Below are 72089 nucleotides of genomic sequence, written 5' to 3'. Positions count from 1 at the left end.
GAGATTTCCCTCCTATCTTAGTGACGAAAACTGTGAGTTATGTCTCTGGAAATGTGGGAAATCACATAGGGTGCATGGAGCCAACTGTTTCAGCTGCATAACCCCACCACCTTTCTGTGAAGGATCATATCCACTCATCTTATGAGCTTTCCATTTGGCCTCTGTCAGATAAGATTCATTGCCATTTTAGGTTAAACCTTTCTGTCCAGTGAGTGCTCACCCAACATAGTCTCTCCTCCGGACCTCAGAAGCCCTATCACCCGGACGCTCCGGGGTAGGATTTTTAGCCACTTTGTCTAACTTTTCAGAAGTTAGGACCAGCATAAGGATCCTATACTAGTCGGCATAGTTTGGGCCCTTCAGCTTGTTGTCATCAAGCAGCTTTGCAAATTGTCCATTTGCCATTTTCTGATAAAAAAGCAAACATCAGTCCACAACCTAATTTGATTCATGTTCATTACATAAATATGGCTTTTAATCTACATTCCATTCCCATTTCTTCATCTCTAAGATTTCCCACCCATCTCAGTGACGGAAACTACGAGTTGTCTCTGGAAATGTGGAAAATCACATAGGGTGCATGGAGCTAACTGTTTCAGCTGCATAACCCCACCACCTTTCTGTGAAGGATCATATCCACTCATCATATGAGCTTTCCCTTTGGCCTCTATCAGACAAGGTTCAGAGCCGTTTTCAGGTAAACCTTTCTGTCCAGTGAGTGCTTACCCATCATATTCGTGAACGCTAAGGTACCGTGAGAGAGTTCCCATTTTCTGGTGAAGCCCCTCCCACATCGGTCTATGACGCCCCTATCATCTTAAGAAACACTCAGACAAGCCCAATAGCAAATGGATAGCCCATTTTCTGGTGCGTTTCCTCATTACTGATGGACCCATCCTCATGGTAATGATGGAAGGCCTTTAGAGAGTTCATCATATGAATCTCCCTATCACATGCACTCATATTAGCTAGAGGGAATAGTAATTATGCCCTAGTTTGATCTAGGTCAAACCAAAGTGGCTCCCACTGACTTTCATAAAGCCAGATTTTGGTGGGCCCAAATCGGCTAGGGTTCCGCACGTAACCTCTACATGAGGTGTGGGGCCCACCACTGAGAAAGGTCATCCAATGACCCAAAGGGACACCATGGCAATGATGTGCATTCAGCCATGGTGTGCGCAAGAGCCATTATCGATTCAGCATGGGCCAAGCACTTATGGCCCATGTACGTAGCACATCACACATCCATACATCACATGCAAGGATAAATTGATCCAATCAATTAAATATCTGTAAAGCCCATTTGAAGCCCATTTTTAATTCATAATATTAACCATTAATATTATCTAGGTATATGGGCTGAATTAGGGTTGATTGGTTCGGTCCATATAGCTTTATCCGTAGAGTGGGCTTTTAGCAGTTTTAACAACTTAAAACTGGGCCTTTATAGGTTGGGCTGAATTAAACATTTAATTAATTATCAATCCTCAGGCCCATTAGTGGGAGGAAATAGGGCTGACATTCTGCCTTGATCAAACCCTAGATTCGGTCCAACCAGTTTGGACCAATCTGGTTTGAATGGGTCTAGGGTTTGATCTTTAATTAAAGATTTAATTCAAGAATTAATCTAAAATTAATTACTGATAAAAGAACAAGCAAGAATCAGTCACATAGGGCAGTTCACAAAATCCATCCTGCAAAACAGAGGTTAGATCACAGGTTGCAGTTTCACAAACTACAAATCGTAGATAGTGATTCTCCCATCTGTGAAATCTCCTTTTCTGTGCCGCCATCTTCGATCCAAAATAAAAAAAAAACATAATTTCTATTAATAATTACATTAGATTGAATGCCTATACATTCAGTCTAAAAATAAAAAAATAAAAAAATTATTTTATAGACCAAATGTAATAGAATAATCATGAAACTGCAAAATCGCAGGTTCCCTGTGCCAATCAAGATTTTGATCTCCATGTGTACGAACAGCCCATAAATCAAGAAAATTATAAAGAACAGTTCTAAATAATAATCAGATTTATAAACAATTAATTTCAGTTTAATTGCCCATTAACTGGAAACAAATTTTCCAGAGAAACATCAAATCTGCGAAAATCGGGTAGAACACCTTCTGCCCATTTGCGCAGGTTCAGATTTGATCCAATTTGGTTCAAGATTTGAACCATCGCTCTGATACCACTGAAGGGTTGAGAGATCCATCGTATGGACGCCCAAAACTTGCAGAATAAGGTGGGCGAATTTCAAAAATTTTTCTCCCTTCAACTGGGAATCGCATTCCCTATTTTAGAAAATCAAATTTTCAAGGATCAATCTTAAACCATAAACTGAACCAGATCTGAATAAAAGTAGTAGGAGAGGATTATACCTGATAAGGAGAAATAATATCTCCCAATGAAGGTGTTCACGCCCAAGGAAGGATCCAAAGACTGGTCCCACTGAAGATGGCGCAGTGTAGGATGGAGCAGAATTAGCAGTGTTTTCTCCAAGAACCTAATCTTTCGTAAGAAATAGCAGGATGGCACTTGAGCACAACTTCCTATCAGTCCCTTCACAAGGAACTGCTGTCAAGATCGAATCTTGATTTCTTCCACTGAACTGGAGGTCGAACTGGCAGGTGAGGTGGCAGCAGGAAGGAGGTGGCAAGAAAGAAATTCGCAGGGATGCTTAATTCTTCCTTCTCTGATTTCAGCTCTAAAGAGGATGTGATTATGTGTCTTCTAAAGGCTGCCGCCCCCTCCTTCTTTTGTAACCTTAAAGGGATCAGCACCTAATCCCATTAGGAGTTTCTGATCCAAATTATATTTGGATCAGACATCCCTTTAGGTGATAAGGGTAAACACTTATCTTATCTACAGATTAGATCAGCCTTCTCCTAATCTCATTAGGAGGTTTCTAGATCTGAATCACATTCAGATCTGGACTCTCTGAGTGGATAGGGTTAAGACCCTATCCTATCTACTAATTCATTCCCAGAATTTACCCCTTCTTTCACTACTTAAATTAGCCTAGTTCGAAATGGGCTTTAGGCCCATTAAGGTTATGTGCTCACTTAGCCTTCCTAACTGCTGCCTAGTTGGGCTTCCTTATATGGCGTGGGACCCAAACATTGATCTACACATCAGCCACATGGGTTCGGCCCAACCTTTGTTACAAGGCCTGGCCGAATACACTGTTATGGACAGTGCACCCCCTGAAACCCATCATATGGGCTCTATGGGCCCAACACTTACCCTAAGTGGTCCTTGGGCCAAGCCACCTTGTAACACCCAGGGACTGTGGGCAGATGCAAGATTATCCCATCAGGTATTACCCTCAATGGTCTTATAGTTAACCTCTCAGCCCATAATGATCAAACACTGCCCGACAAGAGAGGACCTCTCCCTTGGCTACAAGGAACAGTGTTGCACTCTCTTCTTATATGGATCCCGGGAATTAAAACCTTTTGCAAACATTTTGGAAACCATAATATATATACTTTTATATCTCATATAAAATATATTTTGCAAAACAAATCTCAACGATTGAAATCGACTGTTGGTAGTCTTGGTTTCCATCAGTGACAGTGCATCCCCGATCATTACCTTTGTCTAACAAAGGGGATGATCCTGTCACTATGATCACCCACTCAGATGAATTCTCAGACTGTCCCAGCATACCCAGGTTTTGACCCCCACTAAGGATCTCACTGATTGATACATCAAAGGCAACTCAATCCGACACCTAGTGCAGTATCATAATCGAGTCTAAGGGTCGGGTGTAACTTTCCAGTTTTGCCCATTAATCTCCAAGGTCCAAGGCAATACTGGAAATCTGGTCCTGTTCAAAGATTCAATTAATCCTACACTCCATGTGCCTTGGGTCTCACCCTAGCGGCTGAGACAGGCCACCCCAACCGACTTGGTGGCACATCAGTGTCAGCCTTATCAAGATAGGTCTCCCCAGACCAACCCACTAGCTATGAACATTCTAAACTAACACGAGTCTCATTAAGTGTCCAGTTTAAGGGTATTACATAAAAACACACCATAGGAACATGAATCAAATATGTACTTTATTCATTTACAATAAACTCATAATGTACATCATTCTGATTGAAGCTAAGGGCATACAAAAACTGTCTAACATTGGCAGCGGAGACAAGCCACCCCAACCAACTTGGCGGCACATCAGTGTCAGTCTTGGCAGGATAAATCTCCCCAGATCTATCCAATGGCTGTCAAGATTCTAAACTATCACGAGTCTCATAAGTGTCCAGTTTAAGGGTATTACATAGAAATACACCACAATGACATGAATCAGTTATGTACTTGATTCATTTACAATAAATGTCAGAAGATAAATCGATCTAATTGGAGCCAAGGGCATAACTGTCTAACATCTGTAACCCAAGAATTTTCTTGATTGTACACCAAACACACACTTGAACAGGTTTAACCTTAGTCTAAATTCTTTGCACTTGGTAAATATTTTCCTCAAGACTTCAAGGTGCTTTTCTTTCCTCTTGGCTTTGACAACTATGTCATCAACATAGCATTCTATCTCCTTGTGAATCATATCATGAAAAACACTAATCATCGCCCTCTAGTATGTGGCTCCAACATTCTTTAGTCCGAAGGGCATCACTTTGTAAGCATCTAGGAAGGAGTTTGTCTCCTACCATCGAGTCTATCAGGATTTTCATATTAAGGAGAGGGAACTCATCTTTGGGACAAGCTTTGTTTAAGTCTCTAAAGTCAATACAACATCTCAGTTGCCCATTCTTCTTCTTTACTGGAACCACGTTGGCTAGCCACTGGGGGTGCGCTATGGGTTTGATAAATCCTACTTTCATAAGCCGCTTTATTTCCTCCTTGATTTTCAACGTCACTTCCGGTTTAAAGATTCTTTACGGTTGTTTTACTGCCAAAACTTTGGGTTTACACAAAGAGAGTGGCGAACTAGTTCTAAGTCGAGTCCTAGCATCTGGTCGTACGACCAGGCGAACACATCCTAGAACTCTTCCAAAAGTGCGATCAGTCTCTCCCTATCTTTTGTTGACAATCTAGAGGATATGTACAAGGGTCTCTTGCCAGGCCCATCAGCTAATAGATTGATTTCTTCTAATGGTTCTTCGATTATATCAATGGAATCCATTAAGTTTTTTGGAGGTGCCCTAACTTCATCGCAATATTCTAGTGTCTTCTTCCAGTTCCTGGGGCCACTTAATTGTTACTTATTCGATACCTAGGTGTGTATTTTTTATATTTTCATGTGCATGTGGTTCAGGTATTATACCTCTGTTCTTAGTTTAGTGGTCAATCCATCGTTTGGTGACATAGCGATATCGCTCTGAGGCATGATGAAATAGTATTGGATAAAAAATTACATCGAATTTAGGTCAAGAAATGCAATGATTTCTTTACAAACATATGAAGAAAGAAACGAAAATTAAAAAATAGAAAAGGACACATACTACGATTAGATCACACTAGGTAATTATATATAAAAGAAAATCATATTCATACCTCAGGAATTGCCTTCTTAATTGTAGGAGGTTCATCACTTTCGTAGTCTTCGACAATGGTGTAGTACTCTTTCCCATCGTTCCCTGTCATCCGCACACATCTACTCCTCTTCCATTGCTCTGATGTCCCCATGGTTTCACCTTTAGGCAATTGTGGTGGCTTTGTCCCTTCTACCTTGGCAATCCTGGTTTCCCCGTCTTTTGCTAATTCTGTATAGTAGATGGCATCCTGGAAGTGCATTTCAGATTTGTCGAACGGGGCCCTGGTAGTCGGGATCCTTATTGACCTCCCTCGATACCTGGCCTTGATGCATTGATGGTATGTTGAAGGATCAAGGGCGAGGTCGTGTATCAACGGTCATCCAAGAAGTGCATTATAAGAAGTTTTTCCCTAAACTACTTGAAATTCCTGCATTATGCTGAATGGCCTGATCGCAACTTGTAACTCTATGGATCCTTCGGTTCTTGAGGGGTTTCTGTTGAAATCTGATACCTCTAATGGTAGCCCCTTGACGTCTTCTTTCCAAATACCCATCAACTCTAATGTATGGCTTGGGATGAGGTTTACGGAAATTTCGGGATCGACCATCGATCTCTGCATGTCGTACCCCCTATCTTTTCCATTATGTATAGAGGCTGGTTATGCTGGGGGTCAACTGGTAACATGTCATCCATTGTGAACTTGACGCTGCTATGATCACGGTTGTAGGATTGTAGTGGATATTGAAAAACTTCTGCTAATGACCTAATGGCCAATTTCCGTGTTGCCGTGTTGGCCCCTTGCTTGGCAAAGAACTGTCGAAACTCTTCGCTCTGCTCTAGTCTTTCTATCAAGGAATCGGCTTGGTGCTATCCGATCGCGCCAACTACATTAATGCTACCCCCTCGGGTGTGTACTGGTAAGGGATCAGTTTCCATGTGGGCTGGTTCTTTCATGACGAACTGGTCCAACTTTACTTTTTGTGCAAAAACCATCCTGAGGCTGAAGCAATCCATTAATTCATGGAGTGGTGTTTCATGGTAATGGCACCACCTACCACTACACTTATCCATCTCTGGATCTACTCCCGGAGGCGGCGGTGGCACGTTAATAACTCTATCCTCTGTTAGACAGTCTTTGTATGCCCTTAGCTTCAATCAGAATGATGTACTTTTGACGTTTATTGTAAATGAATAAAGTGCATATTTGATTCATGTTCTTGTGGTCTATTTCTGTGTTATACCCTTAAATTGGACACTTAATGAGACTCGTGTTAGTTTAGAATGTTCACAGCCAGTGAGTCGGTCTAGGGAGACCTATCTTGATAAGGCTGACACTGATGTCCCACCAAGTCGGTTGGGGTGGCCTGTCTCAGCTGCCAGGGTGAGACCCAAGGCACATGCAGTGTAGGATTAATTGAATCTTTGAACCGAACTAGATTTCCAGTGTTGCCGTGGACCTTGGAGATTAATGGGCAAAACTAGAAAGTTACACCTGACCCCTAGACTCGATTATGATATTGCACTAGGTGTCGAATTGGGCTGTCTTTGATGTACCAATCAGTGAGATCCTTAGCGGGGATCAAAACCTGGGTATGTTGGGACAGTCTGAGAATTCATCTGAGTGGGTGATCATAGTGATAGGATCAGCCCCTTTGTCGGACAAAGGTAATGATCGGGGATGCACTCTCTCTGATGGAAACCAAGACTGCCGGCAACTGATTTCAATCGTTGAGATTTGTTTTGCAAAATATATTTGAGATATAAAAGTATATATATTACGGTTTCTAAAATGTTTGCAAAAGGTTTTAATTCTCGGGATCCATATAAGCAGAGAGTGCAACACTGTTCCTTGCAGCCGAGGGAGAGGTCATCTCTTATTGGGCAGTGTTTGATCATTATGGGCTGAGAGGTTAAGTGTAAGGCCACTGAGGGTAATACCTGATGGGCTAATCTTGCATCTATCCACAGTCCCTGGGCTTTTATAAGGTGGCTTGGCCTAGGGACCACTTAATGTAAGTGTTGGGCCCAATAGAAGCCCATGTGATGGGTTTCAAAGGATGCACTGTCCACAACAGTGTATTCGGCCAGGCCTTGTAACGAAGGCTGGGCCGAACCCATGTGGCTGATGTGTAGATCAATGCTTGGGTCCCACGCCATACATAGAAGCCCAAGTGGGCAGCAGTTTGGAAGCAGTTTTGAGCACATAGACTTATTGGGCCTAAAGCCCATTTCGAACTGGTCCTTTTAATTAGTAAAATAGAGGGGGCGGGTCTGGGATTAAATTAGCTAATAGGATAGAGTGCTACTCTATCCACTCAGAGAGAGACCAGATCTGAATTCAGATCTGGAAACCTCCTGATAAGATCAGGAGAAGGTTGATCTAATCTGCAGATACGATAAGGGTTTTATCCTTATCACTTTAAGAGAGTCCAAATTAAGATTATGATCTGAATTTGGAAACTCCTGATAGGATCAGGAGCTGATCTCTTTAAGCCTATAAAAGCAGGAGGGGGTGAACCATCCAAACCATCCTAGAAGTTCTAGAGATACTAGATCTCGAATTACAGAGAGAAGAATACATAGTGTGACTGCGCCTTCTCCCTGTGATCCCTTCCTGCCGCCGCCATACTGCCAATTCGTTCTCCAACATTCTAGGAGTAGTCAAGATTGGATCTTGATATCAGTCTTTGCTGAAAAGCTGGTAGGAAGTTGTGCTCACTGCCTCCATTGGATTCTTGCTGAAGAATTTGGTTCGTGGGACGGACCCTGCTGATTGTGCTCCTCCATGCACCGTGTCATCTTCAGTGGGAGCAGTTTTGGTGATCTTCTTTGGGCGTGAACACCTCCATTGAGAGATACTATTTCTCTGTATCAGGTATATCCCTCTCCCACTGTTTCGTTTCAAATCTGGTTCGGTTTATGGCTCAAGATTGATCTTTGAAAAATATGATTTTTCTAAAATAGGGAATACGATTCCCAGTTGAAGGGAGAGAAATTTTTGAAATTCGCCCACCCTAATCCACACCTTTTGGGCGTCCATGTGATGGATCTGACATCCCTTCAGTGGTATCAGAGCCATGGTTCAAGTCTTGAACCAAACAAACCAAATCTGAAACCTGCGCAAATACGCAGAAGGTGTTCTACCCGATTTGCGCAGTTTAAAGTTTTTCTGGCAAATTTGTTCCTAGTTAATGGGCGAATGATCTGGAATTAATTTTTATAAATCCAGAATTTATTTATAATTGTTCTTTATTATTTTCTTGATTTATGGGCTATTCGTACAACTGGAGATCGAAATCTTGATTGGAACAATGAACCTGCAATTTACAGTTTCTATTCATTCATTCTGGTCTGTAAATAATTTTTTTTTTTATTTTCTAGACTGAATGTATAGGATTTGGTATGATGTAATATTAATAGAAAATTAGGGTTTCTATTTATTTTATTTTGGATCAAAGCTGGCGACGCAGGAAGGACATTTCGCAGATGGAAAAATCACTATCTGCAATTTGCAGTTTGGGAAACTGCAAACTGGGATCTAACCTCTGTTTTGTAGGATGGAATGTGCAAATAGCCCTATCTGACTGATTCTTGTTTGATCTTTTATCAGTAATTAATTTTAGATTAATTCTTGAATTAAATCTTTAATTAAAGATCAAACCCTAGACCCATTCGAACCAGATTGGTCCAAACTGGTTGGACCAAATCTAGGGTTCGACCAAGGCTGAATGTTAGTCCTTTTTTTCCCACTAATGGGCATGAGGATTGATAATTAATTAAATGTTTAATTCGACACAACCTGTAAAGGCCCAGTTTTATGTTGTTAAAACTGCTAAAAGCCCACTTTGTAGATAAAGCTATATGGGCCGAATTGATCAACCCTAATTCAGCCCAGATACCTAGATAATATTAATGGTTAATATTATGGATTAAATTGTGCTTCAAATGGGCTTTACAGATTTCTAATTGATTGGATCAATTTATCCTTGCATGTGATGTATGGATGTGTGATGTGCTTTGAGCATGGACCATAAGAATTTGGTCCATGCAGTTTTGATAGTGGCTCTTGTGCACACCATGGATGAATGCACATCATTGCCATGGTGTCCCTTTAGGTCATTGGATGACCTCCCTCAGTGGTGGGCCCCACACCTCCTGTAGAGGATACGTGTGGAACCCTACCCGATTTGGGCCCACCAAAATCTGGCTTTATGAAAGTCAGTGGGAGCCACTTTGGTTTAACCTATATCAAACTAGGGCATAATTACTATTCCCTCCAGCTAATATGAGTGCATGTGATAGGGAGATTCATATGATGAACTCTATAAAGGCCTTCCATCATTAGCATGAGGATGGGTCCTTCAGTAATGAAGAAACACACCAGAAAATGGGCTACCCATTTCCTGTTGGGCTTGTCTGAGTGTTTCATAAGATGCTAGGGGCATCATAGACCGATGTGGGATGGGCTAGAAAATGGGAACTCTCTCACGGTACCTTGGCGTTCACGAATATGATGGGTAAGCACTCATTGGATAGAAAGGTTTTGACTGAAAACGGCTCTGATCCTTGTCTGACAGAGGCCAAAGGGAAAGCTCATATGATGAGTGGATATGATTCTTCACAGAAAGGTGGTGGGGTTATGCAACTGAAACAGTTGGCTCCATGCACCCTATGTGATTTCCCACATTTCCAGAGACAACTCGTAGTCTCTGTCGCTGAGATGGGAGGGAAATCTCAGGGATGAATAAATGGGAATGGAACGTAGATTAAAAGCCATATCTTTGTAATGAACATGAATCAAATTAGGTTGTGGACTGATGTTTGCTTTTTATCAGAAAATGGCAAACGGACAATTTGCAAAGCTTCTTGATGACAACAAGCTAAAGGGCCCAAACTATGCCGACTGGTATATGAACCTTATGCTAGTCCTAACTTCTGAAAAGCTAGACAAAGTGGCTAAAAATCCTGCCCCGGAGCATCCGAGTGATAGGACTTCTGAGGCCCAGAGGAGAGACTATCAGGACTGGGAGGAGAAAAACTCCCTTGCTCGGTGTTACATCATTACCTCAGTAGACAATCCGATACAGAGGCAGTTCGATCAGATCAAGCTCGCCAAGGACATATTGGATAGTTTAAGAACGATGTATGAAGAGCAGAATCGTTTTACTCGTCAAAAGGTCTTGAAACAGTTTATGACTGCTCAAATGTCCAAAGGGCAACAAGTTTACGACCATTGTCTTCGAATGATGGGCTACATCAATGAGCTTGAAAATCTTGGAACTGGGCTGGATCTTGCGACCCAGATAGATGCCATCCTCAATTCTTTGCCTCCTTCCTTTAATTCGTTCATCGTGAATTATAACATGAACAAGCTGAATGTCATCTTACAAGAGCTCAACAACATGTTGCAAAGAGCGGAAGAACTGATTAAAAAGGATGAGCCTGTAGCTATGCTTGTTGATGCTAGCAAGACAGACAAGAGAAAGAGGAAGGCAAAGAAGCCTCAGAAGAAAGCCACTAAGGGAAAGAAGCAGAAGAAAGACAAAGCATCGGATGCCTATCACTTCTGCAAGAAGACCGGCCACTGGAAAAGGAACTGTCCTGCCTACCTGGAATCCAAGAAAGGTAATTTTGAATCTTGTGTTATAGAAACCAATTTATGCGGTATGTGGGGCGCATACCTTGAAGACATTGCTCGACAAAGCCTTTCTTGATAGCGTGTTCGTTGAAAACGGAATGGGTAAGCTTTTGGAATAAAGAACGTAAGCGAAAAGGTCTTCACCTGGCCCTTGTTCCACATTCCACAGGTCAGCCATTCTTAGCTTCTTCTCTAGGATAATCCACTTTGATAAGAACTTCTTGGCCAACTCCCCCCATGAGTCGATACTCCTAGGGTGAGACTTACAAACCACATATATGCTGGGCCAGTCAGCAACTTCGAGAACTCTCACACTTAGATCCCCGTCGAAAGCATGAGGGCAAGGGGATCCTCGAACTTGCTATTGTGCTCCTCTGGGTTGCCCTTCTACCCATCATATTTAGGCCATTGCTGGGGAGGGACATACCCGACTGGATAGAACTTGTACAGGATATGATTAGAATAATAAGGTGATGAGAGTAGAACTTATCACATTTTTATCCTCAAATATTCTGTCTTGCATACTTAATTGGACTCATATTTCTCGTATTTCAGTTCAGGGCCTGAAAGAAGGCATCAGGAGCAAAGAAAGGCAAATCGGATGATTTTTCACAGTTTTGGCACCATTCAGTAATTTGGGCCTAACTCGCGTATCAGTCAAGACCCACTGGATAGATAAGAGAAAAATTCATAACTTTCATGTTTTGGGATTTCACAGATTCGGTCTGCATCGAAGTCATGTCCGGGCCCAAAGTCGGGGCAAATTCGCAGGATGGCCCAATCCACAGCTTAAGCCCAACTTGTAGAAAAGCCTGGCAGCAGCCCAATTCGCAGAGGAGGTCTAATACGAATCCAAGAACAAGAAACTGAGAAGAGTCTTATCAGATCTAAATTTATGATGTAATCCCATAAAGATAAAGAGATTGAGTTCATTAGATAAAGAGATAAGAGTAGGACTTTCTATTTTTGAGAGATTAACTTCAAGAAAGAGTAGGAGACCACCTCCTCCCCTTAAGCTATATAAAGGGGTAGGAGGCGGACTAGAGAGGCATCAAGAAGCAGAGGAGCAAACCAGCTATCAAGCAAGAAGTCTACAAGAAGGAGGTGGCAGCAAGGAGAAGAGGAGATCTCAACTCCAAGGGCAAAACCATGAGTTCTTTCTTTCCTCTTGTTTGTTTTATTTCTGCTAGTATGAACTAATTTATCTGTAGTTAGGGTTGTGGAAAGCCTAATCATATCAATGAATATATTTTTATTCTGATTTATTCAAGATCGTGATTTCCATATAGTCTATGAATTATCTTGCTTAATGCTATTAGGAGTGGCCATCTCTTTATTGATCAGGTGTATGTGAATGAATCGAGAGAGGAATTCACATAGCTGACCATATAATTCATGGTGTGAATTGAATGGTATATAGGGGTATATACACATGATTCATTTGAACATAATAGTTTTTCCTTGGACTTAATGCGCTTCTATCTTGAGAACTCTAGTCGAGAGATCGAGGGGTTACCTGATAGAAGTAGTTTTAGTATATCTCGAGAGAGAATATTAAATAAAATTGGAAAGACTTCAGCTTATGGGAATGACAAATTATCTTGGATAATATCATCCATTAATATTCATTGGAATGGTTACGTGGACTGAAAGCCCTAGTGAATTCAACCAATCGTTACATACTTCAGCATTGTTACTTCTGCTCTTGTTTTTCTGTTTCTGTTTTTTCATTAGTTCTTATTCTCAAATCCGAAATTCGATTGTCCAAATAATTAGGGAAGGCTGTAGTTCTAATACTTATTTTGTTAAATCCTCGTGGGAACGATTTTTTTATACTAATTGATAACTAGTGCACTTGCTAGGGTTATATTTATAGCTATCAAGTTTTTAGTGCCATTGCTGGGGATTTAATCCTAAAATAATATTAGAACTTGTTAACCTTGGTTAATTTGAATTTTTTTTTCTTTATTTAAAGACATGCTTGGGAAGTATCCTCACCATGGGATACTAGTTTGGCATCAAACTCAAACTTTTTATAATGGTATTACTCCATCCTATCACTCCATTATTGATGCAGCTACAAGAGGTACAATCATGAGGAAAACTCTAGAGGAAGCCTATGATCTAGTGGAAGAAATGGTATCGAACAACTACCAGTGGAGAAATGACCGAACTGATTGAAGGGGAGCACACCACATTGATTCCCTTTCAGCCATATCTGCTCAACTTGCTAGCCTGAATAAAGAATTAGATACTCTTAATATTGCAGCAATTAATACATCTTCTAGCATCCCATGTGATTTTTGTGGTCAAATAGGACATACTAATTCTGATTGTCCATTAAGTAGTCATTTTACTTCACATGAAAATGCTAATTTTATCTCTCATTGCTGGCAGGTCAAATTTCAATCCCTACTCAAACACATACAACCCAGGGTGGAGGAATCATCCAAACTTTTCATGGAGCAACAATCAGCTAAAGGCACCCATGGGATTCCAACAACAGCCGCCCCCACAAGAAAAAAAGAGTAATTTGGAAGAGATGATTTCATAGTTCATCAATGCTATTGAAGCAAGATTCCAAGAACGGGAAGCATCAATCAAGAACTTAGAAGTTCAAATGGGGCAGATTGTAAATCTGTTGTCAGAAAGAAAAGAGGGACGGCTACCCAACAACACGGAGAAGAATCCCAGAGAGCAAGTAAACGCCATAGCCTTAAGAAGTGGAAAGACAGTTGGCGAAATCCGGAAAGATGATAAGGAAGCTGATGTGGCCGATCTGTAAAAGGAGAACGAGGGGAGTACACCTAAACTGAGTTTAGATACTATTTAACTTCCTCTCCCTTACCTTGAAAGAGTTTTGAATGATAACTTGGATGAGGAAGTTAAGGAGGTTTTGAACAATTTGGAGGCCAGTCAAGAAGGGTCCAAGCCAAGACAAGGTAATGCTCATTATATGATGTTGCCGATTTCTAATAAGAGACCGTTACCCTCTATTTTGCAGGCCCCGATTCCATATTTGAACCCGCCCATGATGAATGGAAGGGAAGCACATCGAAAGTTTTGACCACGAGAGTTAGAGGATCCGGTTTATGATAGGGAAGTTTGTTTTTTCTTTTTCTTTTTGTTTTTACATTTCTAGTTTAGTTTTTCTGCCCTTTCTTTGCATTTAACCTCACATTGGGAACAATGTAAGTTTTAAGTGTGGGGGAGGGGATTTAAGATTTAGGTTAGAATTTATGTTGTGTTTTAAAATTTGATTTAGGTCATATTTTCATGATTTATTAAAAAAAAATCAAAACCTCAACTCTTTTGAATCAATTGAAACAATATTCTAGGAAAATTCTTGTGGACCTAGTAATGAGGTACAATTAAGAAGTACATGACCTATCTGAAGCCATTTCCAGTTAAGCTAGTCCTAAATTCAGGTTTAAGTAAATAGGGTGAATATTTTTGGTAGGATGGAGCATAAAATGCACCTACCAGTCAAGTAATTCAATAGTAGGATAGAGCATAAAATGCACCTACCAGCCAAGTAATTCAATAGTAGGATGGAGCATAAAATGCACCTAGTAGCCAGCAATTCAAACAGTAAGATGGAGCATAAAATGCACCTACTGACCAAGTAATCCTAAAAGTGAGATGGAGCATAAAATGCACTCACTTCCACCAAGGAGAAAAAAAAGAAAAAAAAAGAAAAAAAAAGAGAGAGAGAGAGGAGATAAAAATGTTTTCCCTAATTTACTACCTGGTTTGTAGTAGCAAGAATTGGATTGACTGATGAATGAGTCGTGTATGAATTGGTTGTGTTGATTTAATAGTTTACAATAGTTAACCTAGAATATTTGTGGAAAAAGATGAAGGAGAGTTGATTTAAAAATCAGTAGATAGTCAGCTTGTTCCTGTTTTGTTTATGCTTGAGTTTTGTCTTGACCGAGGACGGGCAAGGTTTAAGTGTGGGGGGATTTGATGAGAGTAGAATTTATCACATTTTTAACCCCAAATATTCTGTCTTGCATACTTAATTAGTACTTAATTGGACTCATATTTCTTGTATTTCAGTTCAGGGCATGAAAGAAGGCATCAGGAGCAAAGAAAGGCAAATCGGATGATTTTTCATAGTTTCGGCACTGTTCAGTAATCTGGGCCTAACTCGCATATCTGAACTCCGATTGGGGTGATTCAAGACCCATTGTATAGACGAGAGAAAAATCCACAACTTTCATGTTTTGGGATTTCACAGATTCTGCCTGAATCAAAATTAAATCTGGGCCTGAAGTCGGGGCAAATTCATAGGAAGGCCCAATCCGCAGCTTAAGCCCAACTTGCAGAAAAGTCTGGCAGCAGCCCAATTCGCAGAGGAGGTCTAATACGAATCCAAGAACAAGAAACTAAGAAGAGTCTTATCAGATCTAAATTTATGATGTAATCCCATAAAGATAAAGAGATTGAGTTCATTAAATAAAGAGATAAGAGTAGAATTAGACTAGGACTTTCTATTTTTGAGAGATTAACTTCAAGAAAGAGTAGGAGACCACCCCCTCCCCTTAAGCTATATAAAGGGGTAGGGGGCAGACTTGAGAGGCATCAAGAAGCAGAGGAGCAATCCAGCTATCAAGCAAGAAGTCTACAAGAAGGAGGTGGCAGCTAAGAGAAGAGGAGATCTCAACTCCAAGGGTGAAACCATGAGTTCTTTCTTTCCTCTTGTTTGTTTTATTTCTGCTAGTATGAACTAGTTTATCTGTAGTTAGGTTTGTGGAAAGCCTAATCATATCAATGAATATATTTTTATTCTGATTTATTCAAGATCGTGATTTCCATATAGTCTATGAATTATCTTGCTTAATGCTATTAGGAGTGACCATCTTTTTATTGATCAAGTGTATGTGAATGAATCGAGAGAGGAATTCACATAGCTGACCACATAATTCATGGTGTGAATTGAATGGTATATAGGGGTATATACACATGATTCATCTAAATATAATAGTTTTTCCTTGGACTTAATGCGCTTCTATCTTGAGAACTCTAGTCGAGAGATCGAGGGGTTACCTGATAGAAGTAGTTTTAGTATATCTCGAGAGAGAATATTAAATAAAATTGGAAAGATTTCAGCTTAGGGGAATGACAAAATATCTTGGATAATATCATCCATTAATATTCATTGGAATGGTTACGTGGATCGAAAGCCCTAGCGAATTCAACCAATCATTACACACTTCAGCATTGTTTTCCTGTTTCTGTTTTTTCATTAGTTCTTATTCTCAAATCCGAAATTCGATTGTCCAAATAATTTGGGAAGGCTGTAGTTCTAATACTTATTTTTTTATATCCTTGTGGGAACGATATTTTTATACTACTTGATAACTAGTGCACTTGCTAGGGTTATATTTATAGCTATCAGCAGGATCTTTGTTCCGTATTGGGGAAGGGAATATATTGTTCACTGGCAATTATTGGGTATGCTACAGGGCATCACCACATGTCTCATGAAGATATTCTCGAGGATCAACTTTTCTTATCCTCGAGATCCTTCATTATTCACGTGTGCTACTTCCCTCTTGCGCACCACAACTAATCTTACGTGGAAATGATGATGTCATCATCCGAAGGTTAGTATTTGTTGATGCCTCGTGGTGATCTATATGCTGCTTCGTTATAATGGGCTTGCATGTGTTTGGGCATATACGGGCCTCACCATGGGCTCGGCCCATTATTCTCCTTGGACCTGCTTCCTGGAGTTGGATTACGAGTCGAGGGTTTGTCATAATATCATCTAATGCGCTGTGGGTTCATCGCAGTTCAGGGTAACTGTCGGTGACTTATGAGTGATTTTGTGGTATCATTCTGATGTTAGAGTATTCTTAGGGAGTCTGCATGAGCTATGCAGGTCTACAGAGCGAGTGCGAAGCGGAGGAGAGGTAGACGCCCCCTCAACTAAAGCAGTCGTGGATTCTGTAGTGGAACTAGGGGCACTCATCGGGGATGATCTTGATGATGATGGAGTGGTAACTGAAGGATATGAACAACTGAGAATTGAATCTTGCATGGAGGTTATTTGTGGTGGTGATGCTGAAGTCTACTGTATGCGAGGAAGAGGGAACCTCGATGGAGGAATGGTAGAGGAGTGAGAAGCGGTGGCAGTAGTTCTGTGTTGGGATGGAAAACATTTTCATCAAATACCAAATCCTGACAGATGTACACACTTCCAATGCTTGGTAAGAGACACATGTAACCGCGCTGAGAGGAACTATAGCCCAAGAAAACACATTGAGTGGATCGGGGCTCCAATTTGTTAGCATTATAGGGGCGCAGATAAGGATAACAAGCACAACCAAACGCTTTCAATATAGGATAGTCAGGGCTGATTTAATTAGTACCTCAAATGAGGATTTAAACTGCAAGATCAGAGTCGGCATTCGATTTATGAGAAAAACAGCCATAGTAGTGGCCTCTTCCCAAAAGCTCTAAGGTAGAGACTCATGATGAAGTAACGTAAGGGCTGTTTCAACAATGTGTTTGTGTTTGTTCTCGGCAGAGCCATTTTGAGCAGGCACATGAGGACAAGAGAGTCTATGAGCGATGCCAAATTTTTCCAGATAAGCAGAAAAAGAACGAAATTCCCCACCCCAATTAGATTGAAAGGATTTGATAGTTGTGGAGAACATGTTCTCAACAAGGGCTTTAAATTGTAAAAATTGTCAATGGCCTCAGACTTGCGAACAAGTGGATGGATATATCCATGTGAAATGAGAAAAATTATCAACAAAGATAACATTATATCGATACTCATTAAAAGAAGTAACCAGGGCTGGACCCCAAACATCAGAATAAATTAACTGAAGGGGAAAACTCGACCTAGTATGCGAAGAATGAAAAGATAACCTATGACTCTTAGCAGTCTGACAAACATCACAAATTTTTGTTTCACTAGAAGAAGAAAAAACTGGAAGGTGATGAGAGGACAAAACTCTATGAACTACACGTAAGGAGGGATGGCCGAGACGAGCGTTCCACTGATCGACTGAAGTACGTTCACCAACAAGAGCTTGGATGCCTTGATCTTGCAGAGTATTCCACACATGGAGTATGTAAAGACGATCGATCCTTCACCATAAAACCATCAGAGTGAAATTCAAAGTAAGTATCATTGTCACGAGTGAACTGAGCAATAGAAAGCAAATTCTTGAGCAATTCAGGAACATGTAACATATTATCAAGAATGAAAGACCGATCTTTAGTATGAAGTATAGATGAACCAGTGTGTTGGATAGGCAAACCTGCACCATTCCCGATTTGAACATTTCCGAACCACCATATTCTGAGTGTAACTGAAGATTACCCAGTTGAGATGTCATGTGAGTGGTCGCTCCAGTGTCTGGATGCTAGTTGGAATCAACAGTGGTAGGAGAATTTGTATTCTGATAGGCTCCAGCATGATATGCAGTAGTTTGAGGTTGTGATGACAGTTCCCCATGATACGAAATATCAAACCGTTTGTAGCGGATGAGCATGGTATGATTTGCCTTATGCAGAGTTGGCACCGAACACTAGTATCTTTGTTGGGAGAATTGTTGGTATAATTATTATTATACTATCACCACAGAAATAATAGCCTGAAAATGGCTTAAAGTATGTAGTTTCATATCTTTCATATCTTCAAAAAATAAATAAATAAAGTACTTTTCAGTCTATGTACTATAAGAGACAACCTTTTTCAGTCTATGTACAATAAGAGACTTAAAACAACAATTGGAAGTGAAAAGTACACACAGTGGATCGGCTTACTATTGTATTTATAGAGAAATAAAGTACACATATAGTAGGATTCAGAGACTAAATTTATCTAGGAGACCGATACAGATCTTTTATTAGTTCTTATCTCTTGCTATGAGGCTGATACAAATCTATTATTAGTTCTTATCTCTTGCTGGGTTCTTATCACTTGCAGAGTTCGAGTGGGACTCTGCCTTGGAGTCTTCTACCGTATTATACTGTTGCACTTTTATTTTGATCTATAAAATCCATATTTCCATTTTGACGAAAGCATTTCTTGTTTTAATTACGTAAATACAATTTTGTTTTAATTACCTCAAACTTTTCTCCAAACATAAACTTGCTCACAAATTTGTACGCTACAGCAGTTTACAAAGTTTCATCTATTGCTGAGCAAAGTGGTGTACCTGTCATTGCTGATGGTGGTATTGCAAACTCCAGACACATAGTAAAGGCTTTGGTATTAGGAGCATCCACTGTAATGATGGGTAGTTTCTTAGCTAGCAGCAAATCCAGCAATGAGGCTCTTGGGTCCAGGGGTGTCAATTGGACTGGATTTGTTCCCATCCGGTCCAGTCTAATGTGAGTTCATTACAAATGGACCTGGTCCAATCCAGTCCAATGAATATTTTGGACCATTTTGGATTGGTCCAGAGACTGTCCAATCTATTCAAATTCATGTTAATTTAGATTGGTTTCAACTCAAACATGGTCCATTGACACCTATGTTCTTATCTTTTATCAATGGACCAAATATTGGCTCAATCTAATATAAATTCATTATAGACGGACCAGGTCCAATCCGATATGTCATATTGGTCCATCCAGTCCGTCCAATCCGTTCAAATGGATTTTGATTTGGATGGAATACAATCCAAAACCGATCCATTGACACCCCTACCTTGGTCTTACAAATATCAGGTAATATTTCAGGAAATATTTTTATCATACTAAGAACAACTTCCTGCCAATGATTTTGTGCTTTAACTTTTGATCATTAATAGTCAAGATTTTATTAATGTCTGATATGAAGAATGATGTACAAATAGAGATGTGCCAAGCCCCCATAAGTTTTGCAATTGGATATTTTACTTTCCATGTTAATAAATAATAATCTGGCTTGTCTTCCTATCAATTCTTTCTCATATGATGAGTCTTAGTGATGACTGATGACTTTTTGTTTCTTGCATTATTATGCTAGGTAATTGTGCAAGCATATGGTGGTTGGTTACTTTGTTTCTCTTGTTGCGAGTTTTTACTTTTAGGTTATTGTTGCTTTTGTATGCCTTTTTTGTATGCGCTGGCTACGTTATAACATTTAGAATTTGAAGAATTTCATGAGAGTTATTTCTGAAAGTTCCTTTGAAGCCCTACTGCAATCTAGTGCTAATTTAATTAAGCTTAGGATACTTCATTTTTTTTTTTAATTTTTTGGAACTTGTGGAATAAAAGTATGGCATATGCTTCTACATAAAGAAATTTGATATAAAGTTGCTCAAATGTCCCTGCTTATCCTAATCTGTTCCCGTTCTTAACGAGTTCTTAACAAAGTTGACACTAACAGGAGTTTAAGAATTCTGAACGAAATAGAGAATAGTCCTTGGCAAAATAAAATTACGTAGAATTATAGATAGGTTAGTGTTTAGGATACCATTTATGTATTTTTGTCAGATTGGCTGTTGTATGTAGTATGTACCAACTTTGGGCATTTTCTTGTTATGTTATATAATTATCATATATAAATTTTATATTTTAGCAAACCTTTCAAGTTAAAGTGTAAAACCCTTAGGCTGCGTTTGAAAATGATGCAAATGGAGTGTAAATCCTGGTTTTGGGTAAATTTGCATTCTGGTTCACTTTTGTTTGTGTTTGGTAACATTACATTTATGCATTGACAAACGACAGACCAATGCATATATACATTGATAATAAGATGTAAAAGTACATCAATAAAAAGAGAAGTAAATTTGCATTGAAGTAGGCTTTTGATTAAAAAAAAAAAAACATATGCTTTATTGAAATTCCTGTTTGCATCCATTACAGCTAAAAGTCTGTTTGGTAAGATGGTAAATTTGTCAGTGCAAAACCCAATTTTACAATTTATATGAAATGTTTTACATTCTACATATTTGCATTTACACTTATTTGCATTGTTTCTAAATGCAGCCTTAGTGTTTAGTTGACTGGAGTCCTGCATGTATCTTAGATCTTTACAAATGTATCGAAAAGTTCAAATTTCTTTTCCAAACAAAGAAGTTTAAATTGAAAAAACGTTGGTTCTTTTTAGGTGGGGAAGAATATATAAAGAAAAGTGTATTTTGGAATTAGAAGAAAGAGAGAGAAATAGAAAACCTTCATTATGACAACCTTGTCTGGGTGGAAGTGATGTTGTTGAGTTTCAGGGTGTAGAGAGTGTAAGTTATAGGAGGCATGTGGGTTGTTATAAGAGAAACATAGAGTTCTAGTTTATTTGACGAAAATTGGCATTTGAAAAGGTTGAGATTGGTTAGGTAGAAAGAGTGATAAGGAAAATAAAAAGTGTCTGTAGTGAGATATTGGTTGATGATTTTAATGATCAAGCCAGTGGGGGTTATCTTCTGGTTTATGGTGTTGGTTTGTGGGCTAAGTTTTTTTGTCTCAAAAGTGAAAGTAGTTGTTTTTGGGTGGAGGTTGTAAGGGGGAGGGGTTGATGAAACTTTATTATATCTCTGTTGTTAGTGATATATTATCATCTAATCTTGAACTTTTTTTTATTTTGATTTATTTTCTTTTACTATAAAAAGAAAGTCTTATAGATGTGAGAAACAAAAAAGAAAATGACAGAATTGCCACGATTACACTCTTAATTCAATGAAAACCCAGAAACTCCTATAAACTATTCGTGTGATGATTTTGAATCTTTAAACATGAACTGACTATAATTAGGGGTGTCAATTGGACTGGATTTGGTCCAATCCGATCCACTCCAATATAAGTGGACCAGGTTCAATCCAATTCAATGAATGGTTTAGACTAATTTGGACCTGTCGAATTCAATGTCTAGACCGTCCAATCTTTTCAAATTCATTTTGATTTAGATTGGTTTCAACATAAACCCGGTCCATTGATACATATATTCTTATCTTATATCAATGGACTAGATATATATTAGCTTAATCCAACCCAATTCAATATAAACTTGCTATGAACGGACTAGGTCCAATCCAATCTAATAAATATTTTGGACCGAATTGGTCAAATCCAATATGTCTTCTTGATCCGTCCAATCTGTCCAAATTGATTTTGGACTGGACAGGGTCCAATCCAAAACCAGTCCATTGACACCCTTAACCCCATATTTTGATGAAAAAAACATCCCTGGTGTCGGATTGAGCCCAAGTTCCAAATACCATCATTGTGCCATTCCAAGACCTGTTGCAAGGTCTTCCTTCTGATCGATCTCCATCTCCTCTTCAGCATCAAATTCTAATTTAATTCATCAAAACATAGCAATAATCCACTGGGTTCATTTGAAGTACACCCCAGAGAATGAACCTTGCCGGTGAACCTAGCCACCTAGGTGTGCCTGAGGAACACCTTTTAAAACACTATAATGAACATACACACTTTGATACCTTACATTGAATATTAGTAGATATATCTCTATTTTCTCAATATTATACTTCCTAATGGATCTGCAATAATTGATGGCTAAATGACTAAATGCTTGATCATGCCTTATACATTTTGGACATGTGTTACTAATTGGCTAAATGCATGGGCTAAGAATGTATTGATACAAAAGAGACGCATATACTTCAGATGTAGCCAACTAGCTTGATTATTTCAAGCCTGGCCTAGCCCAGGCCGGGTACTGCATCAGACCAGGTAATTTGTGAGCCAGGTCTGGGTTGGGCCCAATACTTCAGGTCCAACACATTTATGTCATTTATGTCATTTATGTCATTATGTATGACGTTATGTATGTTGTATCACAGCAACCACGTATGGGCTGTAGGGTTTGTATTTGCATCTTCTACATTCTTCCTTTTATTTTTGTTACCAGGGTGGTCGTCGGATTAAAAAGTATAGGGGCATGGGGTCACCTGAAGCCATGACAAAGGGTAGTGATGTCCGGTATCTTGGTGATACCTCTAAATTAAAGGTTGCTAATGCTCAGGGAGTTGTTGGAGCTGTTCCGGACAGTTTGAACTACAAAAACACTCGAAAATAACAGCAAGGAGAATATAAAAATAATCCACTTCAGTGTATGTTGTTTGGATCACTGAAGTTCCAGGTATTTATAGAGTTCTCTTTTGAGTTTGATTTACATAGGGTCTCATACAAGATAAGATAAACAGTAAGAGTCCTAGATAGAGTATAGTTAGGAGGATCATGTTGATCCTAATTTACAATTGATAAGATCATTGTTATCCTTATCTATCCTAGAGTTCAGACTAGATCTGGACTGACTAGAGTCCAGACTCGATTTGGATCGGATATGGTTATCTCCAATATGCCCCCTCAAGTTGAATGGCAGGATGTGAAGCTTGGCCCATAGAAGACCAAATTGTGATGTGGTTAGAGGCTTTGTGAAGATATCAGCAACTTGATCTTCAGAACAAATGTACTGGATAGATAATTTATTGGCCATGCAGAGATCTCGGAGGAAATGGAAGTCAACTTCAACATGATTGGTGCAGGCATGGAACACCAGATGTGCAGCAAGATATGTAGCACCGAGGTTGATGCACCATATTGCTGGCTTCGAGATAGGGAAGCCCAAATCGGCCAAAAGAGACTAAATCCATAAGACCTCAATTACAGTGTTAGCAAGAGACCTGAACTCAGACTTCGTACTGGAGCGAGCAACAATTTATTGCTTTTTGGAGCTCCAACTGATGAGATGGCTACCTAAATAAATTGTAAAACCTCTCGTAGACCGGCGGTCATCCGGACAACTGGCCCAATCAGTATCTGTGAAGGCATTCAGATGTAGAGAAGTAGAGGAGGGAGAAAAATGAAGACTGTGATCAAGAGTGCCTTTAAGATAACGCAGGATGCGCTTGATAGTAGACCAATGTTCATCGGTTGGTGCTTGAAGAAACTGGCAAGCCTTGTTAACTGAAAAGGAGATATCTGGTCTAGTGGGAGTGACATATTGTAGAGAACCAACAACACTCCGATATTCAGATGGATCAGAGAGAGGTGTACCAGATGTCCGACTTAAGCGTGCAAATGCCGCCATTGGAGAGCTACAGGGCTTAGCTCCTTCGAGTTTGGTATGATGCAATGGATCAAGGATGTACCATTTTTGAGATAGATGAAGACCATTAGAATTACACTAAGGCTCGATGCCAAGGAAATAATTTAATGGGCCAAGATCCTTGATAGGAAAAACTATAGAGAGCTACTAAGGCAGAGAGGTAATAGCAGAATGAGAGGTCCCAGTAATGATGATGTCATCAACATACACCAATATGTACAAGAGAGTGGAGGTACTCTTATAAATGAATAATAAGGGATTAGCCGGCCACAAAGTTTTGAAAACCCAAATTAAGAAGAAATGAAGTTAGTTGAAAATACCAAGCACGAGGGGCTTGTCGGAGTCCATACAAGGCTTTCTTCAATTTGCAGACATAATCTGGGTAATCAAGATATTCAAACCCTTTGGATTGACGAACATAGATGTCTTCAGTGACAAGACCATGTGTTAGACAGTTTTTGTATGCCCTTAGCTTCAATCAGAATGATGTACTTTATGAGTTTATTGTAAATGAATAAAAGTGCATATTTGATTCATGTTTCCTTGGTATGTTTCTGTGTAATACCCTTAAACTGAACACTTAATGAGACTCGTGTTAGTTTAGAATGTTCACAGCTAGTGGGTCGGTCTGGGGAGACCTATCCTGATAAGGCTGACACTGTGGTGCCACCAAGTCAGTTGGGGTGGCCTATCTCAGCTGCCAGGGAGAGACCCTAGGCACACACAGTGTAGGATTAATTGAATCTTTGAATTGGACCAGATTTCCAGTATTGCCCTAGACCTTGGAGATTAATGGGCAAAAGTGGAAAGTTACACCCGATGGTTATTCTCTCTTGTCGGACGGTGTTTGATCATTATGGGCTGAGAGGTTAAGTGTAAGATCATTGAGGGTAATACCTGATGGGCTAATCTTGCATCTGCCCACAGTCCCTGGGTGTTACAAGGTGGCTTGACCCAGGGACCACTTAGGGTAAGTGTTGGGCCCATAGAGCCCATTTGATGGTTTCAGGGGGTGCACTGACCATAGCAGTGTATTTGGCCAGGCCTTGTAACAAAGGCTGGGCCGAACCCATGTGGCTGATGTGTAGATCAATGCTTGGGTCTCACGCCATACAAGGAAGCCCAACTGGGTAGCAGTTAGGAAGACTAAGTGAGCACATAAGCTTAATGGGCCTAAATCCCATTTCGAACTGGACTTATTTAATAAGTTAAATATGGGCGAATTCTGAGATGGATCAACAGATAGGATAGGGCCTTAACCCTATCCACTCAGACAGTCCAGATCTAAATGTGATTTGGATCTGGAAACCTCCTAATAAGATTAGGAGAAGGTTGATCCAATCTGTAGATAAGATAAGGGTTTATCCTTATCGCCTAAAGAGATGTTTTGATCCAAATAAGATTTGGATCAGCAACTCCTAATTGGATTAAGAGCTGATCCTTTGGGGTTACAAATAAGGAGGGGGCGGCAACCTTTAGTAAAAGGAAGATATACTCACATCCTCTTCAGAGCTGAAATCACAGAACAAAGATTTCTGCAATCCCTGCAAAGATCTTTCTTGCCGCCTCCATCCTGCAGCCGCCAGACATCCAGTTCGATCTCCAGTTGTGGGAGAAGTCAAGATTCGATCTTGACATCAGTTCTTTGAGGAAGAATTGATAGGAAGCTGTGCTCATGTGCCATCCTACTGTTTCTTGCGAATGATAGTTCTTAGAGAAGAATACTGCTGATTCTACTCCATCCTGCACTGCACCATCTTCAGTGGGAGCAGTCTTTGGATCCTTCCTTGGGCGTGAACACCTTTATTGGGAGATATTATTTCTCCGTATCAGGTATAATCCTCTCCTACTCTTTTTTGTTCAGATCTGGTTCAGTTTATGGTTTAAGATTGATCCTTGAAAATATGATTTTCTAAATAGGGAATGCGATTCCCAGTTGAAGGGAGAGAAAAATTTTTGAAATTCACCCCTTTATTCCGCAAGATTCGGGCGTCCATACGATGGATCTCTCATCCCTTCACCATGGAGAAATTTATTATTGATATCCAGTTGCTGTACAGGTCACTGATGTGTTGTTGCAAGAGCTAAAATTGTACGGACTGTGATTGGATTCACCACCGGACTAAAGGTATCAGAAAAATCTACACCGAGAACCTAATGAAAACCTTGAACGAGAAGTCTAGCTTTGTATCGCTCTAGAGAACCATCTGACTTTCTTTTAATTTTGTACACCCACTTAGTACCTACAATGTTCATGGATGAATGGTAGGGCACGAGATGCCATGTGTTATTATTTAAGGGAGCATCAAATTCCAACTGCATGGCTGATCTCCACTGAGGAGATTTTGCTGCTTCAGTATAAGATCAGGGCTCTGTTTCCGAAGAGAAAGAGAGCTGAGTAAGGCAGATGGTATGGGATACTGTGTGGTGAGATGAGAGCGAGCAGGGAGAGTGCCATCCATTGAACATGTTGTCATGGAGTGCTGCCGAGTGGGTGGAGGTACTATAGGTGTGTTAGCTAACAAGTCCTCCATGGTACGAAAATGAGGTTGTCTGCTTACTGGAGTTATAACCGGGGAAGTAGAAGACTGTTCGGCCGAACTTATTGGAGAAGTGGCTTACGACGGTGGAACTGCAGGAGGAGGCTAAACTATAGGATGAGGATCATGAATATGCGTAGGAACATGTAAGTAAAACCCGGGGTTAACTGTAGATGGGAGGGGTGGAAACGTAGGAATGCCAGGATGCAAGTCTTCATAAAAAACCATATACCATGCAATAAACTCACGTCCTATTGATGTATGAAAACATCTATACCCTTTATGAGAGTGATTGTAGCCAAGAAAAATGCACTATAATGAGCGGTATTGGAACTTGTGTTCATTGTGGATAATAGGCGCAATCGAAACACCGCAACATAGAATAATCAGGGTCCCTGTGAAACGGCTTCTGAAACAGAGAAGAACCTTGCAAGGTAGGAGAGGGAAGCCTATTGATTAAGTAAATGGTCGCCTTGGCTGCATTGGCCTAGAAGGAAAAGGGAAGTTTGGAGGTAGCCAATAGAGCGAGGGTGGATTGAATAATGTGTCAATGCTTTCTCTCAACTGTACCATTCTGCTCATGCGTGTGTGGGAACGGCAATCGATGAAAGATGCCTTGAGAGTCAATATAAGAAGAAAGCTTGCGATACTCTCCTTCCCCAATCAGATTGAAAATTTAGAATAGTCATCAAGAAATAACACATAATAAGAGAACCCTTTATTAGACTTAATCGGGGAAGGCCCCCACACATCAGAAAAAATTAACTCCAACGGACGCTGAAACTTATGTGAAGAAGATGGTAAAGTCAACCTATGAACTTACCCATTTGACAAGATTCACAAACAAAAGAACTAGAACTTTGACTTGAATACAATAAACTATACTAAGAAATAACTTGTTGAACAATACGAAGTGTTGCATAACCAATGCGCTGAAGGAAAGGGAGATCCATCATATGAATGGCCGAAACATGCACGGTGGCAGGGCGAAAATTCAAAAATTTATTTTCTCCCTTTCGGGAATCGTATTCCCACTTTTAGAAAAACTGCATTTTTTAAGGATCGTTCTTGAAACAAACTGGACCAGATCTGGAACCAAAATAAAGGGAGGGTTATACTTGATATGGAATCCACAACGTAGCTCCCAAAGTAGGTGTTCACACCCAAAGAATATACCAAATCCTACCTCCACTGAAGATGGCGCAGCTTGAGATGAATTAGGATCAACAATGCAGTCCTTCAACAAGAACTGCAATCCCTCAACAAGGATCAGGCAAGGGAGGTGAGCACGAATTCAGATCTGATTTTTCTTGCAAAAATCATAATCAAGATCCAATCTTAATTACTCCAAGAATGGAGATTGAACAGGGTATATGGCAGCAAGAGAAGAAGGAGAGGGAAAACTGAATGCAGTCTGTAATCTTTTGGTAGTTCGTCCTCTTCTATTTAAATAGAATTTAAAGAGCTTATCTCCTAATTTTATTAAGAGTTTCCTAATCCAAATCTCTATTTGGATCTGCACTCTTTAAGTGGATAAAACTTATCCTCTTACCCTTATCTGCTAATCCAAACCCATATCTAAACCCAGATTCACCCATGTTGATTAATTATATTAAACGTGGGCCCCAGGCCCATTAAGTAAGTGGGTTCACTTCCCTTTTTAATTGCTGACTAGTCTAGCTCTCTTTGTATGGCGTGAGACCCTAACATTGATCTTCACAAAATCCATATGGGTTCAGCCTAGCCTTTTGATGAGAATAAAAATTATTATATTTTTATCCCTAATTATTCAGTCTTTTATACTTAATTAGTATTTAATTGGACTCATTATTCTTGTATTTCGATTTAGGACACGAAAGAAGGCATCAGGAGAAAAATAAGGCTAATCGGGTAATTTTGCACAATTTCGGCACCGCTTAGTAATCTAGGCATAACTCTCCCATCCGGACTCCGATTTAGATGATTCAAGATACATTGGAAAGATAAGGAGGAGAAAAGGAGGAAGGTGGCGACAAGGAGAAGAAGTTCATCGATCTCAACCTCAAGGGCCGACATCATGAGTTCTTTCTTATACCTTGTTTATTTAATTTCCTTTATCATGAACTAATCTATTTGTAGCTAGGCCTGTGGAAAGCCTAACCACGACCATGGATTGATCTTTATTTAATTCAGCCAAGTTGTTTATATTTTCATATTGTCTATGAGTTATTATGCGTAATGCAATTAGGAGCTTGGCCACCTCCTAATTGATTTGGTTTATATGAATGAACCAGAAGGGAAATTCATATAAAAGACTAAATGATTCATAGTGTGAATTGAATGGTATATAGGAATATATTTACATGATTCATTTGATGACACAGGTTTTTCATAGAACTTACTGCATCTCTATCACGAGAACTCTAGTCGAGAGATCGAAGGGTTACTTGATAGAGGTAGATTTGATATATCCTGAGAGGGAATATTAAATAAATTTGGAAAAACTTTAGCTTATGAAAAAAATAAATTATCTTGGTTAATCTAAAAAATTGATATCCATTGGAAAGGTTAGGTGGACCAATAGTTCTAGCGCTTTCAATTAAATCGTTGCAAGTTCAGTCATTGATTGACTTTATTTCTATTCTTTCTTTTTCTATCTTTAATTTTCAGTAGTTCCTATTGTTAGAATTTGGGTGTTCAAATAATTGAGGGAAGCTATAGTTCTAATACTTATTTTGTTAAATCCTCGTGGAAACGATGATAAGAATAAAAATTATCATATTTTTATCCCTAAATATTCAGTCTTTTATACTTAATTAGTACTTAATTGGACTCATTATTCTTGTATTCTGATTCAAGACATGAAAGAAGGCGTCAGGAGAAAAACAAGGCTAATCAAGTAATTTTGCACAGTTTCAGCACTGCATAGTAATCTGGGCATAATTCTCCCATCAGGACTTCGATTGAGATGATTCAAGATGCATTGGAAAGATAAGAAAAAGCTCTACAACTTTCATGGTTTAAGTTTTGATAGATTCGAAATGCATCAAAGTAAAAATCAGGCCCGAAGTATGAGAAAATTTGTAGGGAAGCCCATTTCGCAGCAGAAGCCCAATACGAATACAAGAATAAGCAAATTGCAAAGAGTCCTATCAGATTCTGATGTAATTCTAGAAAGATAAAGGAGATTGAGATTACCAGAAAAGAGATAGGATATGATTAGATCTAAACTAATTGTTAGGAATTAGGACTTTCTATTTTTTGAGAAAGAACTCCAAAAAGGAGTTGGAAATAGCCTCTCCTCCTAAAGCTATATAAAGGGGGGGGGGGGGGGGGCAGACTAGCACCAGGCATTAATCAATCAAGGGAGCAAGGAGAAATCCTCCAAGAGAACTTCAGCCTCCAAAGAAGCAGTCAACAACCCAGGAGGAGAAGAAAGGCGGCGAAGAGGAGAATTGAAGATTCAAGGGCGAGGAGTTCCCCTCAATCAACTTCTATTCAAGAGTTTTTTTCTTCAAACTTCACTCTCTGTTATTATTCAATTTCACTTATGTTTAATCTAAATTTAATCATTGGAATGATTCTTTTCATTAATAATATGAGTAGCTAAATTTCTTGATCTAGGATTTGGATGTAGTCTTTTGATTTGCCTATGATAGATTATGTTTAATTGATTGGGTCGTTGATTGTTGGGATTTATCTTTTATCTTAGGGCTTAATGCTAGAAATTAATTGGCTATTAATTTCTTGAATTAAGGTATTGTGTGAAGTAGCGAGAGTGGAAGCATAACACTAGTTCATTGAGATAATTGACTTAGGGTATTGTTTATGCGGTTAGCATAAACACATGTGTTGTATCTTGAGAAAGAACTTCATATAATTTAGGGAAATCTGATCATAAATTCCTACAACGATAACCCAATCTAAGAAAACATAAGTATGTCATAGGTAATCATTTGATGAAACCCAAATCCTAGGCTTTTTATAATATTCTGAATTAAACCTATTTACTTGCATTATCATTTCTTTATTTGGCTTGAGAATTGAATTTCTAATTTCTAAATAATAGAGGAATCTTAAAATTTGGTACTTGACAACACCTTCCTTGTGGGATAGACACTCTATTCACACACTATTATTTGCCCACGATCTGTATACTTGCAAAAATCATACAACAAACGATGTCTTTATACTACTTGATAACTAGTGCACTTGCTAGGGTTATATAATTATACCTATCACCTTTGTTACTAGAAATGGCTGAATTCACTACTGAATATAGTGAACCCCTGAGCCCATCAGTATGGGCTCTTAATAGGCCCAACATTTACAATAAATGGTCATTGAGTCTAGCCACCTTATGAAGGCCCAAGGACTATGGTCTTAAGTGAGATTAGCCCATCAAATATAAAAGACCTAAATGGTCTTACACTTAACCTCTCATCCCATAATGATCAAACACTGCCCGATAAGAGAGGACCTCTCCCTCGGTTGCAAGGTACAGTGTCGTACTCTCTGCTCAGGATGAATCCCGGGAATTAAAACCTTTGCAAACCTTTTCATAAAAACATAATATATATATATATATATATAAATATATTTTGTAAAACAAATCTCAAACAAGTTTGAAATCAACTGCCAGAAATTTAGGTTTCCATCAGAGAGAGTGTTGTCCCTGATCATTCACTTTATCCAACAAAGGGGCTGATTCTATCACTATGATCACCCACACAGGTGAATTCTCAAATTGCCCCAACATACCCAGGTTTTGACCCCCACTAAGGATCTCACTAATTAGCATATCAAAGATAGCCGAATCCAACACCTAGTGTAGTACCATAATCAAGTCTAGGGGTTAGGTGTAACTTTCCAATTTTGCCTATCTGTCTCCAAGGTCGAAGGCATAACTGGAAAATGGTCTGGTTCAGAGTTTCAAGCAAACTCACACTACATGTGCTTCGGGTCTAACCCTGGTAGTTGAGACAAGCTGCCCTAACTAACTTGGTAGTACATTAGTGTCAGCCTTGGTAGGATAAACCTCACCAAGTCTATCCAATGGCTGTGAACATTCTAAATAAACACGAGTCTCATAAGTGTCCAATTTAAGGGTAATTACATAGAAATACACTAGATATAACATTAATCAATTATGTACTTTTATTCATTTACAATAAATGTCAACTGTCTAACAATCTGATTGTAGCTAAGGGCATACACTGTCTAACAGCCTCCACTTGCACTTAGGTTCAATCGGATACAAGCCTTAGTCCTAAACTGTTCACAAGTTTTTTAAACACTTTCTGTGTTACTGGCTTAGTCAATGGGTCTACCACATTTTCCGCTGATGCAACCTTCTGAATCTATACACCCCGTCTACCAACAATCTCACGTAGATCCAGTGTTGTCACACAACAATGAAATGTGTGATATGGTAGGATTCTAAATTCCAGAATGAAGAACTTCATTCATTAGGCAGCCTCACTTAAGGTAATGTGCTTGGCTTGGGTCGTGGACTATTTTTCTTACTACACAGTACCCTATCGTAAAGATGTAACCAGATGTAGACTTTCTATCATCTGGGTCTGACTGGAAGTTGGCATTGGTATACCCTAGGATCTATAGTGAACTACCAACGAATACCAGACAAAACTCTTTTGTCCTTCAAAGGTATTTAAGTATGTTGTTCACAACTATCCGGTGCTCCTGCCCAAGGTTTGATTGGTATCTACATACCACACTCACTGCCTGAGCAATGTTTGGCTGAGTGCACAACATGACATACATGATGCTCCCTACGGTTGAGGCATAGGGAACCTCTCTCATGCCCACAATCTCCTTGGAAGTCTTGGGAGACATGCCCTTAGAGAGAGTGACTTCATGTTTGAAAGAGACAAATCCTTTCTTGGAGTTCTCCATGCTGTATTTTTGACAATCTTGTCAATGTAAGTAGACTATGATAATCCTATTATCCTTTTCAATATATCTCTATAGAGTTGAAGTCCCAAGATATAGGAAGCTTCTTCAAGACCTTTCATGGAAAATTGCTATGAAAGCCATACCTTCACAGTAGTTAACATTCCTATATCATTCCTAATGCGCAGAATGTCATCTGCATACAGAACTAAGAATGTAACCTTATTTCCCACTATCTTCCTGTAAACACAAGGCTCATTAGAATTCTACTCAAAGTCAAACTTTTTTATGGTAGAGTCAAATCGGATGTTCCAAAACTACAAAAGAACACGTTTTTAGCGATCTTTAGCGATGGTCAATTAAAACTACCGCTAAAGACTAGGTAACAACCACTAGAAAAAGAAGTTTTCCCCCTTGCACCTCTTCCTCTTCGGATTTTCATCCTCTTTTCACCCACTTTGTATTTTCTCTCATTCTCTTCCATAGTCATCTCTTTCTCTCTCTTACTCAAACTTCACACCGCTAGCAAAGACAGAACCAACGGACGACATCTAACCACCGGTAAATCTCTATCTATCCTCTCTCTCTCTCTGTATTCATCTCATATTTGATTTTGATTGCGTTCTCCATGCATGACACCAACCGGCGACAGCAACCACATGTAAATCTTCAACCTAGGATCCATTGTACGTTTGTATTCAATCTCACATTTTAATTAAAGTTTCTTTCAAAATCTAGGTTTTTGTATTTTTTTCTAAATATGAATCTAGGTTTCAAAATCTAGGTCTGTATTTTTTTTTCAAAATCTAGGTTTGTTATCTCATTCGCTAGACACTATTATTAGATCCCTCTTCTCTACATTTGTGTGTATGCTAGAGTGGGAATGGCGAGTCTGTTTTTTCTTGTTCAATATCCCCACCCGGAAATTTGAATTGTTCAATAGAATCTTTTCAATGTATACTACTAATTTATTCTGTTTTTTCTTGTGAAGGTGCTATTGAGCTTTCAATATTAGCAGAATATTATGGAAGAGAAATTGCAGCATTTGACATCCAAACCACCCGATGTGATTTTATGGTCAGGTTAGAATTAGCTACTTGCTTCAGTCTATGTTTCTAGTTCACATAACCTGTATCCTTACCATCTTTTGTGCATATTGGAACAGGAAATGAAGTTTGCGGAGAGGGTTATGTTGATTTATGATGGGCTCCATTATGATGCCTTGGTTGTATGTTGCTTCTTTAGTTTCTTATTCTGCTAATTACCTCTTAAAAGAACTCTAGTAAGAACAGGAAGAATCTTCCCTGCTTGTGCCTTGGACATGGAAAACTTGCATCAGTATTAGGGATTCACCATTTGGTGGTTTCCATCTGGGATATGTCCTTAAACTCAAGCATTAACCTGATTGGTTGATTGGTTTTTCTATAATAAAAATTAGCAAGCAAATTTTAAAAGATTTGTATGTCAAGTAGATTGTTACATACATCTGATTTGGTCCATCTGTTACATAGTTCTCCTGTAGGGCCTATTTGGGAGGGCTTAACTTTGCTTTAGCTGCTTTGGCTCAGCCATTTTGAAGAAGCTACTGGAAGAGGCTTGTATGGAAAGCTGCCTAAATGATTGCATGATGACCAAATTAATTTAGCACTCTGGATTTTTTATCAAACACCTTTTTTCTGGGTGAGCCCTACCTCAAAAAGCCAATAGCCAGTGAGGAAGCCCTTCCAAACAGGCACTTGGTGGGAATCATCACGTGGTGATTCTCAGCCACATATGATGTTTAGTTGTTTACAGAAGGACCTGGAATTAAAAGTTTTCCCTGCTTTTCTTCCTTATTCTACACCAATAATCTCTTCGTTATATCTTGCATGTGGCTATTTCAAGCTTCTATTTATCTTTGTCTTTCTCTAAAGAATGCAAATATTTGTTGTGATAACACGTGAAAGAAACTTTTGTCTAAGATGAAAAAGAGATATGGATAGTTAATGGTGATGAGATGACAAGCTACTAGAAAATACCCTAAGAGAACCGAAATGAAATACATCCACAACTGCACAAGAACAAGCATCACCTAAAAATAATCTCTTTTGTTTTTTGTAACCTTTTTGTTCACTTTCTATTAGTGGACATTTTTGACATAAAGGATCATTTTTAAAGAAAAAGGTTGTAGGCCCTTTTGGTGACACCTAGCCTGCATATTATGTATTATTAACAGATGTCTCCTTTTAATGGAGTTCCAGAGGAGTTCGACCAAACAATATTTGCTGTGCAAAGGGATAGGACCATTGGTCCAATTTAGGAGCTTGCACTTGATTTTGTTAAGGTTCAACAAAGGTAACCTCCTGTTTGACGTCTCATTTGTTTATTGGAGTGGATCTTTATAGTTCATACAACCCATCATTGAATTTGTGGAATCTTCAAAGTTCATACTTCATACTTCACACAGCCCATCATTGAAATTGCACCACTAGATGGAGCTGCTTTTAGAGGCAAGAGTATGCTTTTTTATTTAGCCCATCCAGTCCATCATTAAAGATCTCTGGAATATATTAAAAAGGGAAGCATCTCAGTAAGGACCAGCCACCAGTTAAGAGAAGGAAATGACGTTGCAAATCTTATAGCAAGAACTAAAGTTTCAGCTAATCGATTTGCAACTGTGGTGGCTAACGAGTGGATAGATGATAATGACAAAGTCATGCCCATTAAGCAAAGGCTGGAGGAGCGGAGGTTCTTTCAGGAACTTCTTTCCTGCTTAAATCCTAGAAAATGTAGTTCAAATACTGCTATGTACCACTCCATCTGGTTTAATGAATTTAAATAATTCTGCTATTGATAAAAAAAAAAAGTTGCAAGAAAACTAGGAAACCTTTATATATTATTAACAAAATAATTGGTTGGGAACAAATAATTAAAAACCAGAACTGATTCAATAGTTAATCAGGACAAAATCATAGAAGAACTGATATAATCAGTTCAGTTGGGTATAGCTGACCCATTGACAGCACTTAACTCCAATCAGAATGATGTACATTATGACATTTAATGTAAATGAATAAAGTACGTATTCGATTCATGTTATTATGGTGTGTTTCTATGTAATACCCTTAAACTGGACACCTATGAGACTCGGGTCAGTTTAGAATCTTCATAGCCATTGGATATATCTGGGGAGATTTTTTTCCTGCCAAGGCTGACATTGTTGTGCCACCAAGTTGGTTGGGGTGGCTTGTCTTAGATGCTAGGGTGAGACCTGAGGTACTTGCAGTGTGGGTTTTCTTGAAACCCTGAACCGGACTAGAATTCCATTATCGCCCTAGACCTTGGAGATAGATGGGCAAAACTGGAATGTTACACCTGACCCCTAGACTCGAATATGATACTACACTAGGTATCGGATTGGGTTGTCTTTGATATGCCAATCAGTGAGATCCATAAAGGGGGTCAAAACCTACGTATGTTGGGACTGTCCAAGAATTCATCTTAGTGGGTGATCATAGTGATAGGATCAGCCCCTTTGTCGGACAAAGTGAATGATCGGGGGTGCACTCTCTCTGATGGAAACCAAAACTGTCGGCAGTTGATTTCAACCATTGAAAATTGTTTTGCAAAATATATTTATATAGAGATATACATATATATATTATGGTTTCAAAATGTTTGCAAAAGGTTTTAATTCCCGAGATCCATGTGAGTAGAGAGTGCAGCACTGTACCTTGCAGCCGAGGGAGAAGTCCTCTCTTGTCGGGTAGTGTTTGATAATTATGGGCTGAGAGGTTAAGTGTAAGATCATTGAGGGTAATACCTGATGGGCTAATCTTGCATCTGCCCATAGTCCTTGGGTTTATATAAGGTGGCTTGACCCAACGATTATTTAGTGTAAATGCTGGGCCCATTAAGAGCCCATGGTGATGGACTCAGGGGTTCACTATCTCCTATAGTGAATTTGGCCAGGCCTTGTAACAGAGGCTGTGCTTAATCCATATGGTTGATGTGTAGATCAATGTTTGGGTCCCATGCCATACAAGGACATCCAACTGTGCAGTAGTTTGGAGGGTAAATGAGTAGATAGACTTAATGGGCCTAAAGCCCAATTCAAACTGGCTTAATAAGATTAATTAAAAGAGGGCAGTTCTAGGATTTAGATCAACAGATAGGATAAGGGATTATCCCAATCCACTCAAAGAGTCTAGATCCAAATAAAGATTTGGATAAGGAAACTCCTAATTTGATTAGGAAGGCTGATCTTTATCTGCAAATAAGATAAGGGATTATTCTTATCTCTTAAAAAGAGTCCAGATCCAAATAAAATATTTGGATTAGGAAACTCCTAATGGGATTAGGAGAACCTCTTTTTAAGGCTATAAATAGAAGAGCAGGGCGAACCTCCAAATCATCTCACAGACTACTGAATTACAGAGAGAGACAACACAGTTTGACTGCACAGTCTTCTTCTCTCCTGCTCTTGCCGCCCTACTAGTTCAATCTCCACCAGTGGGAGTGATCAAGAACAGTTCTTGATATTGCCTTTTGGTAGAAAAGGCAATCTGAAGTCATGCTCACCTGCCCTCCATCACATTCTTACTGAAGAATTCGGTTCTTACTAAAGAATCGTCCTACTGATTCTGCTTCACCACACACCGTGTGATCTTCGGTGAAAGTTGTCTTTGGTTCTCTCCTTGGGCGTGAACACCTTCGTTGGGAGTTACTGTTACTCCGTATTAGGTATACCCCTCTCCTCCCTTTTGGTTTTAGATCTAGTCTGGTTTGGTTTCAAGATTAATCATTGAAAATGCAGTTTTCTAAAATAGGGAATGTGATTCCCACATGGGAGAGAGAGAAATTTTTGAAATTTCACCTAACCTTCCTGCAAGGTTCGGCCATCCATATGATGGATCACTCATCCCTTCAGTGGTATTAGAGCCGGGTTCAAATTTTGAACCAAAATTAACCAGATCTAGGTCTGCGCAAATGGGCAGAAAGCGTTCTACCCGATTTGTGCAGATTAGCGTTTTCTAAGAAATTTGTTCCCAGATTTTGGGTGATTGATCTCAAATTAAATATTTATAAATCTGAATTATATTTAGAACTGTTCTAGATATTTTCTTGATTTTTGGGTTGTTCGTATGATGGAGATCAAATTCTTTAATGGCGTAAGAAATCTACGCACCTGTTGTTCTTTTCATTCTTGGTCTATAATTAATTTTTTTTAATTTTTAGATGGAATGTATAGGAATTCAATTCTGATGTAATGTCAATAGAAAATAGGTTTTTTTATTTTATTCCATTCAAAGTTGAAGCAGAAAGCACAAGAAGGAGAATTTCGCAGATTAGGGTTTGTCCATCAGCGATTTGAAGTTTTGGAAACTGCATGCTGCGATCTAGCTTTTGTTTTGCAAGGTAGCAGTCCTACGAACAACCCTCCTACTGATTCTTTAATGTCTTGTTTCAGTAATTTAATTTTAGATCATGTTCTTGAATTGGACCGAATCTGTGGTTCGACGGGGGCTGTTATCAGCCCTAATTTTTCACTCATGGGTCCAAGAGTTGATGGTTAATTGCAAGATGCAATTCAGACCACATCTGTAAAACTCAATTTTAATTTGTTAAAACTGCTTTAGCCCATTTCAGCATAAAAGCTATATGGGCTGAACTGTTATTTGCAATTCAGCCCATATACCTAGCGCATTTCATGCATGTGATGTATGGATGTGTAATGTGCAACGTTCATGGGCCGTAAGTACTTGGCCCATGTTGATTCGATAGTGGTTCTTGTGCACACCATGGTTGAATGCACATCATTGCCATGGTGTCCTTAAGATCATTGGATGATCTCCCTTCATGGTGGGCCCCACATCAGCTTCCTCCCCAAGAGGTACTGTGCGGAGGAACCCTAGCTATTTAGAGCCCATCTAAATCTGGCTTTATGAAAGTCAGTGGGAGCCACTTTGGTTTGACCTAAATTAAACTAGGGCATAATATTTCGTTCCCTCCACTAAAATATGAGTGCATGTGATAGGGAGATTCATGTGATGAACTCTCTAAAGGCCTTCCATCATTAACATGAAGATGGGTCCTTCAGTAATGAGGAGATAAACCATAAAATTGGGCTATCCATTTGCTGCTGGATCTGTTGGATTATTTCATAAGATGATAGGGGCGTCATCGACCGATGTGGGAGGGGCCTATCCTAAATTAGAAGACTCTCTCACGGTACCTTGGCCTTCACGAATATGATGGGTGAGCACTCACTGGACAGAAAGGTTTAACCTAAAATGACAATGAACCTTGTCTGACAGGGGCCAAAGGGAAAGCTCATAAGATGAGTGCATATGATCATTCACAAAAGGTGGTGGGGTTATGCAGCTAAAACAGTTGGTTCCGTGCACCCTATGTGATTTCCCACATTTCCAGAGACATAATTCGTAGTCTCCGTCACTGAGATAGGAGGGAAATCTCAGAGATGAATAAATGGAAATGGAACATAGATTAAAAGCCACATCTATGTAGATAACATGAATCAAATAAGGTTGTGGACTAATATTTGATTTGCCCTTTATCAGAAATGGCAAATGGTCAATTTACTAAACTGTTGGATGACAACAAGCTTAAGGGCCCAAATTATGCTAACTGGTTCCATAACCTTATGCTAGTCCTAACGTCTGAGAAATTGGACAAAATTGCTAAAAACCCTGCTCTAGATCGTTCAGGTGATAGGGCTTCTGAGGCCAGACGAAGAGAGTATCAAGAATGGGAGGAGAAAAATTCTCTTGCCTAGTGTTATATTATAGCCTCTTTGGATAATCCGATACAGCGACAATTCGATAAGACCGAAGTGTCCAAGGACATATTGGATAATCTAAGGACGATGTATGAGGAGCAGAATCGTTCTACTCGCTAGAAGGTCTTGAAACAGTTAATGCCCGGACAAATGTCCAAGAACCAGCAAGTTCATGATCATTGTCTTAAGATGATGGGATACATCAATGAACTTGAGGCTCTTGGATCTGGGCTTGGTCATGTCACCATGGTTGATGCCATCCGAAATTCTTTGCCTCCTTCCTTCAATTAGTTCATCATGAACTACAACATGAACAATCTAAATGTTAGCATCCAGGAACTCAACAATATGTTGTAGAGGGCTGAGAAACTAAAAAAGAATGATGAGCCCATTGCCATGCTTGTTGAAGTTGGCAAATCAGGCAAGAAGAAGCCTCAGAAGAAAGTTAGCAAGACCAAAAGGCAGAGGAAGGACAAAGCATCAGATGCTTGTCACTTCTGCAAGTAGGCCGGCCACTGGAAGAGGAACTGTCCTCAGTACCTGGAGACCAAGAAACAATGTAATTTTGAATCCTTTGTCATAGAAACCAATTTGTTGGTAACTTCTACTTTCTGGTGTACTGACTCTGGGGCATCCACTCATGCATGTAATACATTGTTGGGGTTCAGGACAAGCAGAAGACTGAGTGACGGAGAGGTGATTCTTTACTTGGGGACTTCTACAAGTGTTGTAGCTACAGCCATATGGACTGCAAAATTGTAATCCAGAGAAGGATTAATTACATCAAAAGATTATCTTTATGTACCCAATTTGAGAATAAATTTGATTTCTATTTCAAAACTGTGTGCGGATGGATATTCTGTTCTCTTTAATAATATGATTATTATTAAAAGAAATAACAAATTCCTCACATACGGAGAACTTGAGAATGGTCTCTATGTTCTCCATCATTCTTTGGAAACAAACATAACCGAAACTACGTTGGATGATATCCCTAAGAAAAGAACCCGTTATACAGTTAATCCCACATGCTTGTGGCATTACCGACTTGGCCACATTAACATATATCGTATCACAAGGTTGGTAAAGGATACTCATTTGGATTTTCTAACTGTAGAAAATCTTCCAACTTGTGAACCTTGCCTTCAGGGTAAGATGACGAAACGACCATTTAACGGTAAGCTTGAAAGATCGACAGGCACACTTGACCTTATACATACTAATGTGTGTAGTCCCATGAATGTTAGGACTCGTAACCAACACGAGTAATCATCATAACATATACTGATGATTACTTATGGTATGGTTACATGTACCTAATGAGACATAAATCTGAATCTTTTGAAAAGTTCAAAGAATTCAAACAAGAGGTCGAGAAACAGTTAGGGAGAGAAATTAAGACTCTTCGATCAAATCGAGGTGGCGAGTATCTCTCTGACGAATTCAGGGACTACTTAAATGTCAATGGGATAGTATAACAGCTAGCTCCTCCTGCTACACCATAGCTAAATGATGTGTCAGAAAGGAAGAATCAGACTTTATTAGATATGGTCCGATCACTTCTCGTACTCTTAGAATTACCCACATTATTTTGGGGTTATGCATTAGAGACTATGATATACGTGCTGAACCGGGTTCCAACCAAATCAGTTCCGAAGACTCCCTATGAGCTTTGGACCTGTAAGAAACCAAGTGTAAGATACTTGAAGATTTGGGGTTGTCTGGCACATGTTAAAAGAATGAGTACTAACAAATTGGAATCCAAGACCAGTCATTGCCTATTCATAGGCTACCACAAAGGCTTTGTGGGTTACTTATTCTATGACCCAGGAGAACAGAAGGTGTTCTATAGTCGAAATGCCCATTTCTTGGAAGATGATTATATCCTGAACAATCATCGTCAAGAAGTTCTTTTTGATGAGGAGAGCTCAAGGGTAGTGGGAGATGTCCCACAAGCTCCAGTTAATGACCAACCTAGGAGATCTACATGGGTTTCTAGGCCTCCAGTTCGTTTTGGCTATGACCATGAAAGTTACTAGGTGGAAGCTACAACTAGTGAGGAGGATCCCGTGACTTATATGGAAGCTATGTTGGACATAGATTCCTTGAAGTGGGTAGATGCCATGAGAGCTGAGATGGACTCAATGGAGACCAATGGAGTCTGGACTCTGGTAGATCCGCCCCTTGGAGTAAAAGCAATTGGTTTCAAATGGATCTATAAGAGGAAGAAGGGCCCCGATGGTAAGGTTGAGACCTACAAAGCTCATCTTGTGGCAAAAGGGTACACTCAGAAAGAAGGAATCGATTATGAGGAAACCTTTTCATTGCTGGCCATGCTTAAATCCATTACGATCCTGCTAGCTGTAGCAGCGTACCATGATTACGAGATTTGGCAAATGGATGTCAAAACTGCGTTCCTAAATGGAGATCTTAGTGAAGATATCTATATGTAGCAACCGCAAGGTTTCATAGCTGCGGGTCAAGAACACATGGTATGTAAACTAAACCGATCCATATATGGACTTAAGCAAGCTTCTAGGAGTTGGAACATCTGGTTTGACTCTACTGTCAAACAGTTTGACTTTGAGCAAAATCCGGATGAGCCCTTTGTTTACAGGAAATCCAATGGTGATAAGGTTAGGTTCCTGGTTCTATATGTAGATGACATTCTACTCATTAGGAATGATGTAGGAATGTTGACTACGGTGAAAGTATGGCTTTCACAGCAATTCTCCATGAAAGATCTTGGAGAAGCCTCCTACATATTGGGTCTTCAACTCTATAGAGATAGATCGAAGAGGATAATAGGATTATCCCAATATGCTTACATTGACAAAATAGTCAAGAGATACAGCATGGAGAACTCCATGAAAGGAAATGTTCCTTTCAAGCATGGAGTCACTCTCTCTAAGGGTATGTCTCCCAAGATTCTCGAAGAGATTGAAGGCATGAAGGACGTTCCCTATGCCTCAGCCATAAGGAGCATCATGTATGCCATGCTGTGCACTCGTCCAGACATCTCTCAGGTAGTGAGTGTGGTAAGCAGGTTCCAGTCAAACCCAAGGCAGGAGCATTGGACTGCTGTGAAAAACATACTAAAATACCTTCGAAGGACAAAAGAGTTTTGTCTGGTATTCGATGGTAGTTTACTACAGATCCATGGGTATACTGATGCCAACTTCCAGTCAAATCCAGATGATAGAAAGTCTACATCTAATTATATTTTCACGATAGGATCGTGTGTTGTTTGCTGGAAAAGCAGCAAATAGGGGTCCTAAGTAGTAAGAATAACAGTCCACAACTCAAGCCGAACACATTGCCGTAAGTGAGGTTGCCTAATGAATGAAGGTGTTCATTCTAGAATTTGGAATTCAACACATCACCCATTCCATTGTTGTGTGACAACACTGGATCTATGGGAGATTGATGTTAAGAGGTAGCATCAGCGGAGAATGTGGCAGACCCATTGACTAAGCCACTGACACAGAAAGTGTTTGAGAAACACGTGAAAAGTCTAGGACTCCGGCTTGTACCGATTGGACTTAAGTGCAAGTGGGAGCTGTTAGACAGTGTATGCCCTTAGCTCCAATCAGAATGATGTACATTATGACATTTAATGTAAATGAATAAAGTACATATTCAATTCATGTTATTATGGTGTGTTTTTGTGTATTACCCTTAAACTGGACACTTATGAGACTCGTGTTAGTTTAGAATCTTCATAGCCATTAGATAGATCTGGGGAGATTTATCCTGCCAAGGCTGACACTGATGTGCCGCCAAGTTAGTTGGGGTGGCTTGTCTCAGCAGCCAAGGTGAGACCTGAGGTACATGCAGTGTGGGTTTTCTGGAAACCCTGAACCGGACCAGAATTGCAGTATTGCCCTAGATCTTAGAGATAAATGGGCAAAACTGGAATGTTACACTTGACCCCTAGACTTGATTATGATACTACACTAGGTATCAGATTGGGCTCTCTTTGATATGCCAATCAGTGAGATCCTTAGAGGGGGTCAAAACCTGGGTATGTTGGGACAGTCCGAGAATTCATCTGAGTGGGTGATCATAGTGACAGGATCAGCCCCTTTGTCGAACAAAGTGAATGATCGAGGATGCACTTTCTCCGATGGAAACCAAAATTTCCGACAGTTGATTTCAACCGTTGAAATTTGTTTTGCAAAATATATTTATATAGAGATATGCATATATATATTATGGTTTCAAAATGTTTGCAAAAGGTTTTAATTCCCAGGATCCATTTGAGTAGAGAGCGCAGCACTGTACCTTGCAGCCGAGGGAGAGGTCCACTCTGGTAGGGCAGTGTTTGATTATTATGGGCAGAGAGGTTAAGTGTAAGACCATTGAGGGTAATACATGATGGCTAATCTTGCATCTGCCCACAGTCCTTGGGTTTTTATAAGGTGGCTTGACATAGGGACCATTTAGTGTAAATGTTGGGCCCATTAAGAGCCCATGATTATGGACTCAGGGGTTCACTGTCTCCTAGAGTGAATTCGACTAGGCCTTGTAACAGAGGCTGGGATGAACCCATGTAGTTGATGTGTAGATCAATGTTTGGGTCCCACGCCATACAAGGACATCCAATTGGGCAACAGTTTGGAGGGTAAGTGAGAAAATAGACTTAATGGGCCTAAAGCCTAATTCGAACTAGCGTAATAAGATTAATTAAAAGAGGGCAGTTCTGGGATTTAGATCAGCAGATAGGATAAGGGATTATCCCTATCCACTCAAAGAGTCCAGATCCAAATAAAGATTTGGATCAGGAAACTCCTAATTTGATTAGGAAGGCTAATCTTTATCTGCAGATAAGATAAGGGATTATACTTATCTCTTAAAGAGAGTCCAGATCCAAATAAAATATTTGGATTAGGAAACTCCTAATGGGATTAGGTGAACCTCTCTTTAAGGCTATAAATAGAAGAGCAAGGCGAACCTCCAAATCACTCACAGACTGCTGAATTACAGAGAGAGACAACACAGTTTGACTGCACAGTCTTCTTCTCTCCTACTCTTGCCGCCTTACCAGTTCGATCTCCACCAGTGGGAGTGATCAAGAACAGTTCTTCATATTGCCATTTGGTAGAAAAGGCAATATGAAGTCGTGCTCACCTGCCCTCCATCACATTCTTGCTAAAGAATTTGGATCTTGCTGAAGAATCGTCCTGCTGATTCTGCTTCACCACACACCGTGTCATCTTCGATGGAAGCAGTCTTTGGTTCTCTCCTTGGGCGTGAACACATTCGTTGGGAGTTACTGTTACTCCATATCAGGTATATCCCTCTCCTCCCTTTTGGTTTCAGATCTGGTCCGGTTTGGTTTCAAGTTTGATCCTTGAAAAAGCAGTTTTCTAAAATAGGTAATGTGATTCCCACATGGGAGAGAGAAATTTTTGAAATTTCGCCCAACCTTCTTTCATGGTTCGGGCAGCCATATGATGGATCTCTCATCCCTTTAGAAAGATGATAATGACAAAGTCATGGCCATTAAATCCCAAAAAATGTAGTTCAAAGACTGCTATGTACCACTCCATCTGGTTTAATGAATTAATATAATTCTGCTATTGATCAAAAAAAAGTTGCAAGAAAACTAGGAAACCTTTATATATTATTAACAAAATAATTGGTTAGGAACAAATAATTAAGAACCAGAACTGATCCAATTGTTAATCAGGACAAAAACATAGAAGAACTGATATAATCAGTTCAGTTGGGTAGAGCCGACCCATTGACAGCCCTTACTCCATTCTTCTATGATTAAGATTTTCCATACTGCAGTCCACAAAATTTTATTTTTGAGAGAAGGTAAAGTGTGTATTATGTGTGTGAAAAGGGTAAATCCCCCTTATAAGCATTCCCTATCATAGGACAGTCTCGGTCTATTTTGACAACTCCAAGAAAGCTATTATCAGTGATTCACAGCCTTTGAAAGATAAAAGATTCCTGTGCTACAAGATTGACAGTAATCTCAAGCAATTCTTGGTAAATGGTGTACTTTAAGCACTGGAAACAAGAATCCATTTGGTAATATTTACCATAATATATTTACTGTGGGGGTTGGTACCTAATGCCATCTGATGTTGTATAGAAAGGGTGTTTGCTCTTAATGGTGCAGTAAATACAACCTTGGTGGTTCTGTTATGTTTGACATTTTAAGTTATGTTGGTGATGGTGCATATTCATATGCATATCTGACTCGCTTTATTTCTATGAATCTGAAGAACATTAGTGTATTTATTAATACATGTTTCTGAATGCCACTTGAATTCGTTGTTCTCAATACTTGCATAGGCAAATTTGAAGGGTTCTTAATGCTATTTATTCCTTATCTCAGGAAATTACCACTGAAGCTTTGTTTGGCACCATGGATAAGACACTTTGTTTGCTTGAAATGGGTTTCATGGACCATGAAATTTCATCAACTATGGAAAAATTTGTAAATGGTTCACATCATATATGTTAGACAGTTTTGTATGCCCTTAGCTTCAATCAGAATGGTGTACTTTATGAGTTTATTGTAAATGAATAAAGATACATATTTGATTCATGTTCCCTCGGTATGTTTTCTGTGTAATACCCTTAAACTGGACACTTAATGAGACTCGTGTTAGTTTAGAATGTTCACAGCCGGTGGGTCGGTCTGGGGAGACCTATCCTGACAAGGCTGACACTGTAGTGCCACCAAGTCGGTTGGGGTGGCCTGTCTCAGCTGCCAGGGTGAGACCCTAGGCACATACAGTGTAGGATTAATTGAATCTTTGAACTGGACCAGATTTCCAGTATTGCCCTGGGCCTTGGAGATTGATGGGCAAAACTGGAAAGTTACACCCGACCCCTAGACTCGATTATGATACTGCACTAGGTGTCGGATTGGGCTATCTTTGATGTACCAATCAGTGAGATCCTTAGCGGGGGTCAAAACCTGGGTATGTTGGGACAGTCCGAGAATTCATCTGAGTGGGTGATCATAGTGATAGGATCAGCCCCTTTGTCAGACAAAAGTAATGATCGGGGATGCACTCTCACTGATGGAAACCAAGACTGCCGGCAGCCGATTTCAACCGTTGAGATTTGTTTTGCAAAATATATTTTATATAAGATATAAAAGTACATATATGGTTTCTAAAATGTTTGCAAGAAGGTTTTAATTCCCGGGATCCATATGAGTGGAGAGTGCAACACTGTTCCTTGCAGCCGAGGGAGAGGTCCTCTCTTGTCGGGCAGTGTATGATCATTATGGGCTGAGAGGTTAAGAGTAAGACCATTGAGGATAATACCTGATGGGCTAATCTTGCATCTTCCACAGTCCCTAGGTGTTACAAGGTGGCTTGGCCCAGGGACCACTTAGGGTAAGTGTGTTGGGCCCGTAGGGCCCATTTGATGGGTTTCAGGGGGTGCACTGTCTTTAACAGTGTATTCGGCCAGGCCTTGTAACAAAGGCTGGGCCGAACCCATGTGGCTGATGTGTAGATCAATGCTTGGGTCCCACACCATACAAGGAAGCCCAACTGGGCAGCAGTTAAGAGGGTTAAGTGAGCACATAAGCTTAATGGGCCTAAAGCCCATTTCGAACTGGGCTGTTTATTTAGTTAATAAAGGGGCGAAATCTGAAGTGGATCAGTTAATAGGATTGGGCTTAGACCCTATCCACTTAGAGAGTCCAAGATCTAAATAAGATTTAGATCTGGAAACCTCCTAATCAGATTAGGAGATGGCTGATCTGATCTCCAGATAAGATAAGGATTATCCCTTATCACTTAAAGGGACTCCTAACCCAAATGTGATTTGGATTAGCAACTCCTAATCTTATTAGGAGCTGATCCCTTTAAGATTATAAAAGAAGAAGGGGGCGGCAGCCTTTAGATATACACTACACACAGATCATCAGGTTTTCTTTAGTGCTGAAATCAAGAAGAGAGAATTGTGCTCCCTGCAAATACTCTCTTGCCGCCTCCCTGTTCTTGCCGCCCTGTTTGCCAGTTCGATCTCCACTTGTGGGAGAAGTCAAGATTGGATCTTGACATCAGTCCTTTGAGAAAGGATTGAAAGGAAGTTGTGCTCACGTACCATCTTGCTGATTCTTGCGAAGAACAGAGTTCTTAGAGAAGAACACTGTTGATTCTGCTCCACCTGCACTGCGCCATCTTCAGTGGAAGCAGTCTTCGGATCCTTCCTTGGGCGTGAACACCTTCATTGGGAGATATTACTTCTCCGTATCAGGTATAATCCTTCCCACTCCTTTTTGTTCAGATCTGGTTCAGTTTATGGTTCAGAATTGATCCTTGAAGATATGATTTTCTAAATGGGGAATACGATTCCCAGTTGAAGGGAGAGAAAAATTTTTGAAATTCGCCCCTTATTCCGCAATCTTTTGGGCGTCCATAGGATGGATCTCTCATCCCTTCAATATATATATTGTCTACTCAAAAGCATGAACTCGACCCGGTAAAGTTTCTACAAATGTATTGTTGAAGTCATAAAGTGCTACGCTCAGTCCATCAAAAAACTGCCAACATCTGCACATAGCTTCAGCAAAGGCCTCTATAAGTTATAAATTAATCGTTATATTCCTTCTTTTCCCATGTCCCCAATAGATGGAAAAAGGAATTAAGGATCATAGAGTTGAGCCCCTTCTTTGTCATGGACCAGGAGAGTAACTTCACAAATGGAACTCCCAAAGCATTAAGGTGCTTAGTCAAATGAATTTGTTAGTCTTCTAGCAAAGCAAAATCAAAAGATTGAACAGAAAATTTTCCTTGAGGTGTACCTTCCTGGAAATCTCACCTCTCTGATCCAACATAATGATTGTACACATTGGTTTTGATGACAGATGAGTCCAAAGCCATATGAAAACTGAAAATGCATACATGATTTGGTTGGCCATGCCCGGGGTGTGGTTTGATATTGGATTTGGCAGTGCTTCTTGGATCGAATCTGGAAGGTGTTCTTCCCAATCTGATGAAACTAGAAAACTGTCCAATTTTACTAATATGGGGGATTCTTGATTATTTGTCCAGGTGTACTATGCTACAACCAGTGGTAAATCAATCAGTTCCCACCCGTGGACAAAGTCAGAAAATTCGATATTCAGTAAATTCATTGGAAATTCAATTAAAAGATCAATGTTTTGCTGACCCATAGAATATTTCAAGCACATGAACAAGATAGAATACTAATTTGTGTGTTTACAATCAGAAAATGGAACTTTAGGAGGAAGGGAGAATTGGATTGTCAACTTTTGGCCTAATATATGCATTTCAGTATGGTTTGAGAGGATATTTTGATAAATGAAACTTAGCCATGTCATTGAGATCTAAAACCTACACATCCAAAAGAAATGAGGCTTGTCCTAAGTAAGGTAAACATTTAGAGGCTTACAAGCTTGTAATTACTATTATTTGGCGCAGACCATGGATGAGACCTAAACCTAGCAAGTCAATTTGGATAACATATATTGCATGGACATTTATTTTCAGTGAAGTGAATTTCCCTCAAATAAATTAGGTTTGTAATCCATATTTATCACACTTTGTTTTTTTGTGTCATGTTATTGCCTGAGTAACTAGTTGTACTGGGGGCCCGATATTCCGGGGTATCTTATTGTATTTGCTTGATCTCATTTTACTATTTTGGTTAGCCCATGAGGCCTCTTTTTCCCCATCATCCTCCCATATAGAGTAGGTATTATTTTCGGATTTTCCATGTATTTCTGCTTAATGGATCTTTTTCTTTATTGATTAAAAAAAAAAGAATGCCTTTTCCATGAATAACTAGATTTAATAACTCTTTCTTATTCCAGGTGGGTTCAAGCTGAGTGTAGGAAATTGGGTGATAGTGATACTCCTGAAGTTGGTGACCTTCTGAAGACAGCTGTTCGCTGCTTCAAAGAAAGGCCTGTCCTCTTCAAGTGCTGCGCTGAGGAGGTGATTCTGTTCATAAACTCAATCTATATCAAATACATGGTTGGTGGATCTGGTTAACATCATAGATGCATTATTTAGAAGGTTTATAAGTGCTCTTACACGTGGAGGACCTGGTGTTCTGCCTAGACCAATTGAAGTGCATGCTCATGACCCCTTGCGATATGTAGGTGATATGTTTGGGTGATTGCATCAGGTATGAAGTCCTCATTCCTCAATATTTTAGTCTCATCTTTCTATTGTCCTTTGACACTCGTGTTACTCTTTACTCTGAGTAGGCATTGGCATCTGAGAGAGAGCTTGTCCTCGCTTTACTTGATCCAGATGCAGTGATAGATACAGGGCCAACTGCACATCGCTTTTCCTCGAGCACAGAAACTGATGCTTCAAAAATGGAATCGGACATGACATTTGTGCTGGATAGAAGTTTTGAGGGAGTTTTCCGGCCATTCAAAGTGACAGTTGAACAAGTTTTGCAGTCTCAACCCAGTCTTATAATTGCATATAAGCTCAGTAACACATTGGAATTCTACAGCTACACTGTAAGTTCTTAAATTCTTGCATCCTTATCAATGTATTTTGTGATTGTCTCTCTCTCTCCCACCCCCCAACATATATATGTTCATCCACCTTATGGTTTCTTCTTACTTCTTTGTCTTGCAATCTTTCTTTTCGTGGTGGTTATTATTCTCTCATAGATTTCAGACTTGCTAGGGAGAGAAACAGCTCTCTGTAAGACAGTACTGTCATTACTCAAAGATTCTGCTCAGCAAACTTTCTTTGGCATTCTTAAGACTCGAGGAGAAAAACTTTTGCGGTACCCTCCACTTGTTGCAGTTGATCTATCCCCCCCACCCCACCAACTATAAGGGAAGGAGTGTCTGTGCTACTTGGAATAATTGAGACCTATGACGGCATGATGGTTCCTGCATCTGGAAAGAAGCCTGACTTTGATCCGGTGATATCTGCTTTACTAGATCCAATTGTTCAGGTAACTTTGTGCTTGTCTATTAACTTGTGCATAATTTTTCAAGGTAGTGTTCGCCATTACTCAAAGCTGAATGGGCATAAGAGTTAACTCAATCCGATAATACACTTTCCTACCTTTTTTTTTCCTGAAATGTGGGCTATGAACTGAATTTTATGAACAAATACAACCAAGTTTCGAAATGTAATGCATAACAACTTAATGTTTAATGAAGTTGATTGCCATCATTGTACATGCTTGAGTTCCCTTTCTTTTGGAACTTTAGTGCTTCAGTTGTCAAGAATGAGAACCTGGTGAGCTGAGCTTGCAAAGCCATATCTGTTGTACCTTTCAAATAAAAAAAAAAAAAAAGTCAGATCTGTTGTACCTTTCAAATAATAAAAAAGAAGTCAAGTTTCAAGCACAAGAAACTGCACAGGTGTACACAGGCATACTTTATACACACATATAATTTAGAAAAAAAAAACCTTTATATAATTAAAATGCATTTGTGTAAATATTTGTTTGGGCGGGCTCGGGTTTGGCCATGCCCGAGGTGGGTTGGGCTGAGCTTGTGCTACCCAAAACTTCAGAGAAGTCACTGACAAGAAAGGTGCACATATAGAGTTGGTTAATGTTGTTTTTCGACAATATATATTCTTATATAGTGGTATAATGACTGGAGTTTTTATTTTTTGTCAGGATGCTGCAGTTATAAATCAATGGAGGTTCTCCAAGCTGCAAGAGTACAAAGATAGAAACATTGAAACTGAGGATGATCTGAAATCCTACTTGGAGTTAAAGTCCCAGTTGTTTAATCAGCATGATAAGGCTAGTCTTTCCCAAAGTGAGGAGGTTGAGACATCAAAGGAGAAGGCTTCTGAAGATGTTTCTACAACCAAGACATAGACATGGAGATGCAGAAGGTGACTGTAACTGGGCCGGTAGAGAAGAGGAAGGTTCTCAAGGCAGTGAGGAAGACGGGGAGGAGGGCAGAGCTGTGGTCCTACCCTTACAACCCGGAATACATTGACTACACCCATCACTACTACTACTTCAATCAACAGCAGTTTCAGAGCCATCCATACACATACTATGCCACCACCCATGCTTGTACTTTTGTAAAGAAGTTTTTGGGAGAAGCCGAAGAAGTTTTTGTAAAGAAGTCTTTTGAATGGAGCTTGATATTTTTAAGAATAAATGGGCAAAATTTGTATTTTTTAGAATGAATGAATGAATTAATGGAATTTGTATTTTTGTTTTTTTTTTTGTATTTCATTGCAATTTGGATGGTTTAATATAAAATGGGTTATTTAAAGCAAATTAAAATCTTGTTTAGTAATTAAAAATAATTATAGGTTATTTTCAATGAATTTTAGGTTATTTGGGCAGGTGTGAAAAAAAAAATATAATAGTTTTAGTGGCAGTCGGTGCATCTCTATAGCGGCAGCCACGACTGTCGTTAAAACTATAACTAGCGGCAGTTTTGAAGCTTTACCGGCAGTTTCCTGACTACCCGTAAAACCTTTAGCGGTAGTCAAAACTGCCGCTAAAAGTCAATTTTGTTGTAGTGCAACTTCTAGAAGATTGCTTAAGTCCATAGATGGATCGGTTAAGTTTACACACCATGTGTTCTTGACCTATAGCAATGAAACCTTGTGATTGCTGCATATAGATATCTTTAGTAAGATCTCCATTCAGGAATGTAGTTTTGACATTCATTTTCCAAATCTCATAGTCATAGTGTGTTGCTACAACTAGTAGGATCCTTATGGATTTAAGCATGACCACTGGTGAAAAGTTTTCCTCATAATCGATTCCTTTTTTCTGAGTGTACCCCTTCGCTATAAGACGAGCTTTATAGGTCTCAATCTTCCTATTAGGGCCCTTCTTCCTCTTGTAGATCCATTTGCAACCAATTGTTTTCACCCCAGGGGATAGGTCTACGAGAGTCCAGACTACTCCTGAGCTCTCATGGCATCTACCCACTTCAGGAACTCTATGTCCAACATAACTTCTGTATAAGTCATGGGATCTTCCTCACTAATCAAGTAACTTTCTTAATCATAGCCGTAATGAACTAGAGGCCTAGAAACATGGGTAGATCTTCAAAGTTGGGTATTATCTAGAGCCTATGGGACATCTCCCACTACTCTTGAGCTCTCCTCATCAGAAATAATTTCCTAATGGTGATTGTTTAGGATGTAATCTTCTTCCCAGAAGTAGGCATTTCGACTGCAAAACACCTTTTTCTCTTTTGGGTCATAGAATAAGTAACCTATACAGCTTTTGGGGTAACCTACAAATAAGCAACATTTTTTCTTGGAATCCAATTTGTCAACACTTGTTCTTTTAACATGTGCCGGACAACCCAAATCTTCAAGTGTCTTACACTTGGTTTCTTATCGGTCCAAAGATCATACGGAGTCTTAAGAATGAATTTGGTTGGAACCCGGTTCAGCACGTATATTGTAGTCTCCAATGCATATCACCAAAAGAATATAGGTAGTTCCGAGAGAATGAGAAGTGAATGGACCATATCCAATAGAGTCCGATTTCTCCTCTCCGATACACTATTTAATTGTGGGGTAGCAGGAGGAACTAACTGTGATACAATCCCGTTGTCCTTTAAGTAGTCCCTGAATTTGTCGGAGAGATGTTCACCTCATCGATCTGATTAAAGGGCCTTAATCTGTCTCCTCAACTGTTTCTCGACCTCTTGTTTGAACTCTTTGAACTTTTCAAAGGATTCAAACTTATGTCTCACTAGGTACACGTAACCATATCGAGAGAAATCATCGGTAAAGGTTATAAAATAAACGTGTTGGTTACATGTTGTAATATTCATCGGACCACATACATCAGTATGTATCAGGTCAAGTGTGCCCATAGGTCTTTCAGGCTTTCCCGTAAATGGTCATTTTGTCATCTTACCCTTAAGGCAAGATTCACAAGTTGGAAGATCTTCTATAGTTAGAAAATCCAAAGGACCATCCTTTACCAACCTTGTGATACAATCTATATTAATGTAGCCAAGTCGGTAATGCCACAGGTACGTGTGATTAACCGTATCACATGATCTTTTTTTGGGGATAATTTCTGATGTAGTTTCGGTTATATTTGTTTCTAGAGAAGGATGGAGGACATAGAGACCATTCTCAAGCTCTCCGTAAGCGAGGAATTTGTTATTTAGTTTAATAGTAATCGTATTACTAAACAAAATAGAATAACAATCCTTGCACAATTTTGAAACAGAAATTAAATCTCTTCTCAAAGTAGGTATATAAAGACAATCTTTAAGTGTAATAATTCCTTCTCTGAAATACAAATCTATAGTTTTTATAGCTGTAGCTACAACTATTGCAGAAGTCCCCAAGTAAAGCGCCACTTCTTCGTCATCCAGCCTTCTGCTTGTCTTGAACTCCTGCAATGTGTTACATGTATGAGTAGAAACCGAGTCAATACACCAGGATGCAGAAGTGACCAACAAATTGGTCTCTATGACAAAAGATTCGAAATTACCTTCCTCTTCTAGTGACCAGTTTGCTTACAAAAATCACACGCAACCGATGCCTTGTCCTTTTTCTGCTTTTTAGGTTTGCTAGCTTTCTTTTAAGGCTTCTTCTTAGCCTTCCTCTTTTTCTTGCCCGACTTGCCACGTTCAACAAGCATAGCTATCGGCTTGTCCTTCTTTATCAGTTTTTCAGCCCTCTACAACATATTGCTGCATTCCTGAAGGCTAACCTTTAGTTTATTCATGTTGTAGTTCATGATAAACTGATTGAAGGAGGGAGGCAGAGAGTTTAAGATGGCATCAATCTTGGTGTCATCATCTAGCCCAGAGCTGAGAGCTTCCAGTTCATTAATGTAGCCCATCATCTTAAGACAATGGTCATGAACTTGTTGGTTCTCAAACATCAGTTTGGTCAAAAACAATTTTAGGACCTTTTGTCAAGTAGAATGATTCTGCTCTTCCTACATTGTCCTCAGACTATCCATTATATCCTTGGACACTTCGATCTTATCAAACTGTCTTTGTTTCATATTGTTTAAGGAGGCTATGAAATAACACCTGGCAAGAGATTTCTTCTCCTCCCATTATTGATATTCTTTCTTACAGGCCTCGGAAGCCCTGTCACCCGGACGTTCCGGTGTAGCGTTTTTTGGCTACCTTGTCCAGTTTCTCTAACTCAGAACCAGCATAAGGTTATGAAACCAATCAACATAATTGAATCCCTTAAGCTTGTTATCATCCAACAATTTGGTGAATTGTTCATTTTCCATTTTTGATAAAAGGCAACATAAATTAGTCCACGACCAAAATTTGGAACCAAAATAAAGGGAAGGATATACGTGATACAGAATCTACAAAGGTAGCTCCCAAAGTAGGTGTTCACACCCAAATAGTGTACCAAATCCTGGCTTCACTGAAGATGGCGCAACTTGAGATGAAGAAGGATCAGCAGTGCAGTCCTTCAGCAAGAACTGCAATCCTTCAGCAAGGATTAGGCAAGGGAGGTATGCACAAATTCAGATCTGATTTTTCTTGTAAAAATAAGAATCCATATCCAATCTTAATCAGTCCAAGAATGGAGATCGAATAGGGTATATGGCGGCAAGAGCAGAAGGAGAGGGAGAACTAAATGTAGTGTATAACCTTTTAGCAAATTGCCCTCCTCCATTTAAATAGAACTTAAAGAGCTTATCTCCTAATCTGATTAGGAGTTTCCTAATCCAAATCTCTATTTGGATCTGGACTCTTTATGTGGATAAGAATTATCCTCTTATCCTTATCTGCTGATCCAAATCCATATCTAACCCAAATTCGCCCATGTTGATTAATTATATTAATCTTGGGCCCTAGGCCCATTAAGTAAGTGGGCTCACTTCTCTTTTTAATTGTTATCTAGCTTGGCTCTCTTTTTAATGTAGTGTATCTAGCAGGCCGAATTCACTGCTAAATACAGTGAACCCCTGAGCCCATCAGTATGGGTTCTTAACAGGCCCAACATTTACACTAAATGGTCCTTGAGTCCAGCCACCTTATGAAGGCCCAAGGACTATGGTCCTAAGTGAGATTATCCCATCAAGTATAAAAGCCCTAAATGGACTTACACTTAACCTCTCATCCCATAATGATCAAACACTACCTAATAAGAGAGGACCTCTCCCTCGGCTACAAGGTACAATGTCACACTCTCTACTCAGGATGGATCCCGGGAATTAAAACCTTTGCAAACCTTTTTCATAAAAACATAATTTATATATATAAATATATTTTGCAAAACAAATCTCAAACAAGTTTGAAATCAACTATCGACAGTTTAGGTTTCCATTAGAGAGAGTGTTGTCCCTGATCATTCACTTTGTCCGACAAAGGGGCTGATTCTATCACTATGATCACCCACTCAGGTGAATTCTCAAACTACCCCAACATACCCAGGTTTTGACCCCCGCTAAGGATCTCACTAATTGGCATATCAAAGACTGCCCAATCCAACACCTAGTGCAGTACCATAATTGAGTCTAGGAGTTAGGTGTAATTTTCCTGTTTTGCCCATCTGTCTCCAAGGTCCAAGGCATAACTGGAAAATGGTATAGTTCAGAGTTTCAAGCAAACCCTCACTACATGTGCTTCAGGTCTAACCCTGGTAGCTTAGACAAGCTACCCCAACCGACTTGGCAGCATATTAGTGTCAGCCTTGGCAAGATAAACCTCCCTAGGTCTATCCAATGGCTGTGAACATTCTAAACTAACATGAGTCTCATAAGTTTCCAGTTTAAGAGTAATTACATTGAAACACACTAGATATAACATGAATCAATTATGTACTTTTATTCACTTACAATAAATGTCAAATGTCTAACAGACACTAATGCCAACCCTGAAGAGATATTCGTTCACCCACAAGAACAGATGGTGCAGTTGTCAAACTCTATGAAATGGTTGTTATTGATGGGAAGCAGTAAAACCCTCCTCTTTTGACTCCTCGAAATAGGATATTCCCTATATAATCCTTTACAAAACAACAGTCTCGGTGAAACTCAAAAATATATCATTGTCTTTTGTAAACTTGCTAATCGACAACAAGTTTTTGTAAATTTCAGGAGCATGGCATATATCATTTAGTGTAAAAGCATGCTGATTAAAGAGTAGAAAGGAAGAACCAGTATGTTTTATTTGCAAACCTTGGTCATTACCCACTCTGACCTGATCCGAACCCATGTATCCTGACTGATTTTGAATGTTGTCAGCATCATATGTCATGTGGTGGGTTGCTCTAGAGTCTGTATACCACATAGGATCGAATGGAGGATTACTATTGTTGAGAGAGGGAGCAGTAAGACTGTTGTTGTAATCCACTGGTTCATAAGTTTGCTCATTGTCGTTTGCAAGGACATAGTTTTTTTGCAAGTTAGCACACCATGTCCTGGTTTGTTTGGTTGATTTTGAAACCCTGTGTTGTTTTTCGGTTTCACTCCAGCTACATTAGCGGTTGGTGAGGTAGCTAAATCGGGCTGAATACGCCCTTGGTCTTTGAGCCAGATCTCATAGTTCAGAAGAGAAGCAATTATATCATGAATGACAAGACTATCTGCATCTGGTCTGTTAGTTATAGCAGTAACTGCAGATTCATATTCAGTTCCTAACCCAGCGTGAATATACAAAACCAAATCAGATTTAAGAATTGGTTCAGCAACAATAGACAAACTATTCATTATCAATCTTGCTTTTTGAATATCAACAATAATGAATAATGAGCCCATTTTTAAACTATGCAACTGTCTTCTAAGTTGTAAAATATGAGATCTAGCATGGGTCGAATAAGACTTAGCAAGAGAACACCATACCTCAGCTCAAGTAGAAAAACCCACAACTAGAGCCACAACACCCTTAGTGGGAGAAGAAATTAGCCAACTTAGTACTAATTGATCAATATCATACCGTTTGATGTATTCTAGATTTACTATACTGCCTTTGCCTACTGGATCAAGTATCATTTCTAGCGGAGCTTCCCTTTTGCCTTGAATGAAATCCATGAGGTGGTGATGCTGGAGTATGGGGAGAAACTATGCATGCCACAACAAATAGTTATCACTGTCGAGCTTGATGGGTAAATAATGTGTCACGTTCTAAAGAGGAGGAATTGAGGACATCGGTCCTAGGTTGTTCGAACCAGTATCAACATTGGTCCGACTGCCATTGCTTCCTCGAGAATCTTCATACTCCATCGGCTCTAATACCAAGTTTGAACTACAAAAACACTCAAAAATAACAGAAAGGAGAATATAAAAATAATCAACTTCAGTGTATGTTTCGATCACTGAAGTTCTAGGTATTTATAGATTTCTCTTTAGAGTTTGATTTACATAGGGTCTCATACAAGATAAGATAAACAGTAAGAGTCCTAGAGAGAGTACTGTTAGGAGGATCATGTTGATCCTAGTTTACAATTGATAAGATCATTCTTATCCTTATCTATCCTAGAGTCCAGATCTAATCTGGATTGACTAGAGTCCAGCCTGTGAACTATTTTCTTGAAGAATGTTTTTTGTACTTTTTTTTTGTTTTCTCAATTCCAGTGTCTATCGGATAGGACATCTAGTATTAGTTATCACTCATTGCAGTACCAATAGAGTGATGTTGAAGAAACATTCTTCAAGTCAAGTTCTGTCTTCAAGGAGTAAGAGGTCAAGGAGTAAGAGGCTATGGTGGAAGTTGTTCCTCTTGAGCCATAGAAACCTTCATAAACCATCCAATGTAAAACTAAAACTGCCCTCCATTGACCATATTATTCTTTAGATACTCTAGAAATCAACCAATAAGTTATCACAGAGTCAGGCAACACAGAATCTCTAGAATCATTCACCAAACAATCCAAGAATAATGGTAGCATCAACAACATTGCTAGCAACAACAAGAAGTGGGGTACATTTCATGAGGGTGTTTTTGGTTCATCGCTACAGAACCAATGGGTTGCATTCTGTACATAATCATCCTCCTTGACAAGAGTTGATGAATGGGTGAAGAGTCTTGAGATCCAAACTTCTTTCCTGGTTACAAATGAAGACATTGGTGATGAATGTATTGTCTTTCCACCTTCTCCTAAACATGGGGACTCATCAGCAAGAAGTACAGCTTACATGAATCAGCACCTTAATCATAGTATTACAGAAATTAATTCAATCAAGAGTTATGAAGAGAACATTTCTTGTACAAATCAAGAGTTTATCAAATTGAAATTAAGATGTATTTGTGATTCAAATGTTTTGAATGTTCAATGGGTTTTAAAATTTTATTTGTAATTGAATTTTTTATTTTTGTATTTCATTTCAATTAAAATGAATATAGAGAAAACTGGTTATTTAAAGAAAATTAGAAAAAAAAATAAAAAAAATTAGGTTATATGAAAAAATATGGCTATAGCTGCAACACGTATACCTGAATGTGCAAATGCAAAAGTAGTTGGATTGCCCAAAGAGTTGGAGGAGGAGGCTGCACTCTCAAGGTGACTGATCATCCTCTCATTCTTCTCATATTCTGCCTTCATAATTGCTAACTATTCACTAGCAGTCGTCTAATCTATTAAGCAATTGTCATTATCTAGGACTGTGGCTGTGTTGGCACTTCCTAACTTCCCATTATCATCCTTCTTTTGAAAACGAGGTGGAAGGAGTTTTGGATGCAGTTTCTAGCATTTATCTTTTGTATGTTTTGTTTCCTTGCTTTACTCACATACAACTTCCCTTTTTCCTGGATCACCTGAATTGCCTCTACTCACCTTCGGTTTCAGCTTCATATTAGCAAAGTGGTCACTTGGGATGGTCCCTTGAACCTAGACCAGCCTCCTCTCTTCACTACTCACCATGGCATAGGCCTGAGACAAAGATACATTATACTTGGTTAAGATATTCTGCCTAGTAATGTCAAACTCAGGATTCTGTCCTATCAAGAATTCAAATACCCTATTCCTCTTAACTAATTTCTTGTATGTTTTAGTATCATTAGTGCTTTCCTAGACATAGTTTCCATTAGGTCTCTCTCTTTCCGTAGGGATTTCAACATTGAGAAGTAAACGGCTAAAGGTCTCTCCTCCCTACCTTAAATTATTCACATTACTCCTTAACTTATATGCCCTGGCAACATTTAGTTATTATGAAAAAGTTGAAGGAAGGGGGAATCCATCATATGGATGGCCAAACCATGCAGGATGGTAAGGCAAAATTTCAAAAAAATCTTTTTACCCTCCCGGGAATGGCATTCCCAGTTTTAGAAAAACTGCATTTTTCAAGGATCGTTCTTGCACCGAACTGGACTAGATCTGAAATCAAAAGAAAGGGAGAAGAATACCTGATACAGAATCCACACATGTAGTTCCCAAAGTGGTAGTTCACACCCAAAGAGGGTACCAAAACTAGCTTCCACTAAAGATGGTGCATCTTAGGTTGAAGTCGGTTCAGCAATACAGTCCTTCAGCAAGAACTACAATCCAACAGCTTGGATCGAGCAAGGGAGGTAAGCACGAATTAAATATGATATTTTCTTGCAAAAATCAGAAATCAAGACTGGTCAAGATTAGTCACTAGGTGGAGAACGAACTAGGGTTTGGGCGGCAAGAGCAAAAGGAGAGAACTGAGAAAAGAATTGTGTTTGGTGCAGTTCGCCCCCTCCTCCTTTTATAAGCCTTAAAGATCAGCACTCCTAATCCAATTAGGAGTCTAATCCAAATCTTTATTTGATCTGGACTCTTTAAGTGGATAAGACTTATCCTCTTATCCTATTGCTGATCCAAACCCATATTCATCCATGTCACATGACTGCTTAAGCTGTCATGTGACCACTTGATTAATCTAATTAATCATGGGCTTTAGGCCCATTAAGTAAGTGGCTCACATCCCCTTTTAGTTGCTGGCTAATTTGGGTCTCTTTGTATGGCGTGGGACCCCAACAATGAACTCACATAAGCCCATATGGGTTTGGCCCAGCTTCTGTGAAAGATCTTGGCCAAATTCACTAATAAGCATAGCGAACCACGAGTCCATTAGTATAGGCTCTTAATGGGCCCAACATTTACACTAAATGGTCCTTGAGTCCAAACATCCTATGAAGGCCCAAGGACAATGGACTTAAGTGAGATATTGCCCATCAGGTAAAACAACCCTAAATGGTTTCTTATACTTAACCTCTCAGACCTTAATGATCAAACACTGCCCGACAGGGAAGGACCTCTCCCCTGGCTGCAATGTGCAGTGTTGCACTCTCTGCTCGGATGGATCACAAGAATTAAAATCTTTTGCAAACCTTTCTCTAAAAAATAGAATATATATATATATATATCTATATATATATATGTTCATATAAATATATTTTGCAAAACAATCTCAAACAAGTTTGAAATCGGTTGCTGGAAGTTTTGGTTTCCATAAGAGAGAATGCAGTCCTGATCATTCACTTTGTCTGACAAAGGGGCTGATCCTGTCACTATGATCACCCACTCGAGTGAATTATTGGACTGCCCCGACATACCCAAGTTTTGACCCCAAAGGATCTCACTGATTGGCATATAAAAGACAGCCCAATCCGACACCCAGTGTAGTACCATAATCGAGTCTAGGGGTTATGTGTAACTTTCTAGTTTTGCCCACCAGTCTCCAAGGTCTAGGGCATAACTGGAAAATGGTCCAGGTTCAGTGTTTCAAACAAACACACACTACATGTGCTTCGGGTCTAACCCTGGCAGTTGAGACAATCTGCCCCAACCTACTTGGCAGCACATTAGTATTAGCCTTGGTAGGATAAACTTCCCCAAGTCTATCCAATGGCTAGAAACATTCTAAACTAACATGAGTCTCAAAAGTATCCAATTTAAGGGTAATTACATAGAATAACATGAATTAATTAGGCACTTTTATTCATTTACAATAAATGCATATGTACATCAATCTGATTGGAGCTAAGGGCATACACTATCTAACAAAAGTTTCAGCCACACTACCCCATATTTCCTTGGCTGAATTCATCCATAAATAATGTTGACTAATTTGTGGTTGCATTGAGTTCACTAACCATAATGACAATATAATTGTCTTGCATCCATTTTTCATAAGATGGGTCATCTTCTAGAGGTGATTTCTTGTTGTCGGAGATACACCCCCACTTGCCTATACTACAAGCATGAATTTTCACTGATTGTGATCATGTTAGATAGTTGGTTCCTTCGTGCTTGACTGTGGTCACAACTAATAATGAGTCTACGGGTGCTCTTGGAACCTATTTGAATTCTGCCCCACACTTATTTTCAATTCCTGAGATATCCATCTTCCTCAAACAACTCCAAAAGAACTTCAAACAACTTCAAATGATAAGCAAGGAAGATAGAAAGAAATCAGACACTAAGTACCAACCTCTATGAAGTTGTATCTACCAGTTGTGTCTCACCCGGAACCTAGGAGAAATTAGAAAACAACAGCCGCTCCCTATAGGATTCATAGAACACCACAAGACGTGGATCAATCTTCAAGATAAAGAGAAAGAACCCCCCTCAATCACTGAGCACCAAGGTGAAGCTCCCTGTGGAGCCCACAATCATAATTCTCCAATTGATTAGGGTTTTGGGCAAAAAACTCTAGGGACTGTCAAAATGGTGACCAAGACAGCATCCTTTTCTCCAAAAATCCACTAACAACTGGTCTAGAAAGTTTGTTCAATGAGAAAGAGAGCCCACTCTGATACCAAGAAGAAAAATAGTCCAAAAGAATGAAAGGACTAATTTAAAAGTTGTGAAAAAGTATTAGATATCAGCATCAAAGAGAAAAGAAAAGGAGAGAAGAAGAAGAAGTTGGGGGCAATAGGGTTTGGGAGAATAGTCAATCGAGTATTACTCCCTTCCCTAACACTTCTCATTAAACATAATTTACAAAGTTTTGGTATTTATAGAGAGGCCCTTAATTGGGTGATTAACTTAATTAAGCCTATCATAAAGAAACATAAAAGGCCCATTAACAAAAAAAACAGAAACATAAACAAATAAAAACATCCTATGGGCCATTCGACCCATTCTCTCTACAGAATTGGATGAGGCTAGCCACTTGGCCGGTGAGCCTCTGAGTTTGTTTGATTAACCAAGGTGGTGCCATGTCAAGTATGGCCTAAATCATTTCTGGGTTGGCCTCAAAACCCCATTCTGTGACGACGAAACCCAAAATCTTGCCCAAGGTGATGTCGAAGGCACATTTGCTGAGGTTCAGCTTGATGTTGTACTGCCTCAGCATTACAAAGGTCTCGGATAGGTCCGAGGTGTGCTGATCGGACTTCAGGCTTTTCACCACCATGTTGTCCACATAGGCTTCGATGTTTCTCCCCATATGATTCTTGAAGATTTTATTCACAAGTCGTTGGTAGGTAGCTCTAGCATTCTTCGAGACAAAGGGCATGACCTTGTAGCAATAAGTTCCATGCTCAGTGATGAATGAGGTATTCTCCTCATCCTCGGCATACATCTTGATTTGATTATATCCGAAGAAGGCATCCATGAAGCTTAGTAGCTCATACCCTGTGGTAGCGTCGACGAGGTGGTTGATCCTTGGCAAAGAAAAGTTGTCTTTGGGACATGCTCGGTTGAGGTCTATGAAATCAATATAGATCCACCATTTCCCATTAGCCTTCTTAACCATGACCACATTGGACAACTGATTAGGGTAGTATACCACTCGGATGATGCCGGTGTCAAGTAACTTGTCTACATACTCCCTGATGGCTTTCCAACGCTATGTTGCAAAGTTCCTCTTTTTCTTCTGAACTGGCCTACAACTCGGATCCACGCTTAGCCTATGAGTAATGACCGAGGGGTCAATTCCAGGCATGCCAGCGGTAGACCAAGCAAAGACATCAGCAAAGATTTGAGGAAGCTTACCAGTTCGGAAAGGGTGTCTAGAGGAAGGTTGGACCTGATGCGCACCATCTTCTCGGGCTCGACCTCGTCTAGGGGTACCAAGACGAGGTCCTTGGCCAGCTAGCCTTGGCTCGCTGGTCTGTTCTTGAGATTGAGCCCTTCCAACAGTAAAGCTTCTTTATTTTTGCCTTTTAGTGCTGCCACATAATACTGTCTGGCTGCTTTCTGGTTCCCTCGAACGACTTCGACATCGTGCTTGGTTGGAAACTTCATGGCGAGGTGGTAGGAGGAGATGGCCGCCTTGAGTGCATGAAGGGTCGGCCTCCCAATGATAGCATTGTAGGGGGATCCTATCTTCACAACCAAGAACTCGGCCATCCTGGTCACCTACCGAGGCTTTGTTCCTACCGTGATTGGTAAGGTGATTCTTCCCTCGAGTTTGATGACATTTCCGGAGAAGCTGATGAGTGGCACATCGGCCGGCTATAGATTTGTTTCGGAAAGGGAGAGGGATGTTGAGAACCTAATAGAGCTAATCCACTTTGGGACAGATTTTGGCTGTCCCGAACCAAGTAGACCCAAATCGATTGTGTGCATATATATGTAATATATATATATATACACCTATCTAAAATCATAAATTTTCTTTAAAACTTAAAGCCCTCAAACCCTTTACCCTTTAGCCATTCTAGCTTATAATCGTTAGTTGCCACTTTTTCTTTCTCTAAGAAAGTTTCTCAAGAAGATAGGAATCAACAAATCACATAGTCACTGTCATTGATCTCGTACCTCACTCCCCAGTTCCTCTGTTCAGACTTTTCCACTTTAGACCGGCACAGTGGCACTTGAACTTCACTTCTGGCCTTCTATTGTTCCTCAAATCTTAAAGATTGAACAAAAATGAGAGGGGAAAGCAACACTGATCTTATTTCATCACTTTCTCTGTTCAAAAAAGATGAAGTTTTGGTCCTTGGCTTCTAATTTTTATTTCATTTTCTTGTATTCTTTTCCTATTTTTTGATAAAGAATAGATGGGGTGTATTTCAGTATTTGGAACTCGACATTTCTTCCATATCTAGATTTCTTTGGGAGTTATGTTTTTTTTCTTTCTTCTATGCACTTCGAAAATCATCAACAAATTTTGTTTTTGTTCCCTCTGTCCATTGTTCACTTTCGTTTGTATGACTGTGTATTGTGTTTGTGATAATTTATTTACATAATAAATATACAATTAGTGGTGGTGGGTCAAGATAGTCTGAGGGGAGGAGACGTTGTTGCTGATGGCTTTTGTGATGCTACTATTGTTGTAGTATGACCCCATTTCTGTTTTTCTTTTTGCATTATAGTGTAGATGAAAATGAAATAAACTAAAATCTAAAGCTTTTTATTTAATTGGGTTCAATCAGGTTAGACCTGATTGTTCCGATTACCCATCGGTTTGGTACCAGTTATGAAATAATAGAACTGATTGGGTATGGTTCGGTTCTTGTACTATCATTTTAACAGTCGGTTCAGAACGGCTCTACCCTACCCCAAAAAGGACCTGGACCGTTAACAATCCTACAAGGGGTGAAAAGGGATTCTATGTTTTGGGCTTATTTCTTATTCAGTTTTTTCTTTGTTTGTGGGGGTGTTAAGATAGTTTACCTCCCTCTGGTTGTATGTAATCCTTTCATAAATGAATTCAATGAATTTTTGTTATTGATAAAAATAAAAAGAATAGGAGATGCCCAAACAACCATGATACCAAGACACCACTGTTAACTTAGCTTTCATCTTTCTCCCCTTCTTAGAACTCTTCAACAACCTCCCTTCACTCTCCATCAAAACATTTTTCTTCCCTCCCATTTTCTCTCAAACCTCATCCCCTTTCCCAATTGCTTTCTTTTGTTATATTCTTCCCTTCTATTTTTTTTTTCTAAGTGTTCAGTTACCTTCTTCACCACCCATCCCCTTCTCTAAAGAAAAAAAGAGGGTAAGAGGCTTTCTGCTTCTTAGTGTTATTTTCCCATGAAAGCTCTTTAACTTCGTTGCCCACTAACTCCCCTCCCTTCCCTCCTTTCTTTTTCATCCTTGACCTAGACTTCCATGTCCATAAAATTTTCAAAGTCACCAAACCCTTCTTCACCACCCATCCCCTTCTCAAAAGAAAAAAAAAAAGGTTGAGAGACTTTCCTCTTCTCAGTGTTATTTTCCCATGAAACCTCTTCAATTCCGCTCCCCACTAACTCCCCTCCCTTCCCTCCTTTCTTCTTCATCCTCGACCTGGACTTACATGTCCACAAATTTTTCAAAGTCGCCAAACCCTTTTAATTAGAAATTCAAAATTTATCTTGCATTTTGTCATTGTATATTGGATTTTACTACTTAGCTTCCTTCACATTTTTTTATTGTATATTGCACATTTAACTAGATCGTCAAAGTAATCATTGTTCTTGTTTTTGGTTTTTCTTTGTAGGTTAAACATGCAATGAGCGACTCTAAAAGTGTGGCTGAAAACAGTGGATAATTCTTTTATATTTAGAATTTCTCTTTCTTATTATAAAGATATGTAGATTTTAATATGTATTAAGGGAAATTTGTCATTTGTAATACATTTTAAATAATGGATGTATTGAAATTATACATGGCATGTAGTTTCTTATTACAATAATATAAATTTTTTTTAAAAATTATTATATAATTTCCATGTGATATATGAATGAAGCATGTATTGCTTTAAAGCGATGGGTCCCTACTGTTGCTATTTTTTTACTACTTTAATTGGAATATAGCCACAATTTTTCAAAAACCATAGCTATAGATTAAAGTAATTAGCTATGGTTTTGTAAGAAACTGTGGCTATAGATTTAAGTTTTTAACCAAGGATTGATAAAAATAGTAGCTATAGGTTGATGTATTTAGCTTTGGTTTTGTAGAAAACCATAGTTATAAGTCAGTACATCTAACTAAGTTTTTGTAAGAAACCGTGGTTATAGAATGCATATTTTAGCTATAGTTTGTCAAAAATGTCGTAGATATAGGTCAAGTATTTAGCTTTGGTTTTGGCAAAAAAAACCAAAGTTATAAGTTGGTACATTTATCTATGTTTTTGTAATAAACCGTGACTATAAGTAGAAGACTTTAGGCTCAGTTTGGAAGAAGTACAAATACAAATATGTACAGTACAAATACATATAAAATAATATAAAATATAAGTTTTTGTTCTCTACAAATTTGTATTTGTACTCCTTCCAAACTGAGCCTTAGCTACGGTTTTGTGAAAATCCGTGGTTTTATATTTGGGCATAGAGCTATAGATAATTTAAAAACTATAGCTATATGCATCTTTTAGCTACGGTTTAGTCCGTGGCTAAAAGGCTTATATGGTTTGCGTCTATCCTTTAGTTATAGGCAGATACCGTAGTTATAGATGGACTATGGGCATGGATTAGTTGAACCATAGTTATAGGCTATGGCCATGTGAACATAGGCTACGGTATTTTGTTTGTAGATAAGCCGTAGCTATAGGCCTCTAGCTACGATTTTTCTGACGTTTAGCCACAGTTTTATCCATAGCTAAGGTCATATTTCTTGTAGTGGACTTCTACGTGTCAACAAGACTGTTCCCGTTTTCAATCCTTAAACGCCATGACTGGAACCTCACTAACCAATCTGAGAGTAACTATTCCCCTTCAAATGAGAAATCAATGAAAGAAATGCCTTCCAAGGCTGATATAACTGACACAACCAACTAATTCAGTGAGCAAGACAACACAATGGAAGCTTAGTTTAATGGGGCTCTTCGGGATTCGATTTCACACACTAACACACTTAGGCTCAATGATTTCTCTTATTTTCATCTCAAAGGAATTTCTAATGAGCTATCTTTTGGTTTCTTCAAGTTCCTCTATGCTGATTTCTCTCTTCTTTTTCAAGATGTATCAAGATCTTGCACTGGGTTGGTCATTTAATATTGTTTTCTCCAAGATTTTATACGTAGGGTTCAAACATTCAAAAATATGACCATGTGAATCCATTAGTTCATTATCTTTCCACATTAGAAGTTTGGAGGTATTTTCTTCTTCAATTTTGAGCGATCTCAAAGAAGAAAGAGCCTTTAGAGCTCAAATATGGCTATTGGAATCATGCTATTAGAGATATTACACATTTAGTAGTCAATTGCTTAACTATTCGGCTATGTTTGGTCTGAAGGAAAAGGTAAGGAAAGAAAGGGAAAAGGTAGGGAAACCCATACAAGTTTTGTAAAGGTTTCCTTACCTTTCCCTACTTTTTCCTTCAAACCAAATACAGTCTTCAAGTCTGACAAATAGTCTAATTAGTCCACTATTTAGCTTAAGTAGTCAACTCTTAGATGAGGCTAGAATTGTTGGATTTTACCAGTCAACTATTATCACAACCAGTCGACTGCTTGAGTACTATTAACTTAGATAGTCACTACTAGTGACTTCTTAGTTTAACTAATTGACTTCATAAATTCCCAAAATTGAGATTTTTCAATATTTTGATTTCTAACCTTTGGGAATCAACTTCTTTGTTTTCCAAAAGTTGTAAACATGATTTTCAAGCAACATTCAAGCACAATAAGATCTAGGAACCTGCCTATTAGTCTGGCTAATCTAACCATTGATCCTTAAGGCATTGGTTTAACCATGGTTGGTCTAGTAAGAGCCCATTTTGAATATCTTATTGCTGATTACATCAAGTTCCTTTACATATAACTCTTGAATTGTCTTGAACTTATTTTCTTATAATTGTATGAGAAGTGTCTTTCACTTCTTGTTCATTTTTCAACTTAGATGTGGGAGATTCATTAAAATATCTACACACTTGGATTCAAACCACATTAGTACCGTAAAAGGAATTTGTTATTAGCAAAAAAAATTGGGCCAACAATGTTAAAATAATCACACTTATTTTTGTTCAATATGATATACTAGTGATGATGTGCTCAAATGTTTTTTACAAATTTTTGTAGTTTTTATAACTTTTGTGTTTTTAGCTTTTTACTTCTTATTATTTAATTATGACATCAAGGGTTGACACATTTGACCCTAACTGTTAAATTGTTGACTTTCCATGATAAATAGGTAAACAACCCCAATTTTTCATTGGTTTAAATTTTGTATGTTATTTTCATAATCAAATAGGGTTTGTTTTTCTTTAATATGATTAATATAATATTAGAGATGTTCCCAAATGTTTTTTTTTTTGTAAAATTTATGTACCTTTTGTATTTCTCTCTCTCTCTATATATATATATATATTAAATTTTATTATTTGATTATGACATTAAAGGTTCATATTTGACATAAAAGATTAAATTGTTGGTCTACCACCAAACAAGAAAAAAATTTAATTTTTTGATTGGTTTTAAATACTCTATTTCATTTCCATCATCAATAAGAACAAATCTAGTCTTCATTTCACATAGTTTTCTTTAATATTATTAATATAAAATATTAGTGAACTTATATATTTTATCTTTTTTTTAAATTTTAATATTTAATTTTGACATCAAGAGTTGACACATTTGACCAAAAAAGTTGAATTGTTGACCCACCATCAAATAGGTAAACAATTTCATTGTTGGGTTGGTTTTAAATTTTGTACTTCATTTCCAACATCAATAAAATCAGTTATTATTTATAACACTATTTTTCTTTAATATGATTAATATAAAATGTTAGAGTTGTGTCCAATTTGTTCTATAATTTTCTTATTTTTTTGTAGTTGCATCTATTTTAGAAGTTCTATTATTTGACTATCACATCATGGGTTAACCCACCCGAATGATTGAATTGTTTACTGGCCACCAATATGGAAGAATGGTTTCACTTTTTGACCGGCTTTTAAAACATGAGTTTTAATTGTTAGAAGTATTGGATATTGATCTAATTGATAGAATTATTGATAAGAAAAAATAAATTAAATATAAGATTGATAGAGAATGAAATTTAATACCTTAAATATATGATTTCATGAAAGGGATGTAATGAGGTGAAAATGTGTAGTTCAAATTACATTTTCTGCCCTCACAATTATTGAGGGACCTAACTAAAAATTAGGGGTGTTTTAGTCATGAATATGATTCAATGAAGGATAATGAGAGTTTATACCTTGAATATAAGGCTTAATACCCATAGGTCTTCTTCGAAAACAAAAAAGTACTTTCATATTGGCTTCAACTTCTTGATGAGACGATTTGGAATTATTCTCTTTGTAGATATGAGATTTTCCAAGATTTCCTGTTTTTTATTTTTACCTTTGATGTTCAAATAGGGTAATTCCTAGAATCAGTTGTATGACGATTCACATCACCAAATATAATTTAAAACAGTACAAGTATTACATACGTAAATGCTGCAATTAAAAGTGGGTTATTAATTTTGTAGTCTATTAACAAGTAACAATGCTATAGGATTGCAATCATATTTTACATGACTGGGTCCAACCCAAGCTCAGACCAACCTAACCCAGGACTTTAAAAAGGCTGGGCTTGGATTTTTTTGTCCTTGGCATAGACCTAGGCCAAAAACCTTAGGTTTTTTCTTTTTCATTTTTTGAGTTAGGCTTGGGCTAGCTCTTTGCTAATCACGTCTGAGTCCGATCCAAGCCCATTTTGAACCAATTCTGGCTACATGAGTGGGCCTAATCCAAGTTCACTTATGTTGATAAATACATTCTTACATCCTAATAGATAGGTTTACACGAGTGAGCTCAACCCAAATACTGAACCAACCTAACACAAAATTTTACATAATTGGGCTTGGACTTTTCGTCCTTGGGCTGATCTTGGATCAAAACCTTTTTTTTTTCTTTTTTGATTTTTTTTTGTGTTGAGCTTGGGCAATCCAAGCCCTGCCAAATCCTATAGCACAGTCTTAGCCCAATATGAAGTCAGTCTAGCTAATTATTTATACATATATCCATACATACATTCTACTAGATAGGACTACGAACATATTAAAATATTAGGCCCAACAAGCCCACCTGAGATTGGGTGATCAATCAAAGCTTGGCCTAGGCCTGAACCCAATTCAAGTGTGTGTCAAATTTTAGTTCAGATTGGGCCTGGATTGAGTAGATCAGGTTCAGTGTGTTCAGCCTAAAAAACCCAATTGTTAGGGTTTGGGTCTGGGTTGACCTTAAACCCAGCCCAACCCACTCAAGTTGCACCTTTATGTACCATGTATATTTGTCTCGAGGTACAACAATATTAACACTCTCATCATATAAATTTTACAGTCCAATAATGTTTTTTTCAATACCAGAACCTCAGGCTGCATTTTGAAACGATGCAAATAAGTGTAAATATAAATATATAGTGTAAATCTTTCATATAAATTGCAAAGTTGGATTAATTTTTCACTGACAAGTTTACTTTTTTACTAAACAGATTTTCAATAACTTGTTTCTGTACTTCTATCTGAAATTCACAGCTGCAATGCAAATGTATATTTACTAGTGGCCTTTGGAGTTTTGTGGCCTGGCCGGTGTGAATAGCAAATGCATGTAGCAAGAGGTTTGAGGCCGAATTGTGGCCTGGCCAGATTGAATAGTGAATACATATTTACTAGTGCTTGTGTGTGCATTGGACAAGCCTTTGGAGTTTAATTTGATCTGAAGAATGAACAAAACCAAAGTATCTAAACTGCAGCATTGGAGAGAGGTCAGTGGTACATAACCCACAGTTTTGACTTTGAATCTTATTGCAAAAATTTGACGATGTGAAGCCTAAATCTGGCTTTATTAGGCTCTAGATGGTGACTTAGTGTGGGGCTCTTATCTACTACTCTCCACATTCTGCCTGCACCCGAGACCTTCCCCACTCTAAATTAATTCCCATTGACTTCTGGTCGGACCCATAATGGTTTCTTATCGGGTTCGGTTTTAAAAATCTTGCTTAAAAATCATAAAAGATCCCTTAAAACTCATCATTTACAAGTCTCCTACTTAATTAAAAAAAATTTCTCCGAAAACAGCCAAAACTAATTTCAGATTTGCACTCCACAAAGGGGCACCCCACAATGTCACACAGCACATCTTCGCCGTGTATCGAGAACATCTTTCGATGATAATATTAGAAATGATGATGTTATCATCAGAAGATATTTTCAATACATAGCAGAAATGTGCTGTGGGACGTTGTGGGGCGCAGATCAGAACTTGCCAAAACTAACAACAATTATCAAAAAATTGGAGGCATGTCCTGACAGGAACCAACTAATAGTCCATTCTTGACTTAGAAGCTTAATATATATATATATATATATATTATAGGAGGAATCCATCTTTGGCTTATTTGACCACTAACATAGGACATGTATATCTCTAACTTTTTAGGGTTAAGTGATTAATCTCTCCGGTCTTGAAGTTTTCTTATTTTACATTATCTTCTTTATCAGGACTCAGTGGGGTTAGAACCCTCTCCCCTTGTTTTCTGCATTATCAGCTACTGACTGGTAAACTTTATTACCCCAAGAAAGTACTATTTTAGCTGCACCACAAACGACAATTAGAGCAGTTAATTTATCCTTATTAAAGTGCTGTGTGGGTAGTAGAACATGGAGTCATGTTACCATAGAAGTGGTAACCATTAAGCAGTAACAGCTAAGATAATGTATGGTGTGATATCACATAGAAATAGCTAACAGTTAGGTCACGCAGTTCTAATACCAATAAATTTAAATAGTTTATAAGTTAGTAGGAGAATAACTGCCTAGCTAATGGCTAATTCTCTAGTCTTTGAATCCTACATGAGATGCCGATAAGGGTCAATTTCATAGAGATATCTATGAAGTGTCTTAGTTTTTTAATCATCAATTGTAGACTAGAAACTTTTAATTCACTTTAGAAGGCGCCATCTTCTAAAAGATATTGAAATGGGCTAATAGAATGAAAATCACATGAGAGTGG

At 38.8% G+C, this 72089-nt stretch overlaps 1 long non-coding RNA gene across 1 annotated transcript; it reads left to right on the top strand.

The window, feature by feature from the left end:
- Window positions 1-33036: 33036 nt before the first annotated feature.
- Window positions 33037-51511, top strand: LOC148803110 (uncharacterized). The gene is made up of 7 exons (XR_016080770.1): window positions 33037-33155; window positions 33586-33676; window positions 33760-33822; window positions 49190-49506; window positions 49589-49852; window positions 50009-50301; window positions 50980-51511. It is a non-coding gene; the product is annotated as an uncharacterized LOC148803110 (long non-coding RNA).
- The last annotated feature ends 20578 nt before the right edge of the window (window positions 51512-72089 follow it).

This window comes from Nelumbo nucifera, chromosome 1, assembly GCF_055504915.1.
Source record: "Nelumbo nucifera cultivar China Antique chromosome 1, China Antique-T2T, whole genome shotgun sequence".
Taxonomy (NCBI): Eukaryota; Viridiplantae; Streptophyta; class Magnoliopsida; order Proteales; family Nelumbonaceae; genus Nelumbo; species Nelumbo nucifera.
This window is presented reverse-complemented; position numbering and strand designations above follow the sequence as displayed.